At 37.5% G+C, this 72089-nt stretch overlaps 3 protein-coding genes and 1 long non-coding RNA gene across 12 annotated transcripts in view; 3 read left to right on the top strand and 1 right to left on the bottom strand.

The window, feature by feature from the left end:
- Positions 1-3077, top strand: part of ELO3 (radical SAM domain-containing protein / GCN5-related N-acetyltransferase (GNAT) family protein) — an 18429-nt gene extending 15352 nt beyond the window's left edge. Inside the window, exons 8-9 of the mRNA XM_086557562.1 lie at positions 2086-2238; positions 2825-3077. Coding sequence (XP_086413688.1) covers positions 2086-2238; positions 2825-2983 — 312 coding nt within the window. The 3' untranslated portion in view covers positions 2984-3077. The remainder of the gene's footprint in view (positions 1-2085; positions 2239-2824) is intronic.
- Positions 3078-5408: 2331 nt separating this feature from the next.
- On the bottom strand, positions 5409-6064 carry LOC147504845 (uncharacterized). The gene is made up of 2 exons (XR_015220469.1): positions 5785-6064; positions 5409-5630 (listed from the first exon to the last, which is right to left on the bottom strand). It is a non-coding gene; the product is annotated as an uncharacterized LOC147504845 (long non-coding RNA).
- Positions 6065-19231: 13167 nt separating this feature from the next.
- SRF3 (STRUBBELIG-receptor family 3) lies at positions 19232-29817 on the top strand. Of its 3 annotated transcripts, none has more exons than XM_086557559.1 (17): positions 19232-19500; positions 19799-19989; positions 20157-20286; positions 20363-20434; positions 21415-21480; positions 21628-21699; positions 21806-21877; positions 21974-22045; positions 22127-22192; positions 22325-22390; positions 24211-24608; positions 24690-25117; positions 26637-26908; positions 27111-27249; positions 27989-28125; positions 28224-28380; positions 29248-29817. In XM_086557559.1, the coding sequence occupies exons 2-17, from the start codon at positions 19890-19892 to the stop codon at positions 29344-29346; spliced, it is 2346 nt and encodes a 781-aa protein (XP_086413685.1). In that variant the 5' UTR covers positions 19232-19500; positions 19799-19889; the 3' UTR covers positions 29347-29817. The 3 variants fall into 3 exon arrangements, with proteins under 3 accessions (XP_086413685.1, XP_086413687.1, XP_086413686.1); XM_086557561.1 differs by having other exon boundaries at positions 19367-19500; positions 19827-19989; XM_086557560.1 differs by lacking the exon at positions 19232-19500 and having other exon boundaries at positions 19744-19989.
- An 18929-nt stretch (positions 29818-48746) lies between these two features.
- Positions 48747-69658, top strand: LOC147504843 (katanin p80 WD40 repeat-containing subunit B1 homolog KTN80.3-like). Of its 7 annotated transcripts, none has more exons than XR_015193143.1 (19): positions 48747-48878; positions 48983-49113; positions 51861-51978; positions 53328-53554; positions 53659-53761; positions 53859-53929; positions 54608-54682; positions 54970-55113; positions 55194-55371; positions 60532-61674; positions 61812-61868; positions 61947-62071; positions 62740-62865; positions 66223-66297; positions 66403-66515; positions 67330-67446; positions 67555-67623; positions 69141-69253; positions 69388-69658. XR_015193143.1 is itself a non-coding variant. In XM_086557557.1 (19 exons), the coding sequence occupies exons 1-18, from the start codon at positions 48851-48853 to the stop codon at positions 69199-69201; spliced, it is 2961 nt and encodes a 986-aa protein (XP_086413683.1). In that variant the 5' UTR covers positions 48747-48850; the 3' UTR covers positions 69202-69238; positions 69388-69526. The 7 variants fall into 7 exon arrangements, 3 of the variants coding, with proteins under 3 accessions (XP_086413683.1, XP_086413684.1, XP_086413682.1); XR_015193142.1 differs by having other exon boundaries at positions 69141-69294; XR_015193145.1 differs by having other exon boundaries at positions 66223-66301; positions 69141-69294.
- Positions 69659-72089: the final 2431 nt, after the last annotated feature.

Genomic DNA, 72089 nt, shown 5'->3' with positions numbered 1-72089 from the left:
AATTAGATCCCATTTCTCATTTTTCTTCATATAGAGCAACAACCATAAGAGAGAGAAACCAAAAATTGAGAGAGAATAACACTTGGTGATGATTAAAGAGTAAAATCTATTAACCATAGAAGTGTGGGTAGTTAGATTTAAAGAACAAAATGAAGAAGAATTGAGAAAGGAGTAATTTGGAGCTTGAAAATTTTCTTGGATTTCAAAAGCAAATTTGGATTATTGATTAGGTGACTGTTTTCTATGTTTATACTCTTTGATTTCGAATTTGAATTGGTAATTTCTCTATGAATTACTCAAAACCCTAAATTGGGTTTTGGGGACAATTTAGAAATTAGCATGGGTTTTGAGTTAATGTATTTATATTATTCTTGGCTAAGGTGATGTATTTGAGATTGTTAATCTAGGGACCGGGCTTTGTATGACTTTTTTTGGCCGGTCTAGACTCAGAAGAGTTGATCAGTTCACACCTCTATTTTTAGATTATGGGATATTCGGTCCGAGTTTTCAGTTTTCGATTGAATATCCAATATCTAAAAATAGGGGTGTGGCATGAAGAGATCCTTGCAATATGATAATCAATCTTTACATATGGTCGACCTCTGCACCTTAGGTTGCATAGTACATTGAGTTTGAATACTCCCATTTTCGACTATGACTGTGTGGGTGATATGTTACATCTTTCACACGAACGGACATGAAAACCATTTAAGTGGCAGAATTGGTGTCGGAATTAGTTTAATGGGTTCCCAAAGTGAATATGCTTCATATGACTAATTTGATAGAAGATTAGATGGGTGTATCTCATCAGATAGTGTGAGCACTTAATTACCCAGATAGCTAGCAAGGTGGGGGAGGTGATTGATAATGATCAATCAACAATTCTTTTGAAGTTAGATAGTTCGTGACCTGATCTGAGGAAATGCCAGTCAAGGAGGGCAGGGACGCTTTCGGGTGAAAATCATTGCAGAAATCTGACCAATGGAGGTTGGTCGTGACTGGGCTGCACTTGTTGGAGTTGGTACTTTCTTTTCTTCGAAAGTTGGAGAAGGTAATAACGTGTCATTATCTTTTCCATCTATCCCAACTTCTATTGCAGATGGGGTTATGCTACCTGGAGGGCCACAGGAACATTTGAAATGTAAAGGTGATTTCGTAAGGAGGTTGAGTGGGCTGGGAAAAGAACTGAGTGTAGTTAATGCTAATTCTGATGTTATGGTGGAATCTGACGAAGATATCCATTGGTAACTTAAAATTGGGTTCTGATAGGTGGTACAAATGGGGGTGGCTGGAAATTTTGAAAATTCAAACTTGAGTTTTGATCTACGGTGCTCACAGGATACGTTAGGTGTGGTGGGCCAGGAGGAATTGGCCACTCCAATTACCAGCCCACCTTCAGACCTTGAGCTTGGTGTTTTTTATTTATTTTTTCTGGGGGGTAGCGGTAGGCTCAAACTTGTGGGCTCATATCATTGCAGCAGACCAAGAGAAGGATGTCATAAAAGGGCGATTACAGGAATCAAAGTGTCAAAGAGTTAAAAAGGTGAGGACGTTGCAGTAGAAAAAGCATGGCGGGTTAGAGGCGACTCGATACGCAGGCACTTGGGAGGGGAAGAATATGAAGCACTACTATGACGACTTGGATGAGGGCGAAGATGAATCAAAATTTGATTTGGAATACTCAGGAGGGGAAGAAGAATGGGATGTCGAGTAGAAGGAGATGTAGTCTTTGCTGAGAGGAGGGTGTGGATCTGGTTGTGGTGGTGTTTGTGCTTTACTAGCTGTTATGATAGTAATACCACCTTGGTGGTGGTATCTAGGTCTCTTGAATTTGGGCTATTTTTTTGTCTTTGGTCTTTCTTTTCTTGTATGTTTGATGCTGTCTGTCTTTTATTTTGTTCTTAGGTTGGGGCACTTGGGTCTTGGGCAATCCTTGATCAATAGTCTAGACAATTGGTGTTGATCCAATTGCATATTACATCAATTTAACATCTTTGTCAATCCAAACCAAGAAAAAAATGATCTCCGTTACTTTTGCTTAGCAGTATTCTTTCTGCTAATTTTTATCATCCATAATTGGTACAGGATATTCTTGTTGGGTTGTTGCGCTTGCGTAGATGTGGCAGGAACACTACCTGCCCAGAGCTCACTGGAAGGTGTTCGATTGTTCGTGAACTGCATGTTTATGGAACTGCGGTTCCGGTGCATGGACGGGATGCTGAAAAACTACAGCATCAGGTAGATATTTTCTGGTTACCCTGAATGGTACATTTAGTCATCTATTATACATTCCAATTATACACTACTTGTGTAGTTGTGTGCAAGAAATGGCTTACTGTACTCGTTTTAATAACCAGTGTCACAGAGTCGATCATCTTTTAAGCCCTCCGAAATTATTTTATAGCTGTTTTTAATATAGTAAACTGCATTAGGCATTGATTTTATTTTTATTTTTAAAACGAAGGGATAGAGCCACATTTATAAGCCCACATCTATGAGTTCCAAAATGAATTAAGGGCTAAGTTTTTTGTGGATATGATCTCCCCAACATGGAGATCATCCTCATATAAAAGTTCATCTCAGTTGAATGTGTCTAGCCATGCAAAACATCGTTCCCAATTTTGAACTTTTATATAACTGTCTACAATTTTACGATTTCATGATAAGTTTTGATAAGGTTAGACTTCTTAGAATGAGCTGATTTTTGGGGAGCATGTTCTCCATGGTGAGGAGATAATGTCCACGAAAATTCATCTTTTAAGTCGACATTTTCATTGAATGTGTGCATTGGAGGACTAATTATTTACTTTTTCTTTCCACACAGGGCTACGGAACATTACTAATGGAAGAGGCAGAGCGCATTGCTAGTAGGGAACATAGGTCAACTAAAATAGCTGTAATTTCAGGTGTTGGAACCCGTCATTATTATAGAAAGTTGGGATACGAGCTTGAGGGGCCTTATATGGTTAAAGTTCTAGTGTAACAACACAGAATACTTGTATTATTCTGTTTTTGTAATCGTATGTCTGAAAATGGTATGCTTTTTTAATGTGAGTGCTGGACCTGTTTTTCTTGAATTGTCCAGCGTTTAGCAGTCAGTCAGTCAGTCTGGCTGAGGGAGCAATTGATTGAAAAAGCAAAGCCCTAATCGAATCTTAAAACTAGGACACCTATCCCCATCCAACAGCCTCAGTGTACAAATCGGTCCGTCTAGTTTCGGAGGTTAGCCATACTGTGCGAACTACAAGGTTTTACTCTCACAAGTTATAACTCACTCGGAGTTCGGGGAATTGCTTCTTACAATGAGCCCAGACTACCGAACTGGAACGGTGGATAGAGCTTTTAGCCATTTAACAATCGGCCCAGAAGGAAGTATGTCTAAAAAGTTCAAACAAAAATTAGGCCCCGTCGTACGCTGATGTGGTGTCCAGCTAGGGCTGCTACTTTTTTCCGAGATTCTGATTTTTCGGAATTCCAATCCGATTTTTTTTTTTTAGTTTGGCACCAATATTACTCATTTTTTGTCTAGATTTCCGAAAATCTGATTTAAATTCTGAATTTTCAATTTTTTCCAATCCAAATTCGCCATGCATATTCGATCCGATTTTGCCAAATTATTATTTGGAATTACATACAATTAATATATCTAAAATTCTAATGTAATTAAAATTATTTTAATATAATCCCATTTTTTTTGCCCATTTATAGTGGATTAATTTGCATTAATCAATATATAGTACAAAGAAACTAAAACCATAGAATTAGTGTTCATTGCACAACTTATAAAATAGATCTAATGTTAAGATATTTGAATTTTCAATAATTTCTGATTTTTCATCCGAATTTCCCAAATTTTTATGAATTCTGATTTTCATCAGATTTTTCGATTTCTGAAAATTCTGAAAAAAAATTGGATGGAATCGGGGATTCGCATATATTTTTTCTAAAAAATTTGAAACCGAAAGCCCATTTTCCAATCCGATCAAGCCAAAACACACCCCTAAATCAAGCATACGTAGTGTGTGACCATGATTTTGTTAGGAGCTGATTGCCTAGTTTGCTCCTCCTTCAGCAGAGCAACTAGGAATTACTAAAGAAAGAGAGAGCTTTGTAACAAAGGGGCAAAATTCAAGCAGGAAAGTAGTGATGCATGGTGCCTGGCATGGTGGAAAAACCACTGTTCTTATGCATGCGGTCGTAAAGCGCACAAAAGCATTGAATGACAGTTGATACGCTGTGTTGCGCAAGTGTTTAGGACTAAATGCGAACAACTTTGGCATCGTGATTCGTGAGACTACTTACGTAGTTACGTACAAGTTAGAATGAGTGCAATATAATGAATGCCAATATAATTGGTTATGTCTTATTTGTATTTGTGTTTGTGTTTGTGTTTGTGTTTGTGTAAGAGCAAGTTCAATATGGGCTGCTAAAGACAAATATAACACTCAGTATTTGTGTTTGTGTAAGAGCAAGTTCAATATGGGCTGCTAAAGACAAATATAACCACAAAAATGTCATTTCAATTAGGATCGACTCTGGAGCAAGGCCAACCAGATAATTCTCCACCCAGTATATATGTAATTCTAATAAAGTCCATGTCCAAAATATATATTAAAGCACTGTTCTAAAAATCAATCTAGGCGGTCTCTAGGCGCTAGGTGATGCCCAACCGACTCGCCTAGGCCCAAATCGTTTTAAAAATCGGTAGACCGATTAGACCAGTCTAGGTGGATCAATTAGGTGGGCTAGGCGGACTAGGCGGCCTCTAGGCAGTTCACTCAAGTTATTATTATTATTATTTTTGAATAATTAAATATCAAAAATTAAATACTCGTGTAGGCTTAAAATTTGAATGAGTTTAAAAGACTAAAGTCTAATGTAAATTATATGCCACTATAAGAAATAATATGTTTTTATATAAAGTTAATATTCTTCAACTATTACGCATTTTTGTAATAAGTATTTTTGTTTGTGTTTATTTTTTGAGTTATAGTAAATAATTTTCTTTATTTATTACTAGGGTATGCCCATGCTGTACGAGTGTACGGCACTGATGAACTCAATGCGCCTTTGGCGCTACCTAGTACGTACTATCTCCTCGTGTTTTGAATCCCATATTCCCAACCGTGACGGTCCAATGGCATTAAGCACTATAAAAGATGAAGTACATACCATGGAAAGCCAAAGCGGCAATGTCTTCTTTCAATATAAAAGAGTGTCTTAAAAAACACAAATTAGCATATATAGAATTAATTAGTGATTAGTGAGAGCACAAACATATATCAGAGAAGGAAACAAAATTATGTGAAACATCAATCAACCGTTTCCCCACTCACCTATTTGCTTACCCATCTTTAGGGAAAATTGAATCAGGAATACTTTCATAATAAATTCAAGTACAATTGTGATGGCATCAAGTCTAAGCACCTTTCATAAGTACAGTTATTTTACAAATTGAAACTGAAGCAAAAAAAATTACTATATACTAGAAACAAAATGTTCCTCTATAATAAGATCTTTATTATTTGATAAAACTCACTAATACTTGAACTTCACATGCAAAAATAACCTCTGAGCACCATGAAGACCAAGCCTTACAAATGTGGAACTTGAAAGGTATCCGACATACTCTGTTTTTGAGTAGACAAAGGCAAACAGAGTACATCAAACTTAGTTTCACTGTATATCACCTAACGAATGTGGACCTTGAACAAGGGTTCCACTGTATATTACCTTATGGGTGTGGAACTTAAACAAGGAAAACTGTAGAGAAAGACCACTCACCGTCAAAACAACCATTGGGCAGTAGTTGCAGTGAATATTGTCTGGCTATGTCCATCTGGGAGTTCATGAACTGATTGTAGAGCAAGGGCAAAAGTCGTAGCCCCTCTAAGTCATGTTACAAACAAAACTGCTGATATTTCGCATAACCAAAAAGTATAATTCCATAAAACAATTGACAGCAGCTTGCCTTCTCACCACTATACCAAAGGGCCTTTTGATGTTTGATGGGTATTTGTCAATTTGTTGGTCGAACCAGATTCACCAAGTATCCATAGGAAAAAACATTTGCAGCCCTTCAGGAAAAGAATATCAAACTAGTTAGAGGTAACACACAGGCAAAACCCTGAACACAAGCAAAGAAATGCACCCATATTTACAAACCAAAATCTTATATTTTTTACCTGACTAAAATGCCAAGCACAAAATTCTAATAATAGTTTGAGAAAGAAGGCTATTAGAATCGTAGATCATAAACAGAAGAAAGATGAAAATATTTAAAAAGGGCGAAAAAAAGAATGGAAAAGGTTGTTCCTTTGGAGGTTTTTAAAACCCATAAAAAAGAAAAGAACTAAGAGAATCAAAAGGAATAAACAAAAAGGTAGCAAACTTACCTTAAAACAAGACTGAGAAAGGTAAGAGCAACCAGTAAGAAGTCGAGTGAGGGGCGGCAGTAAGAAGTCGAGCAGTAAGAAAGAGTGAGGTGGGAGAGATGAGAAAATAAGATCCGATCACATGGACCCAGTGTTGGAGTTATCCTTCACATGAGGAGAAGGAGAGAAATCAGTTCAGCTTGTGTGGAGAAGACAGAGCGCAAGGCAAGAGCATGCCCTGCGCCCTCCACAAGCAAATATGAAGCGTGCCACGTGCTCAAGTGCCTGGACATCGTCCAAGGCAAGAGCGCGCCCCACGCCATGCCTATTTTGGCAAGGTTCTATTTTTGCGGAACCGCGAGTTTTGCATTATATGTTTGGGTTTTTGGCAAAACCAAACACACGAGAGGCAGTACAAAAGTCAGAGAAAACCCAATCTTGAAAGCTATCAAGATTGAGAGATAACATTTACAGAGAGACAACCCTGTAAAGAGATAAGAGTGATCTAGTAAGGTGAGAGAATGAAAAGAGAAGAGAATGAAAAGAGAGATTATAATCTTTCTTTCCACTTTATAAAAATACTAACTCTTGTGGAAGTAGGCATCATTGGCCGAACCACGGTATATCTTTGTGTTGTGGTATGCGTTTAATTCTACTTTACATTATTATTTGTTGTTAATAGCTGTTTAGCGAGTTGGGTATGTTAGTATAGGTTGTAGTTGATATTTATAATTTGTCTGGAGTTGAATTGAGTTCAAATACAAGTTATCTGTGTAGTTGGGGAATCGATTGGTATTGGTACAAACCCCAACAAGTGGTATCAGAGCCTTGGTTAAATTAGCCTAGGGTGTTATCCAAATCTTGGTCGGAAGGTGTTTGACAAAATTCATGAGAGAAGATTTGAGTTTAAATAACTTGTATAAATAGACCATTCCATGAACACTCGCATGACGAGTCTGAATAGGAAGAACCACACCATTTGGAAAGCCAAGATGGAAAACTTGCTTTATTGCAAGGACTTGGCACAACCCATTGAGAATGGAGGAGAAAAACCGGAAGCGGTTGCTGCGGCTGAGTGGAGCAAGCTTGACAGAAAAGCAATTAGGTACATTCGATAGTGGATTGATGACAGTGTCTTTTACCATGTATCCCAAGAGACTACAGCTTTTGGCTTGTGGAAGAAACTCGAAGACCTTTATGAGAGGAAGTCGGGCGAAAACAAAGTGTTGGTCGTTAAGAAGTTTGCCGACACGAAATACCAAGAAGGTTCTTCAATGTCTGAGCATCTTAACGAATTACAGAATACCATCAATCAGATGCATTTGATGAAGATTAATTTGGGAGACGAAGTTAAGGCTTTATTTTTATTAGACTCTCTACCCGAAAGTTGGGAGACATTAGCAGTCTCTTTACACGGAGCAACCAAGGATGGAATCGTTACCATGGAGATGGCTACCGCGTCTTTGTTGAATGAGGAGACTAGAAGGAGTTCAAAAGGCAACTCCTCTCGCTCAGAGATCCTTGTCACAGAGAAACGGGGGAGAGGTAGATACAGAAAACCATCTCGTTCTAGAGGTGATGGCAAAAGTAAATCTAGGGGTGAAGCTAGAACTTCTAAGGCATAGAGGCAATGTTACTATTGTGCCACCAAGGGCCACTTCAGATATGAGTGCAGAACACTGAAGAGGGATGAGAAGAATAACTGTGTACATGAAGACATGGTGTAGAGGAATGAAAACACAGGCAGAGATACTACCGCACTAGTCGATGACCTAGTGGGAATAGTGTCAGATTGTGGTGTGTGCTGTCTTAGTACCTCATGCCAGGATACATAGTGGGTGATAGATATAGGAGCGTCCTATCACGTCACACCGCATAGGGAATTCTTCACTACCTACAGCTGTAGTGAATATGGTGAAGTGAAGATGGGTAACAGTGGTGTCTCGAAGATTATAGGCATTGGAGATGTTCATGTAGAAACCAATGTTGGCTACACCTTGACACTCAAGGATGTAAGACATGTCCCTGACATACGACTAAGCCTAATTTCGACTGGGAAGTTAGATGGCGATGGCTTTGTAAACTCGTTTGGTAACGGGGTATGGAAACTGAGCAGAGGTTTCATTGTAGCAGCCAGAGGGAAGAAAAATTGCTCTCTTTACAAAACACAGGCTAGTTTGTGTAAAGCAGAAGTGAATGCGGTAGAAGAAAAAGTTTCCTCTGAACTGTGGCACAAGAGACTGTGTCATATGGGCATAAAAGGGATGGAAGTTCTTGCTAAGCAAAATGCCTTGCCAGACATCAAAGGTACACATTTAAATACCTGTACTCACTATTTGGTAGGAAAGCAACACAGGGTGTCTTTCTAAAGATCCCCGTCTCACAGAAAGAACAATGTCCTTGAACTAGTGCACACAGACTTATGTGGTCCTATAAAAATGAAGTCCCATGGGGGAGCTTCATACTTTGTGACTTTCATTGATGATGCGTCAAGAAAGATATGGGCCTATAGTCTGAAGACCAAGGATGAAGTACTTGGCGTGTTTGAGAAATTCCACAGCATGGTGGAAAGAGAGACTTGGAAGTTATTAAAGTGTATTTGCTTAGATAATAGGGGTGAGTACATTGGGCCGTTTGAAGAGTATTGCCAGAGTCATGGGATTCGTCATGAGCAGACCATTCCCAAGACACCGTAACAGAATGGAATAGCAGAGAGAATGAACCGTACCATTGTAGAGAGAATGAGATGTATGCTATCTCACTCTAAGCTACCTAGAACCTACTGGGTAGAACAACGCATACAGCCGTGCATGTGATCAATCTATCGCCATCAAAGTCTTTGAATATTGATTATCCAGAGAGAGTATGGTTAGGTAGAGATGTTGATTATGGATACTTGAGGGTATTTGGGTGCAGGGCATTTGTGCATATTTCGAAATATGAGAGATCCAAGCTTGATGACAAAGCCAAGCAGTACAAGAAGGTAATCCGAAGTCGAGATGTTGTGTTCCTGGAAAACCAAACCATAGCAGACTTTGAGGAGGGTGAGAAGTAGGGCAGGGAATTGGGTCGGGTTTGACCCGACCCGACCCGAACCCGAATAGTTCAGGTTCGGGTCGATTTTTGTATTCGTTTATTTATTCGGGTCGGGTTCAGGTCTGTCGGATTCGAATTCAGATTCGGATATATTTTTTGGGCTTTTTTTGAATTTTTAGTGTTATCCGATCGGGTTAGTCGGATATAATCGGGTTCGGGTCGGGTTTGGATATTAAATTTCGAATATAATCGGGTTCGGATATTATAAAACTATTTGGATTCGGATTCAGATATAGCCATATCCGACCCGAACCAGACCCGATCCCTGCCCTAGTGAGAAGCTACAGACTTTCACCAATGATCTTGTTGATTCAGAACCAGAAGTTCCTACTATGGAACGTGCAGAAGGCATTGAGAATGCAGAGAACCATGAGTTTGAAGCTCATGATGAGAATCCTATTGCTTATGATGGGATAGAACCTATTGGTATAGAAGATGCATATGAGATGCATGAACCACCACTAGAGCAAGCAGAAGTGCATCCTCCTGAGGCACCAGCAGATGGGGTAAGGATGTAGAACAGAGAGAGACTAGCTTCAACCAGGTATTCACCACATACGTACGTTTTACTATCAATTGGTGGAGAACCTATGTACTATCAAGAGGCACTTGAAGGTACAGACAAAGAGAAGTGGTTGAAGGCCATGCATGACGAGATAGATCTTTGCATAAGAATCACACTTATGAGTTAGTTGAGAAACCACAAGGACGAAAATTTCTCAAGAATAAATGGATATACAAAGTCAAGCATGAGGAGAACAATCCTCACCCAAGGCACAAAGCTCACCTTGTTGTGAAGGGATTCGGTCAAAGGAAAGAGATTGACTTTGATGAGATTTTTTCTCCTATAGTGAAGATGACTTCTATCCGGGTGGTATTGGGTATGACTGCAAGTATGAACCTAGAGGTTGAGCAGCTAGATGTTAAGACAACTTTTCTTCATGGAAACCTTGAAGAAGATGTCTACATGGACCAGCCAGAGGGGTTTGAGGTCAAAGGCAAGGAGCACCTAGTATGCAAGCTGATAAACAGCTTGTATGGGTTGAAGCAAGCACCGAGACAGTGGTACATAAAGTTTGATTCCTTTATGGCAAAGCAAGGATACAAGAAGTCTTCTTCCGATCATTGTGTGTTTGTTCAGAGATTTTCATATGGGGATTTCATAGTGCTATTGTTGTATGTGGATGATATGTTGATAGTTGGCCCAAACATCAACAAGATATTCAAGCTGAATAAAGACTTGAGAAAGTCCTTTGAGATGAAGGATTTGGGTCAAGTAAAGTAGATACTTGGGATGCGGATCACTCGTGATAGAAAGAGTAGGCAGTTGTGGCTTTCTCAAGAAAGCTACATTGAAAAGGTGTTGAAGAGATTCAACATGGATCAAGCGAAGCTAGTCAATTGTCCGCTTGGTGGCCAGTTATGCATGACCAAAGAGATGTGTTCAAAGGGTGAGCATGAGCAAAGTCAGATGGAAAAGATTCATTATGCATTCGCAGTAGGCAGCTTGATGTATGTAATAGTGTGTACAAGACCGGATATTGCTTTCACCGTTGGTGTTGTAAGCCATTTTCTGTCAAATCCAGGGAAGGAGGATTGGGAAGGTGTTAAGTGGATATTGAGATATCTCAAGGGCACTTCCAAATCATGTTTGTGCTTTGGTAGAAGTAAGCCCTTACTTGAAGGCTACACTGATGCAGACATGGCAGGAGATGTTGACTCGATGAAGTCCACCTCCGGGTATCTGGTTACTTTTGCAGGGGGAGCAGTTTCTTGGCAATCAAAGTTGCAAAAGTGTGTTGCCCTCTCCACTACATAAGCCGAGTATATTGAAGCCACTGAGTATTTCAAAGAGTTGCTATGGATGAAGAAGTTCTTCGACGAACTAGGGCTAAAGCATAAACAGTTTGTAGTTCTATGTGACTGTCAGAGTCCTATCCATTTGACCAAGAATCCGAGTTTCCATTCTAGATCCAAGCACATACATGTGCGTTATCATTGGATTAAAGAAGTACTCGAAGACAAGCATTTGTGTATCGAGAAGATCCTTACCGACAAGAACAGGTCGAATATGATGACCAAAGTCTTACCAAAAAGTAAGTTTGATGTTTGTTGTGCTACCGCCGGAATGGTAGCAGACTCCTCCTGTTGATTTGGAAATGGCATGGAGGTATCCCCCCTCACTGTTCGGGAGGGGGAGATTGTTGGAGTTATCCCTCACATGAGGAGAAGGAAAGAAATCAGTTTAGCTTGTGTGGAGAAGACAGAGCGCACCCCACGCCCTCCACAAGCCATTCTAAAGCGCGCTCCACGCTAAAGTGCCTGGACATCATCCAAGGCAAGAGTGCTCCATGCGCCCTCCACAAGTAAATATGAAGCGTGCCACACGCTCAAGTTCCTGGACATCATCCAAGGCAAGAGCGCGCCCCGCGCCCTCGATAGCACAATTCCGAGTGCTCCCCGCGCCCATGCCTATTTTGGCAGGATTCTATTTTTGCGGAACCACGAGTTTTGCATTATATGTTTGGGTTTTTGGAAAAACCAAACACACGAGAGGCAGCACAAAAGTCAGAGAAAACCCAATCTTGAAAGCTATCAAGATTGAGAGATAACATTTACAGAGAGACAACCCAATCTTGAAAGCTATCAAGATTGAGAGATAACCTTTACAGAGAGACAACCCTGTAAAGAGATAAGAGTGATCTAGTAAGGTGAGAGACTGAAAGGAGAGATTGTAATCTTCCTTCCACTTTATAAAAAGACTAGCTCTTGTAGAAGTAGGCATCATTGGCCGAACCACGGTATATCTTTATGTTGTGGTATGCATTTAATTCTGTTTTACATTATTATCTCTTGTTAATAGTTGTTTAGCGAGTTGGGTATGCTAGTATAGGTCGTAGTTGATATTTAGAATTTGTCTGGAGTTGAATTGAGTTCAAATACAAGTTATCTATGTAGTAGGGGAATCGATTGGTATTGGTACAAACCTCAACACCCAGATGTTGCGGATAGAGGCAGCATACCTGGTGGGATTCAGTCTTTCTGCCAGGTCATAATTTGGTGAAAAAGATTTTAGACCGTCGGATTGGGCCCTTGGGGCCCCACACCGTTATGTTTTATTAGATAGATAGTATAGGTGTGTATTAATATATATCTTACTATATTAGAAAAATCTGGGGTCTAATAAACAGTGTTTTTCACGTACGTCACAGGGGTATTTTTGTCTTTTTGCTTTTTGTTTGGGGGACATTTTGGTCTTTTGGCTGTCTAAGGGTATTTTCCCCAAAACTCTCGAATATTCTCTCTCTGCTCTCGGCCTCTCACTTCGTCTCCCCCATTCTCTCTTCTCAAGCTCTTCGTCTAAGGATAAATATCTCGATTATTTTCTCTTTGATGTGCGCAAGTTCTTCTTCTTTGGTCTCCCTCTCTCGGTGTATGCAATTTCGGTGAGAACTGGACTTGAATAAATTTTGAAGTGTTGGAGGATGGGCTAAGAAGGAACTGGTTATGTGGGATTTGTTTTCTTGAGTTGAATCCAAATACAACTATATACTTTCATGTCTGCCCATAGATGACATGTAATTAATTCGTGCAATTTTTTACATGTTATTGTTCAAGAAACATTACTTATTGGTTCTATTGTTATACAGGTAAGCCTTATCTGTATACTTAGACCATTACATACATCATAGAAAGGAAAATGATAGTTGAGTTTTTTTTTTTTACATTGGAATGTTTAAGAATTGTCATGAATTACCAATGTCAGAACCTAATCACTCAAGTAGGAACATTTTGTTTTACATATAATGCCTATTTATACATAATGCTTAGCAAGTTGTTCTGTGAGACTAATCTCTTTATGCTATATATTCACTTATCCAGGAAGTAGATATGACAATTATGGGACTTTCAAGAGGAAGCTGAAAAGAAACTGACACTATTGCGAGATTGAGCTAAGGTAATTTTCTAGAATCTTAACATTCTGTGATTTTTCTAGGACCGTGTATTGATATCCCCAACCTCAGTCAATTTCCCGATTTTTCCTTTTTGCGTTTTTTGGGAGAAAACAGTGTTAAACCATCAAGAATTTTAACAGTGTTATTTTTTTTCCTATTGTTGTCTATTTAATCTCAGCGTCTGTATTGTTGTCTCAGTTTTAGCTCCATAAATGAATAAACTACAATTGTTGTCTCAGTTTTATGACGCCAACTGCAACTAAATCCCTCAAGTGACATTCCCTAAATTGTACCTGTTACGTTGCTTGGTCATTTGAAATGGAATCCATACCTGTATTTGATTCTACCTTATTACCTGTGAGTGGTCTCCTAGCCCATGTTCAGGGAGCATACAAATCGAAGTGAGTTTATAACATAAACAAGAGGCTCTAAAGTACACTATTAGAATTTAGTTTGAAATCAGTAGTGTTAAAACCTCCACTATTAACTTTTTGTGTCAATAAGGTACAACATATTTCCAACAGTATTGTCAGAACCTCCACTATATAATGAAACAGGTGTTATATGTATAATTTACAACATATTTCCATTTCAGTTGGACATATGTGGTTCTACATATGAAATCAGTTCATCAAAATTTTCTAATGAAAGCATTTCACCAATTTTTTTTTTTTTTTTTTTTTTTTTTTTTTTTTTTTTTTTTTTTTTTTTGGATATATAATGTGCAGGGAAACTTGGTACCTAAAAGTTCAATATTACTGTCGGAATGAAGGCAAACTGCATTTAACTGCAGTTATGTTAAGCTAGGATCCTCTCAAAACTACTATTTCGTAATGCAATTGTGTGTCTGTTCTGAAAATGATATGTAGTGCTATTTCAGGTTGCTATATCACTACCCGAAGTTTATCAAGTGGTAAAGAAGACTGGGGCAGTAGCTTGCAACTAATGTATCTGTCTGTAATGTTTCTATACTTACGTTTATTTTTTGTGTTTTTGTACATGTGAAATCAACTTTGTAATTTTTTTGTCTTAATAAAAGTATAGTTTACCGAACTCTTACAAAACAACATGATCAGGCTCTGTGCCCTACAAATCTGTATTGTTAATACGTGCATTGCATGTGCATGATGCTAGTATATTATAAGATATATTGGGGGGACCAGCTTAGCGCCATCTAGGCAGGCCTAGGTGCTAGGCACTCTCCCACCGCCCGACTACCGCCTAGCATTTTTTTGAACACTGTATTAAAGCGATAAAGCCCAAACAAACAATAAGGTTTGGTTATGGTTTCTATTCGGTGGTCTAGGCCAACAAAAAACAAAAACAAACAATTAGGTCGGTTATTGTTTTTATTCGGTCTTCTGGAGTTCTGGTTTTCTCTTTCCTATTTCCAAAAACCTAAAGAGTTTAACTGTTTAAGGTTAGTTTCAAACAGGTGAAACAGGATGAGAAACTAAAAAAACAAATAGAATAGAGAACCACTAGTCTTTGAGGAATTGGAAACAAGACTGCTACGCTACCAGAGGTGCTCCCAATATACGTGCTTTGTATGTTCCCTTAACCCTTCTCAATTCTCTATTTATTGTTTTTTCTTTTTAAACTGGATATTTGGATATTGCATTTATTTGTTAATATTTCTAGTTTTCATTGAGTTTTAATTTGAACTAGGACCGCATCATAGCAATAATCTTATATGAATTTGATTGAATTTTTCGTTTTATGTATGTTATATTTTGAATGACTCAAAAATCTTAAAAGTGTTCTAAGCAAGTTGTCTGACTTGCTAGTCTTTGTTGTTCAGAAATTATGTTGAGTGGTTAGTATCATGAGTAGCGCTAGAAAATATCCATCGGGTAGTGCTAAGAGAAAAAAGAAGCAAAAACAAGAAGAACGAACTCACTCAATATTATTAACTATACCTGTTACAGTTGCTTCTACGGAGAGGAGTTTTTCAAAGTTGAAGATGATTAAGTCTTACATTCGATCGACCATGTCTCAAGATAGATTAAATTGATTAGCTATGTTATCTATTGAAAAAGTTTTGGCAGAAGAGTTTGACTATGCAAATAACTGATTTTGCAACTAAAACTGTGAGACGGGGAAGTTTTCGATGATATTTTACTTGATATAATTAGTTCATGATTTGGTAGGGTTAGATTTCATTTCCCCTACTTTCAAAAAAAAAAAAAACTTATATAATTTTCTTTCTTTCTTTTGTCAAAGCTTAAGGCCCCGCTTTGAGAGCTTGTCTAGGGCCTCTCAAATCTCAGGGCCGGCCCTGATTCCAATGCGGCTGCTAAAATGGTCTTAAATTTGGAAGAAGTCAAAAACCCGTCCGTGTGTTAAATTTCGACGGACGGCAGAAACTATGCCGTCCGTATCATTTAGCAATTCAAAACAGAAAACGCGATTGGATTGGTTTTTTAATTTTGAGTGCCAAATTTAACTGGGCAAACTAAAACCCTATGGGTCACCTTTTAACAACCCAATTTAGCATCTCTCCATTAGACTTGCTCTAAGTGTTGTTGAAAGTTATTGGAAGCACTAGCCATAATCATGTCCATTCCACTAAGCCAATTATGCCACGGAGTCATACTTCAACTTTCTAATCCCCCCAGAATACCCTTTTCATGAACCTTTATGATAGTAGGCAAGTAGCCAATGCTCGTTCAGTCGTTCATTTGCATAAATTTTGCGGGGCACCATTTAGCCATTAATCATGGCAGCAACCAAAATTAAAAGTGATTAGGAATTAAGAGACCTCTATAATAACTAACCGTAAAACTTAACAATGCCATGAAAATTCTGGATATTGTATTATATTATATAGTATATAAGCTGTTTCCATCATTAGTTGTTCAATAAAGACATAAAGATCTCAAACCTTTGGAAACATTCAAGCACACTATCTTCTTATCTTTTGGCTTATTCTCATAGCACAAAATCATTTTACAAGAGCGGCTTTGAATTATATATAAACCACAAAGTATGCTTTGCAGCACTATGGACCTACATGTGGGCCGAATGATGTGTAATTTGAAGGTGTGACTGAATCTAGACCTACATTCAATGTGAAAAGTTCCGCAATGTGAATTGGAACTGTTTGGTTTTCCATGCTGAAGACCTGAGGACGACCAAAAAGAAAGTAAGAAACTAGGTGAAAAACTGAAAACTATCTACATTGGAATTTTTATAGCGGGAAGCAACTCAAAACTTCTATACCGATTCAGGGAATGATGTGCACACCTTAACTTGGAGCAGTTTATGAGCCTGGACTCCTTTCCAGAAGCCCAGAACTAGAACAGTGGCATCTGGAGTCCTAGAACAATTAGCCCAGAAGGAGCAAAAAGTAAGGACTGTAAGGCCGTCGTACTCTATTGTGGCATCCAGCGTGTGTAACAATTTTTTAAGCTGATTCCCTGGTTTGCTCCTCCTTTAGCAGAGCAATTAGAGTTACTGATGAAGAAAGAGAGAGCTGTGTAACATAACAGGACTAAACAACCTTTTATGATCTAGGTGGACCAAGCAATTTGCAATAAAGAAATGGACGAAATTACTATGCATGGCGTCGTAAAGATGTACGAGGCATAGATTCATAGAATGATAATCTGAGTTGTGTTAAGTGTTCAGTACTAAAGGCCACATTTGCATCATGAAACTACTTACGTACAAGTTACAACGAGTGCAATATAATGATTAATGACTGCAATATTGATTGGTTAAGTCTTATTTGTGCTTTTATAAGTGTTGTTGATAGTTGTTGGAAGCACTAACCCTATTCTTGTCCATTCCCCATTTCCACTAAGCCAATTATGCTAAAGTGCGCATACTTTAGTTTTCTAATTCCCCCAAAATACCCTCCCCATGAACTTTTTTAACAGTAGGCGAGTAGCCAATGCTCGTTCTGTCGTTCATTTGCATAAATTATGTTGTGCATCGTTTATACATTATTCATGGCAGCAACCAAAATTAAAAGTTATATTAGGAATCTAGAGAAAAAATAACTGTAAAAGTTAACACAGCCTTGAAAATTCTGGTAAATTTGGTCATGATATTGCATTTTTGTATAAGCTTATTCCATGATTAGTTGCAGCAGGACCTCTTGGACAAAGACATATAGCTCATAAACATTTCAAAACGTTCACCATCTTCGTCTTTGTGTTCTTTGGGGTTATAAAGAACAAAATCATTTAATAAAAGCGACTAAGAAGTATAAATCGAATTATTGGAAAACTAACGGCTACTATTGGATTGTAGCTCGATGGACCTACTTGTGGACCCTAATCTGAACAAAATTGTGTCGTCGGCTCTGGGCTGAATGCTGTGGACTATTTTCACCTACATTCAGTGTGAATAGTTAGACATTGTGAATTGGAACTAATTGGTTTTCCATCAAGAAGACCTAGGAATACTTGAAAAAAACACTAGGTGAAAACTATGTAGATTGCAATTCAGAACTTGTATACTAATTCAGGGAATGATGTCGCACCTTAATTTGGATTAGTTTATGTTTTGCTAGGCTTTCAATCTACATATTTTGTGTAGATCGAACTATGATGTTTGTGGCTGATCTCGACTTTTAAACTAACTTTAATTAAGGTATTGTCCTAGAAATGAACCCTTACGAAACGAGCAAATTAGTAATATAAGTGATGTTTGTAATGATGTCATCGATTAAGATGACATATTGATATTGACATGTATAACAAAGATGTTTGTAATGATGTCATCAATTAAGGATAACAGATGACTCCCCCTGTAGTGGTGTAATCCAGGGCCCAAAATATCGCCGAGATATCCGATATCTCGCCGATATATCTCGGTAAATTGGTACACCGATATCGATTTTTTCGAGATATATCTACCGAATATTGAACCCCTTTTTTTCCGAGATATATCGGAATTTCCAATATGAAAGTTTATATCACCGATATAATCGATATTTCCGAGATAATCGATATATATCGGTTGACTTTTTGACCAATTGTTAATATTGAAATTTCCAAAATATCTGAAATATCCGATATATCCGAGATACATCAGCGAGATATCCGAGATATCCGAGATATATCGGTGAGATATCCGATATTTTAGAAACTTTGGACTGGTCACCAAAAAAACTGAGATATCCGATATATCTCGATTTTTAGGTACACCGATATATTAACCGATATCGAAATTTTGGGCCTTGGTGTAATCAGGTAGTCGGTTGAGTCAGCTTCATCGTGATTTTATCCGAAAATGGACTGCAAACAATGATATGAACATGATTTTGACACTAGATAGAGTGATCAACTGATCATGAAGATTTACCAATCTTTTTTACTTGAATAATAATAATAATAATGTTTTTCGATAACTCTTTTTACTTACAAATATCGACAAATGTGATTAAAATATTATAAAAAGCTGGTCGGTTTCACAAATCCTTATTACAAAAGTAACGACTGTGCACGTGTGATTAAAATATTATTATTAAAATTTATCGGTTTAAAATTACTATTGTACCCTTAGATGCAAATCTTTTGATGTTGATAGTTTAAAATGTTTCTCCAACCATTTTATCCCTCCAAAAACAAAAAAAAATGTAAAAAACTGCAAAATGACAAGTGACGTACGTGAAACACTATTCATCATACCCCAACATTAAAATGTTGAACTCCAACTTGGGACAAGCTTAAACTTAAAATAACATGGGGCTTAAACTTCTAGAAAGAATACAGCCCACGTAAGCCATGAGAATCTATCCAAAACGTTGGCAGTAATGCACGTTGCACAAAACTGGCGGCTTAGTTGGCTGGTACTAACTTCCAAGTAAGCAATTTGGGATCCAACAACATCATCAGCTTACTGACTTTAACTAGTACTACATACTACTGTATAGTTGTAAACTTGTAATGTAGTCTGTTACAATAATAAAACTGAACAGGATATCTACTTGTTTTTTTTTAATACTAAAAAGAGAGAGAGAGAGATAAAGATAGTAGCCAACCTTTTTTTACACACTTTGCTCTCCTTTAATTTTTCTTCTTCTTCACCTTTTTCTCTCTTTCCAGCTTTCTTCAAGTTTCCAGGTAGTGATCATTTTTCTTACTATCTTTTCTTTGTGTCTTTTAGCAGCTAACTATCTCAAAATAAAGATACCCATTCTTTGTTAATATATAGTACAGCTTTGTTTTAGAATCTTGTTTGAATAACTGATTGTTTTAGAGCTCATGTAGTTAATTACTTTCTTGGTTAATCATTGCTAGAACTTCATTTTTTACTGCTTTGTGTAATATATATTTATATTTTTTTTGATAAGTAAAGTTATGATATAGATGTTGGGTGGTTGAGATCTCTAATGGGTATGTAATGTTTGGCTTTTGTCAGATTTGAGGTGTTGTTCTGTTTTGGCTAGGCGTTTTCGCAGACTATGTTGCATAATTGGACATACTGTTGAATTCTGTGAAAGAAATTAAGTATGAATTCCTGGAGTTTGGATATCTCAGCTCGGGTCTTCGTTGTTATGATTGCATTGTTTGCTCTACCATTATCCAATGGATTCACTAATCAACAAGACGGTAAGCTGAAAGAATTATTCAGTTTATGATTTTTTTTTTTTTTTTTTGGTGGAGTAGATCTACCGTGTATAAAAATTGTTAGTTCTACTACATAGTAAGGTTTTGATATTGTGTGAAATGACTTTACTGCACCGAGTTTGTTGATATGCTTGAAACCTTTTGGGCAGTCTACGCGATGAATATTTTGTATGCTGCAATTGGTTACCCTCCTCTTCCTGGATGGATACCTAATGGAGGAGACCCATGTCTGGAAGCCTGGCAAGGCGTTGAATGTGTCGATTCAAATATAACCAAAATGTACGTTTATTTTTCTCCAAAAAACCATCAGGTTCTTTGATATATAAAATGTTTTAATTGCACTTTGGTTTGACAGAATTCTTAATGGTGCAAATTTGGGAGGAAAATTGAGTGATAACTTACAGACCTTTATGTCGATAGTATCATTGTAAGTGTTTTTTCTTGGCTTATTCTCTATTTTATGATTTTATTTGTAAGATGCCTCAGTGTTTTCGATTAATTATTATGTTCTATCTTTCATACTTAGTGTGAAGGATGCTCCCCACTCCCCCGTGCCTATATAGTTGAGGCAATTTCTGGTAATCCTGGCTGACTACCATCTCCTAGCATAGAATCGTTTCCCATTGGATATTAGGATCTTCCTTGGTCTCTGATTGTGGACTAGTTTCTTTTAGGTTGAGCAAAGAAGTGATCTCCTGGTTAAATTGTTTCCCATTTTTATGAGTAACACATAGTAGGCTATAAAGCATGGACTCTAACATGTGACACGGATACAACCCGGCACGGACACACGGATACAGCATTTTTCAGAAAGTTAGGATACAGATATGTGAAGGACATGGTTAAAAAAGATTGCAAATATGTTTATGTAATGGAAACTAACATTCTCCACCAAATTCAATCAAAATACCAACATTTTAATCATCTAATTATAAAAGCATGTCCAACTCTTAACAGATTAAGCAATAAGCAGCAACATACATGTCCAAAGTACAAGCAAAATAGAATTTTATTTTGTTTTAACGAGCCCCATATGGGGCCTGTTTTGTTCTAATCTTTTTACCGCATAAACAAGAACACAAAGTGTCCTGTGCATGTCATGTGTGTATCCACTGTCCCCAGTGTATCCCCAAGGTGTCTGAGATTATGAAATATATTTAATAATTCGGATACTCCAAGTGGAGTATCGAACATGTGTCTAAGGCGTATCCAGATGTATCGTTGTCCGATACGGATTCTTTGCCTTCGGAGAAGTATCAGTGCTTCATAGATAGTAGGGAAGTTGTGGTTGAGCATTTTGAGTTCATCATCTCCATAGAATCAAATATTACCTATGTAGTCTTTTCCAAAATTCAAATACTATTTGTCTCTTTGAGTATCTTCATTTATCCTATTTTTTTGTGGCAGAGATCTGAGCAACAACCACATTGGGGGGAGTATCCCATCCAATCTGCCCCTAACCTTGAACAATTTGTAAGTTCTGACTCTGGATATTCTTATAGTTCGCCTGAATATCATGAACTGTTTAATAGTATCGGAATAGTCATTGTGTCTTTCTCATACAACTTAATTTTCTTAAGCATCTCAGAAGGGAAATGTCGTGTTTTTCACCTATCGCAGATTTCTTTCATCTAACCAGTTTAACGGAAGCATCCCCAGTTCTTTATCCTCCTTAACTCAATTGACAGATATGTAAGCTTGTTCAACTGTTTTTGTTTGCCTAAGAGCTAGTGTTAGAACTATTCTAATTCTTCTGCTAATCATGTTTTCATAGTTCTTAGTTGTTTATTCCCAACAGGTCACTCAACAATAATCTTCTGACTGGAGAGATACCAGATTCCTTCCAGGCACTTTCCGGTTTGATCAATTTGTAATAGTTTTTTCTTATATTTATTATTATTATTATTATATTTATGCTTATCGACCACTCTCTTCCTACGTCTGATTTTCATCTATCCTCCTGAAGGAATCTTTCGGGTAACAATTTGACTGGCCAACTTCCTCCATCCTTCGAAAATTTGTCATCTATGGTTACCTTGTGAGTATTTAACCTTATAAGAATGCTTGCGCTACAATATATTTTTGTCTATATAATTGTTTTCAAACTTATCGTTGATAGGCATTTGGAGGACAATCAACTATCTGGGACTCTCGATGTTTTACAAGATCTTCCTTTAAGAGATTTGTATACTTCTTTTACATCTTTTTCTTTATTATTTTAAATAAGATTATATTTTTGTGATAGCCGATTTTGGTTCTGAACTTATCAGGTACTTTAGTCCATTTTTTCCTCATGAAAATTGATCTGGTTTAACAGGAATATAGAGAATAACCTGTTCTCTGGAACTGTACCTGAAAAGCTGCTAAGTATCCCAAATTTCAAGTAAGAGTTAAAACAACATTGCATTACTTGTTTGATCTTTGAAGAAATACAAGAGTACTATGAGAAGAATTTTTTGTGACTCTCTGACACACGCACATATATATGCATCAGCTTGGTACCTTTGGGATGTGTTGCATATAGACACTGGTAACTGTCTCCATGTAAGCCGTTTCCTACAATGAGTTTTACTCATGGGTTTAAGATGGTACACCATGTACTCCACATCATCTAATAAAATTAACCAGCGTGTTTGGCTGAAGTCACCTCACGCGTGGGGACATATTGAAATATATAGTCCCACACTGGGCTTTTAAAAGCCTTTCAATGTTGTATATATATATAAGATCCTTGGGTTGCTCCACTAACTGCTAATCAGTTTTGATTTGGATGCCCAAATTAAGGATGATATCAAAGTGGGTGCATGGTGCACCAAAGAAATAGATTGGGTTCGTATCTCTTGCCTTGAGAGGAGGGGAGGGCCGACTGTCTCCAGCCGTGGGACTGAGGGGAAGTGTTATGTCCCACATAGCCTTGGCACGTTGTGGATGTCTTGTGTATATACACTTGGGCACTCCTTGAAACCCAGTTTTCAAGAGTGAGTTGTACAGTTGTACCCACAACAAAAATATATATATGTACTTGTCCTTTGCTGAGGATCTGAAATAAATAGAATGCTTATATAGTGGATACTTCCATATTTCTCAACTTCAGCATAGAACCGGAGATATTAACTGTGGCTACTGAGAAGATCTACTTATATCCACTACCATGATTACAAAACTTAGGAACAGATGCATTTGGAAAGCATAGGAGTAGCCCCAGTAGGTGATAGATTGGGGGAACACTAGTTGAGATGGTTCACACAGTTAATTAGTACACCAGTAATCGTCCAAGTTAGGTGTATAGAGGTTGCGTTTACAAATGAGCAAGAGATAGGTTGAAAAAACTGAAATATAAGGACAATGGATGTATGATGCGAAGAAATTATATTTGCATTTATTCAACTTTGGGGCTTCCAACTCAAAACCAATTGGTGATGAGTGAAGAGTCCCAGGAACTTATGTACCTTTTGCAAGGCTTTCAACGTCCCATATGGGACTATATTAAACATCTCAACAGTATTAATGTTTCATAAACCCTTAAAGAGAAAAACTGGACTGCAAGTGTGTAACTGAGGCAAGAATGGTGTGAATCAAGTCTTGTATCAATGCCTGTGAAAATTACCGACTTATCAGGCCGGTATTTATTATGTGTACCCTCTTTTTAATAACTGAACAAGTTTGAAAGATCAGAACTATACTTGTCCATTTTTCTTTAATGTTCTATGTATTGGTTTCTGATAGTTTTTTTTTTCTTCTGGATAAGTAGCTATTCTAGACTTCTAGTAATGAAATGAAGTAACAAAAAGTACAAAGGAAAAGAAAAAATAAAACTATAGGTACTCTCATCCGAGTAACAACACAGATTAGTGCCTATTTATATGTATTTGTTCCTGATACAGTCAATAGGTAAAAGATGTGACCATTTGTATTGCGCAGTTCGGTTTTGGTACATCTTGTCTGTAGGTCTTACCATCTAATCATATGTTTTATGCTGTGTAGCTTTTATAATGTACCAGAAGAGAGTATCACCCTGAATAGCAATTATGGTTCTCAATTTCTGGATCATCTTATTCATTATTTGCTGTTTGAACTTGTAGTTCTATAAAAAAAATTCACTCTGCAAAGGTTATTAAGATGCATAGTTAAGATGACTATCCCAATTGGTTTATTACTGCCTTTTTCTTGCGACTTTTGCTCACTGTTTTCTCCATATCTCAGAATGGATGGAAACCAATTTAACTCAACTACCGCTCCATCGCCAGCCCCACCATCGCCTGCCCCACCATCACCAACCCCACCACCTCTTTCTGGCTCACCAGCTTCTGGAGGACCACCTGAGAAACAAGCAAATGGGCCTTCTGCATCTGAAGATTCAAATCCTGGAAGAACAAGAAAGTTTTGGACCTCTAAAAGGGTCGTCTGGATTGCAATTGCTGGAGTTTTAGTTTTTATTGTTATTGCATTAGGAATTCTTCTTTTCATATCAAGATGTTTTAAAGGGAGGCAATCCGCTGATAGAATTGCCAAGAGACATGAACGGGATGGATATAGTGCCCCCAGAGAGAAGCCTAACGACACCAATTCCTCGGTCCAACCGAACAGGCTGACTGCGAAAGGTATATTTTTTTAATGGTCCTTTGACCTTAGTGTATTTATATTTTATAGCAAATAATTGTTTGAAGCATATGTCTGAACAGTTCCAAAAGAGGCTGTTATGAGGCCGAAGGATGAGCATGGAATAGATATTAGGACAATTGGTGCAGTTCCCAAGGCAAAGAATGAACAGGAAAGATATGCAAAACAAATAGGCATTAAAAATCAAAATGAGGACAATGAGATGGATTTGACTGGAATGGATATGTTTCTACTACCTCCTCCACCTCCTCCTCCTCCACCACCACCGCCACCACCACCACCTCCTGTTGAGAAAGTCACTGTCAAACAGATTGCACACAGTAAAGTAACTCAGGCACAATCCCAGGAGAAGAATCTAAAACTCCCTACTTCTGTGAGGGCTTTTAGCATTGCATCTCTTCAGCAATATACAAACAGCTTTTCCCAAGACACCCTTATTGGAGGAGGCATACTGGGTAGTGTGTACAGAGCAGAACTCCCTGATGGAGAGGTATGTATCTTCTGATTTTCGACTCAAATTTAGGTTAGACATCTATAAGTTTACATAGTAAAATGTTAAAAACATGTTTCCTTTAAAGACTGGGTGCATTGTTAAGGCTTATTTCGTATCTTAAAGAACTCGTCACATCAAGCCGCTAGACATGCTTGTTTTGGACATCATCTTCCTTTCTTCAATGATGAATTTCATTATTGCTTACTTTGTTTTCTTGCATGATCTTTTCCTTTATAAATACAATATTCTTCTTAAGATTCCTATTTTAAAAGCTTTGAACTGGTATTTTGTAAGTTTCTTCTACTCTTTTGCTGTAACATGTCCTTTTTCTTTAATTGAATTGTGGTATCACTAATAACAAAAACATATAAACTTGAATTGTTTACGTTATGCTAGTTTGTAGTCAAACCTAATCAACATTCAAGGTATTTTACCCAACATAATGTATAACATACAAGTTTGTAAAGCAATAGTCATACACTTGAGGTCATAGAATTTATGTGTCTGTTGCTGCTAGTTAATTTTCTGTTCATCCATTCATATTCTTGACCTTGTTGGTAGATGGAACTAGTCATTTGATTTTTATTTATTTTTTTATTTTTTCTATTTTTTTGGCTTATGTTTTGGAATCAATAATTATAATCTAAAAAACCTTAAACCCCCCATAGACCATAGTACCTCTAGTTGGCATAATGCAGCTCATGCCTAAACACAACAATGAGCTGAAGGACCAACTATGGTTCAACTTATATTTAATAGACAGGGAGATTATTTTAATGCAAAAACCTCATGGTTTTGTTGCTAGATGTAAAGAGGCCATTGTTGGGGTGTGGGTGGGGGTGGGGGTGTGTTGGTTTGCTCATTTTACATAAGGTAGCCAAGGACGGTTTGTTGCTATGGTGGACACACCTAGAAATTGAGGTGAAATAATCTCCAACTCCCTTTCAGCAGGACACACTTGAAATATACACAGGTTGGAGCTTTATTTTCTGTGCAACTGCACCTGGCAAGACTTGAACACTAGACCTCTTATAACTAGAACTCTAATAACATATCAATTTCTCCAAATTCAAACCTGTGTTTATTTGAATCTAAGAGAGGTTCGGGGAGAGAAACAGGTGGGACACTCCTAGGAATTGGTGGAATAATCTCAATAGTACTAATGTCGAGGCTGTTGTAGAAAAGTGGAATTTGGGCCTTGGGTGAATAAGTGAGGACAGTATTCACATAGCAGTCTAGCAGCATGGGGTGGATGGTTTATGTGGCTATATATATCAAGGTTCCCTCTCCTTAATATAAAGCAGAGACATGCCTAACAATAGTGTGGGGCTAACATTGTCTAATGACAGTTTACTTTACTAAACCTAATTGCCTTTCTTGAATGACCATCTTGTCATTCATAGAACGATAGAAAGACTCTCACTTTGTTACTGTTGCCACTGTGTGCTTACAAGTTTCATTATGTGCATAAAGTGGTTCTAGATTCTGATTTTACTCGCTTATAAATGTTTCTTAGGTACTGGCTGTCAAAAAATTGGACACTGCCGTTTCCCGGTGGCAGAATGATGAGGATTTCCTTGAGCTGGTGTTGAGCATTTCTAAACTTCGACATGGTAATATAGTTGAGTTCGTGGGTTACTGTGCAGAGCATGGGCAAAGGTTACTCATTTATAAGTACTGCAGCAATGGGACACTTTATGATGCACTCCACATGGATGATGAATTCAATAAGAAGTTGACATGGAATGCTCGAGTCAAGATGGTTCTTGGAGCTGCAAGAGCTTTAGAGTGAGTACATCTTTTACTTAACCTATTTAGATCACTCTGCTGCATATTTATTTAGATGGAATGAGGGTACACCACTTGTGCTAATAGTAATATGAAGCTCATGTCAGAATGGCAACATTTGGTTATCCTACTGTACATATATTTGTAGAGGAGAAGTAATACTCCATAGAGCTAATAGAATATTTTGTTTGTTTTGATTAAGGTATCTGCATGAGGTTTGTCAACCATCTGTTGTGCACAGGAACTTCAAATCTGCAAATGTTCTCCTTGATGATGGGCTTACAGTACGTGTTTCTGATTGTGGTTTGGCCCCGTTGATATCATTGGGCTCTGTTAGTCAGGTAATTGAATACTGTATCATACTCAATTTTGGTGGTCGTTCTCTCTTGTTAATTTGGAGGGTAGCAGACGTATGGGAAAGTTTATTTGTCTAATTTGTGATCTAACAAAACTTCCAATGTAAGTATGTGACGCAAAACTTAAAAAGCTAATTTGTCGGGGGGTCAAGGCCTTAGGCTTCCCAACTGGGTGCCTTGAGCGCTTTCGTGACACCTCAGATAACAACCTGCAAGGCTGCAACTATCTTCACAAAGGAAACCGGCTACATGGGCTCCATGACGTCATTGGATTGAAGTTGAACTTTTTACGAGAGTTTAATATGGTGGAGTCGTCTATGTCAACAGGACATTTGTTTCATCCTGACAGCTCTAGGTTAGACATGGTTAGGTGGAAAGAATTAATTGACAAGCACCTGAAAGGTGAAGATAAGATGGCAGGTTGAGAAATATTTACATCAGGTCTAAATAACAGAAAAAGGTTTTCCTTGCATTCAGTTATGCAAAGGTCCCTTCACCTCATGGGTCCTTGATAGGAGGTCTGGCATCTCAGCCATGGATGCTCAAATTGGATATCAAATTTATTGTTTTCTATCCGCCCCTTTTTTTTCTGGAACTTCTGTGACATTTTCATGTCTGTGAGTTACCAGAGAACATGATAACACAGTGGTCAGGATTCAACTGAAGTTTTAGTTACTCTTGGATTGGATACTGGACATTCATACTATGTTGTTCTTTTGTTCAGTTGTCAGGAAACCTTCTCTCTGCCTATGGTTATGGTGCTCCAGAATTTGAGATGGGTACATATACTTACCAGAGTGATGTATACAGCTTTGGAGTAGTCATGTTAGAACTCCTTACTGGGAGAAAGTCCTATGATAGGTAATGGCTCTGACTTGATCAGTACGGGGTTGTGATGGTTCATGGAATTTTTTAGAATTTACTAAATAAACTATTTTATGTGGAATAAATTATGCAAGATCACGGCCTCGAGGAGAGCAATTTTTGGTGAGATGGGCAGTCCCTCAGCTTCATGATATTGATGCTTTGTCAAGGATGGTTGATCCGTCACTTAGAGGATCTTATCTTGCCAAATCGTTGTCACAGTTTGCAGACATTATCTCTCTGTGTGTTCAGGTGAGCTTGTTGGTATACTTGTATTACTTTGACGTTAACAACTTCACTTTTTAAATATAGGCTGGAATTCGTTCTTGATGGACAGAATGGCCCTTCCTGGTATAAAACAACTGGTTTTAGTTAAATATTGGTTTACACAAGTGTCTCTTTAAGGATCATCTGGCATCTTGATGAAGGAATTCATCACATAAAGACTTTGTAGTCCTTACCTAGTTGCTAATATTTGATGGAACTTTGCATCAACCGCATGCATTTAGTCTCTAGTGTCCTGGTGGAGTTCTGGAAATCCATCACCACATAAGCATATCTCAAGTATATCATTAGTCTCTACTATCTTTTACATTATCCTGGGGGCCAATGTCAGACATGAGAACCTTGTGAATTCTGTTCACTTGCATTTTAGGTGTCAAAAGAATTGTGGAAACAGCTACAGTTGTCAAATATTGAATGTCTTATGTTTTTAAATTAGGTAGAATCCTTATCTCTATGCAATAAAGATGTTATACATACAGTCACAGAGATGCCATAATTGTAGCTCTGCATTTGCGGATTGACGTATGTGTTTTAGGCATTACAGTTGATAACTGTGGTTCTGGCAAGTATTTAAAAGATGATCTGAGCTAGTTGGTCCTTTTGGCCAATCTAAATGATGGAAATGCATGATTCATTGATCTAAACATTGGACATGTTGATATATTAATGATCCATACTTGTTTGCATCTGCATTATAAAGTACACTACAGATTTTGAGACGAGTGATCATAGACAAGAGGCTCCATTAACAAGTTCTTAACTTCTTACAGTATGGCCGTTATCCTTTCTCAGGTTAGTTAATTGTTATTTAATTTGTTAACTTAACTTTTGCAGTCAGAGCCAGAATTTCGTCCACCTATGTCCGAAATAGTTCAGGACCTCCTAAACTTGATACAGAGAGAACCAGCAAAGGATAGTTCTGAGAAGGACTAAAGCTGTTCACGGGAAATTGCTCCAGTGTTTCTCTTCTTAGATGAGCATTCCAGGCGTTATCCGCGAACAGGTCTTCCTAGTAAGACCTCGACTGGAAACAACTGCTAACATGTGGCCTTTCTCAACGAAGCCAACAATATGTCCAGTGAAATATTCGTTTGGGGCCGGAGGCTTAGAACTAACCTGCTCCAAAATACTTGGGCTCCTTCCAGTTCATTAGAGGCCCTTCAACCCCATTGATTGTGATCCTGATGTCAATTCTTTTTTCTCACATAAATGTGCCAATCCAGTCATTAGGCAGGGTGTTAGTGTACCTTGCTTAACTTTCTGTATTCTTTGTCGACTGTATTATATAGGAAAAATAATGCCCTTTATTTATTTTATTTTATATTTTTTTTCTTATGGCTACGGCTACATGAGGAGGAATACAAAAGCAAAATAAAATAATCCATGGACATGATCACATGAAGACGTCTGGGCTATTATTTGTACTTTGCACGTGGATAACTTTTTTGAGCTATTTTTGGGCTAGTCAAATTACAGTGGGTTTAGTTTTCTTCGATGGCAAGTGGCTCCGCTTTGCAATTGTATAGCGCAAAGAACGGGATTACAGAATAGTGGGGATTTAGACTGAAATCAGTGGGCAATCAGTGCCTATTATTGCCAAGGGAATCTACTTAGCTTCCAAGTATAGTAACTGAGAAGATAGATCGGATCAATAGGGATTTCTGGTGGCATGGAGTTAGGGGTGATAAAAGGGCCGGGCGGGCTCAAACCATAAAAGCCCTTATGATTGAGGGCCGGGTCGAGTAGGGTCAAGCATGAAAACTCAAGTCCTTAACCCGCCTCTCGACTCTCATTTTTGAGGGCCAAATGAATACCGGGTCAGGCCCGATCTAATTATACTTTACTAGTTTATTATTATTTTTTTGTGATTTTTTATTTATTTTTATCATATTTTGATTATGTATATCAATTTTAATATACAAAACTAATTTTTATGTCTTTAAAAAAAAAAAAAAAAAAAAAAGAAGATAGAGATGGTAAAAGAGGTGATATTCTTAAAACATCTACATTTTCCATACTTAACTATGTTGTAGGTTGGATTTGCTTTTATGTATGACTTATATAACATTATAGCTATCATTAAATTAATTATAAAAACCGTATATGTTATGTTATGTTATAATCTATTATCTATTGAAAACTAATTTAGTGATTTTTTTTATACAACTTAGATAATTACAATATAATACATAAATATAATGTAAAATAACAAGAAAATATATAAAGGCTTAATGAGGGTCGGGTTCATGCTTCAGAACCTAGGCCCTAGCTTGCCCCTTATAAGCATGAGGGCCGGGCCGGACTGGTTTTCAAATCTGTGAGGGCCAACTTTTGAAGACTTGATCATGCAATTTTAAGGGGCGGGTCGGGAGTGGGTAGAGGGTGTAAGGGCCAAATTATCACACCTACTTGAAGTTGAGGATTAGCACTGATGGAGTTGAGGATTCAAAAGCACTCGTGGAATAAACTTATGCAAGTCTATGGGCTCATGAAAACAAGAGAGATTGAACTTAGGTATGTTGGAGAAGCAAATGATGAGCTAAAACATAAGTGTGGGCAAAAACTTTCACAAGAGAGATAAAACATAAAACTCCTCGTTCTTACTTTTGGAGAGGAGTGAAAAAAGAGAAGCTATGGAGGGTGTAAATGAAGGTTTATCTTGGAAAGTAGGGGATGGAAATATGGAACAAACATTCCTCTGCTCACAGTCGGTTATGAACTCTGTAACTCCTTTATTTATTGTTTATTGTGATATAAGCGACATACCAAATGTAAGCTTATTCTTCTCTGCCCACTTATAGTGCTTACTGATTACTGTCTAAGCGATATTGTGGGCCTCTACATTAACATGTCTAGCACTCTAGCAGCATATCTGAGAAGACACGAATTGAACTGTTTCTATAGTTAAAATATATTATCCAGTTGACCTTCATTCGCAAAAAAGGAACTGGGACATGTTAACAGGTTTTTACTATTTTTTTTAGTAGCAAACGGTGGTTTAGTATGGCTTAAAAAACAAGATAAAAATAATTAATAATCAGGAGACACATCCATGTTATTTTGGAATATCAGAATATATACGCCATTGTTATCTAGTGGCGGTGATGACTACAGTGGATTTGAAAAAATAAAGAAAGAAAAAACGTGTATTTATCTTGTATTCTTGTCCGCATTAATTGGAAAAAATTATGACATGTTGTCTTGACATACCTTGAAGGATGAAGGAACGGGTGGTTTAGTTTTCGAAAAGGAACACTTGGCTGGCAGTGCATGTTATTTGTTTGTCATTACAATCTGCTGTCCACGAAAATTTGGCACTTTAGCGGCAACAAATAACACGTTGGCGTGGTGGTTATGTGTGGTCTTCTTGTTTTCATCTCGTTTACTTAATGAGCATCTCTAGGTCGATAGCTAGATTTATCCACAAACTGTGACTTAATCAGTCACAAAATATGAGGCAATTCTTGGTGGTCACAAAACCAATTGGTACTTTTAGGCATGGACCAAAATATCGCCTATATATCCGATATATCGCCGATATATATTGGTATTTTGGTATACTGACATTGATATTTCCGACATATATCCACCGAATATAGAATCCTTTTTTTCCGATATATATCGGAATTTCCGATATGAAACTTTATATCGCGGATATAATCGATATTTCCGATATAATCGATATATATCGGTTGACTTTTTGACCATTTTAAAATATAAATCCGATATTTCCAATATATTTCCGATATTTCCAATATTATATTTCCGATATTTCCGATATTTTAAATAGTTTGGACTCAAAAAAATGGTCCGATATATATCGGTTTTTGGGTACACCGATATATTCATCGATATCGATATTTTGGGCCTTGCTTTTAGGTCATCATCCTAGGAAATGCATTGGCAAATGGTCCAAACCGTGAACGTACCCATCCATAAAAGGGCCAACGTAGGCAGCCCTGATCCCCGAAAGCCTAATACCAACGGTCCGACACGTACTATTGAAAGCAACCAGGGGCAGTCGAGGAAATAAATAAAACGGCCATTTTCCCACTAGAAAAAGAACTATTTTCCTGCGTTTGGCTGCTTATAAGAGTATTGGCAAATCCAAGCATTGGCTAATGTCCAAGCTTCTACCATACCATACCATACCAAATCATAATCATATTCTTAGGTAATGTGTAAATGTCTAAATTTACACCAAGTTAAGACTTAACTCTTAAGTTAAGATAATGAGAAGGTGATGGTTTTGTTTGTTATTAATGACTGCTCTTCATGTAGATAAAGATGCCTACGTATCCAGTCTGTATATTGAGAAATAGTGGCAAGATGAGGCTATGAGAGTTAGTAACTCAGGTTAGGGTTCATTCATCATATTGGAATCAAGCCACACGTAGTTCTTGAGGGTGGTTTTTATAGGCATTGGGAGTGTGCATCAGATGCAACATGTGTACTGATGAGTACATATGTACGGTCGAGATGAATGACATGTGTCTATAAGAGACGCAAGTAGTAGCTATAGGCGTTTAGGTTTATCTAAGTTGGCATAGGGTATAGTATAATGATGGAGTCTTCCGTAATGATGGTGATGGCTGTAATGGTGCATGTATTATGGCGGGAAAAAGGCTTAAGGATAAAGTTAGTAATGATGACAAGAAGGTGATGGCGACGCGAGGGTAGGGTCGGTGACGAAAGACGTAAATCAGCTCTTGAGTATCGCGAAGTCTTCTAATATAGCGAGTGCTTTGAGTTGTTTGCGAGTATGAAGGGTATCCGTATGTCTGGGGTCGCGTTATACTAAAGGAATCGTTGCATGTAAGTCTTGTGCACATCACATGATTGGTGGGATGTCTATTACAATATGCTTAGGTTACCATACTAATATTCTTATGAAATTGTGCAAGAACACGCAACCAAAAAATTTCTCCCGTTTGGTCGGTTTCCCATTACTGGATGGATCTTTAGAGATTTGAACCCAGTTAAGTGTTGGCTAGACCTATATCGTCATGTCATCATGTGTACTCCAACTTGGCCATTTGCAATATGAGTTAAGTTTGTTATAGTGTTGGTATGTTTTGTGTGTGTAAAGCTTGAAGCAATTTTCAGTGGATGTGACACATTTGATGCCCACTTAGAGAAGCTCTAAGGAAATTAATACAAATTTTAAGTGAAATAGGTAACTTGGCAAACATCACAAAGTTAATTTCAACTAAATCGATGGAAGTTCGTCGAGTTTCAAAACGTAACCATTTGATTTGATAGAAAATTAAGCGACATTTCTTCACCACGAGCAACTATCAAAGCCAGTGCCGGCTCATCCATTAGGCGACTTAGGCGGCCGCCTAAGGCCTCGGATTTGGAAGGCCTCAAAATTTCCTTGTTTCTCCTTTTACATGTTTGGTATTACCATTTTTTTAAAAGGCAAACAAAACACAAAAAGGGACAATGTGGTCTATTTGTTTTCTCCAAGTCTCCCTACCGTACTAAATTTCGGGAATTGAATTGGTTTAAAGGAAATAATATCCAATAGTCCACTATATAATTTGCATCTCAAAATTATATGACAAATCTGATGGCTACAAACGCATAGTAGTCTCAATTTTTATGGGAGTGTCCTCATCTAGTTAGACCTCTTAACTAGAAAGAATAAATAAAAATGGAAAATCCTACAATTAATGCAAAATCTCCACATTCTATGGTGTCTTTCCCACTTTTTCTAAAGTTAATTAAAGACAAATTTACCAATTATCTCTTTCTCATTTCTCATTCACAACGCTCTCTCTTTCTCACTACTTCCATATTTCACCCCCAACCATTGATATCTTAAAATCACATTTTCACAATCTCACAAACTGGTATTTAATACTTTTGTGTTGGGAAGGTGATCAATTTATACTCTTTTATGTGAAATTGATAATTTTCTTTTTTGATATGAATCTATTATTTGCATATTATTCTCTTTGTGTTGGACATCACATGGCTCTTTGAAATTCTTTATTGTAGATTCTATCATATATAGGGCAATTTTAATATTTGTTAAGTTGGACAATTTCCATGTTATGAGATCACACTTGTTGAGTAGATAAGACATTGTCTGATGTGATTCATAATGTCTGATATTCATTTTGATTGTCATAGGTTTCTTCTGCTATTACATTTTAGTCAACTTGTCAATGAGCTTAGAAAAAAAGGCCTCACTTTGGATTGTCGCCTAAGGCCACATCCACCCTTAAGCCGGCCCTGATCAAAGCCAATAAGGAAACTCATTGAGTGAGTGATTTTTTGCTCCCAGCAACATTTCCTACAAGGGCCGGCTCCAAGCCCAATCAAGCACCACCACCTGTCAACTAAATTTGGAGATCCAGTTAGCAACATATTTCTTAAATTTTGACTTCTGGTTTTACCCTTAGACACTGAAAAAAACTCAAAATAGAGAGAAATATATAAAAATGGCATGTTGATGTGTTGGCGCAATTTGTCAACTTCTTCGTGGAGAGAGCAGTCTGCACTTTTCTAACCTTACTCAACAAATCCTTATTTGACTTAATTGACAAATATAATATTTGACATTTTAGCCCCAATTGTTATTATCTTCAATAACCAAGATGATAAGATTCGTATGTAAACTTTACTAGCAAACTATACTAGAACTTGCTGAGAATCACTCTCTAGTCGATTGAGAAGATGGAGAAAGCCATATTAGAATTTTTTTTTTTTTATGCAATTTTTTTAATTTTCTTCTTATTTTAACTAGGGGCAAATTAGTAAATCTACCAAAAAGGCAGTTATTACTAGTCGGACATCCAAATATGATAGACATGTGTTGCCTTTTGATTGGGCTTGGATCTCTTGGAGGAAATGCCACTTGGAGCAAAAAATCACTTGCCGAATTGTATGCTGGCTAGATACGAACTTCAGGCAGAGTATTATGGGAAGCCTAGAAAACCCTCCACACGTATCATACAAATGCTTTATTTTTCCCACTAGTTAAAAAATTATGTTACAATAATGTTTAAGGCTAAGTCTAATGATTTGGTGCATCAAAACACCAAACCACAATAGCACAGTTGATAGGATAAGCGTGATAGAGTTTATGGACCCAATGGTTTGTTTTTTTACCCGCCAGTGGCATAGGCAGCCAGCGAAAAAAAACCCAAACAAGTCAACCCATCCTAGCACAGGAAAAAAAATTTGCCGCACCATTTGCCACTCCTATTTAGGGGTGTAAAAAAAGTTCGTCAGGCCCTCAGCCCACTCGGCCCGGCCCATGGGCCGAAAAAGGCCTCAAATTTAAGCACTCATACAATTTGAGGGCCGGCCCTGCCCGACCCTCACGTTTTGAGGGGAGGGTAAGGGCCTAGATATGAAAGCATGAGGGCGGCCCTCAGCCCAACCCTCACAAGGCCCGCATTAAGGCCTTCACAACTTTTCTATGTAATTTTATTTATATTTTGTTAAAAAATATATAATTGTATAAATAGCAAAATGAAAAGTATGTTTTACATAAGTTAGTGCTTTGTGTAGGCTCCTCCAACATTACATGAAAATGTTAGTTCAAAATAACAAACTGTTCCATTGTCGGGATATGAACCCGGGTCACTTCTCCATGTATAAGTAAGAATAAAATATAAATCAGAGTGATGTGATATGATCCTTGGTATATGATAATGAAGTTTTTAATCAACTTGAACTAATCAAACACAAGTTATTCTACAACCTACAACACCACATCATATTTTTTGTCTCATAGATATTTCTTATTGATTCATAAAATACATCGGCACATAAAACCTAAGAACAAAACTTTTGAATTTTATTATCTTACAAATTTTAGCCAAATTATTAATTAAGTACATTAACCAAAGTCAAGATTGAGAAAATCTATTATTTAAACGTGATAATTAATTTATAGTGTATCAATTTAGCAAAATTATACTGTAAATAAAGAGTTTATGAGAGTAATCAAACCCGGCCCTCAAACCCTGGCCCTCTGACCCGACCCTCAATTCTCTAAAGAGAGGGCTGAGGTGAGGGTTAGGGCTTCACAATTTTAGCATTGGCCCTCATAGGCCCGTCCCTCACTACAAGAGAGGGTCAGGCCGGCCCGGCCCTCAAGTCATACGGGTTTCATGGTTTAAGGGACGGCCTGGCCTGGCCTGGCCCGACCCATTTTACACCCATACTCCTATTGGCGTGTAGATTTTTCTTCAATTTTGCTTATTTATCCGCCACTCTGGCCTACTAGCATGTAGAATTTTGTTTTTTAACACCCTGCCGATTTTACCCCTCCAATCTCGATTTATTTTTTCTGGCCACCACCCATTCTGGCGTGTAGAGCATACACTATATCGTTAAAATTGGAGGTATAGATAGGGAAACTTATACCGATTGCGATGGCGGATTAGCGTTTTGACGTACCATTGGATCACAATTTATGTGATATTTGGTGTTTTACTGCACCATTGGACTTAGCCTAAAACAAGTTATATAATGTGTAAAGGTTCATTTTGTGTTTGACCTGATCAACCTATAAGAATAGGGGTAGATGAGATTGGTGATGATATGACCGAGTTCGAATGATCGAACTGCCTACGTATCTAGTTATCCAGTGAACTGGAATCAAGTCAGACGTAAATCATGTTATGTGATTGAGTTGGAGATGGAGAGAATATGAGCGTAGAGCTTCTCCCTTCCTTTGTTAGTTCCCTCCTCATTTATAGCTTGTGACCCTTGGTCAATGTGGCTCTTGAATGAGCTTAAATGGAGGATAAATGAGTGCATGGTTGCTGTTATAGAATTGTTGTAACGACTGTCTTTCCTTCTTTGAGCGTTACAAGACCTGGCTGAGGTCTTGATGTGAGTGACCTGACAGGTCTTGATATGAGCGATTTGGCTAAGCGACCTGACAAGTCTTGACGTGAGTGACCTGGCAGGTCTTGATATGAGCTATCTGGCAGGTCTTGATATAATTATGTGATGAGTTGGCTGGACATGTGTCTAATATACATTGGTTGTGATATAATTATGTGATGAGTTGTGCTGGACATGTGTATAATATACATTGGTTGTGTATATTAGTCTCTCACATAATACATAATGTTCAAAAACCTTAAAATAAGGGTCATGTATTGGGCGCCACCAGAATTGGATTGGGCAGCCTCCAGCCCAAGCCCAAATAGCAAATTAAGCCCAGTACACCACCCACCTAAATCACGAAACCGGGAAAACCTTTTCCACCGGTATCATCTCTCTCACGAAACCCTTCGAGCTTGGTAACCTCAAACCCAAACTCATAAACTGTGAACTCGCCCAATCCAATTCTCGCCCATTCCAATTCTCGCCCAACCCAAACTCTCTCAATCCAATTCTCATGAACTCATCAGTAACTCTTCCGATTGTAAGTTTTCTTCTATTGTCTCTTGTCATTTGTTGTTTGAGTTAGGTTTTGTTTTGATTTGTGTTGTTTATATGTTTTATATTGCAAATGCTTATATGATTAATGATTTAAAATGAATGTTAATGTTTGATACCTTGGTTTAGTTATATGATTCAGTTTGCCCATTCCGTAGAGTGTTGATCTGTGTTGTTTATATGTTGTCGATAACCTTGGTTCAGTCGATTTAGAACGAATTTTGTTATCACTGGCGTGGTATAACAATGATTTTTTAATCGTTGTTATAATATTCCTTAGTATAATAGTAGTACGATCGTAGCATAACAACAAATTTTTTAATCGTAGTATAACAACGAATTTCCGATTCACAATCGTAGTACATAAATCTTAACTTTTGTTTCCTCCAGTTTTGTTGTTTATTGATATTGATTTTTTATTTGGGTGTGTAAGGTTGTTGGTGAATCTAGAAGGAAAGAGGAGTATTTCTGTTTTGCCGAGCATTATTGTGCTTGTTATTAGTTTTTCTACTATATAGTTAACAGGGGAGAACAGCTTTGTGTAGGTTTTCTGTCCTAAGTGATTTTGTATAACTCGGAAACTGTCTATATGATTTTTTTTTTTTTTTTTTTTTTTTTTATCATGCGGATTTTGATTCAATTTTTCTTTTCTACTTAGTGTAAGCATCAGTTAGCTGCGAGGCTTGCTGCATCTGTTGGAGTTTGTGTGGAAGTGAATGTGTCAGATGAGCAGCTAGAAATACTACTTTCCAAGCTTTGAAGCCTTAGTTGTAAAAGCTATATTCTGCATTTTTCTGAAAGGTAACTACTAATTGAACTAATAATTGAAACTGAATGTTTTAAATTATGAGGCTCATTATTTTAATTCTGACCAATGGACTTCACTCACTCTGTATATTTCTCTCTTTATTGTGTTTATGAATTCTTTAGCATGCGTTTTAAAATGTAATGGCTTGTGTTTCACTCGTAGGATTTAAAATGTACATATATTTAGCTAAGATTGATCTATACTTGGGTGTCGGCAGAGTAGTTGACTTCTCTTTAAGGAAAAGTTAAGTAGCAAAAGCCAAGCTTGAGATATTATGAACACTTACCTGTTTTACTACCTCTGCCAGTGTAGAATGTTAGACCCAAAAGCACATATGACAACATTAGGCTCTGATTCTACCCAAATTGATGTTAGCAATGCCATATAACTGGATTACAATAACTTCTATTACAATAACTAGATTGCAAAACTGTAATAGAAGCTCTGTTTCTTTGTGATTGCAGCTTCTATTATAATAACTAGATTACAATTTGTTTGCGATTGTAATAACTAGATTACAGTTTGTTTGCAATTACAATTTGTTTGCGATTGCAATAACCAAATTATAGTTTGTTTGCGATTGTAATAACTAGAAGGAAGAGATTATATATTCGGTTATTGGACATTGGGACTGTTTTTAGAAACTAGTTAGGTAAGAGTGTATGGCTAAGTTCGGTGTGGTATGTGCTTGAGTAGGGTTTGCTTGAAGCTACAGTGTAGTTTTATTTTTAGGACACTGTATTTTAGTCTTTCTGGAAATTATCTTAGAAAGAGTGGAGTGGTGGAAAAGTGAATTTTATACTGATTTTGGTGGTTAACTATGGTTATCGAAGAAGAAAATTAAGACCTTGCTTCATAACGAGTGTATGAATGGCTTTGCGTTCATATTCAGTGAGTCATATATTTTAGCATGCTTGCTTGTTCAATGTGTAGTTTCACTTAGTAGTACTTTGAACTTGTAAAATTCTAAGGTGGACCAATATCAAGAGAGGAGAAATAGTTTGACGGAGAATATAATTGTATATGTCCGTTACCGTTTTGAGTATGAAAATATTGTCGGAAACAAATGTGTTATTGCAAAAAGGAATTTGGTTGGTTTCCTTTGATTTAAAGCTTACGATTGTCATAGATAGTTTAAATCTCGTAGGTTGAATAAAGGTCTAGCTAATGAGTGGAACGTCGCTGGCATCATTTAATGCTAGGCTTGGTGATCTTCCTTAGATGTTATAGAGTAGTAATAATAGAGCTTGGTGTTAAGGTGTCTTTGATAATATATCATTCTATCTTGCTGTTAGTTCTTGGTTGTCGATAACTATAATTTTATCGTGTTGCTAGTTCTTGTATTAATGAAATCTTATTTTACTGATAGAGGAAAAGCAGTGGAATGATACCACTAGTTTGCAAAATGATTGTATTGCATTGAGGGACTAAATGTAGTATTCCCTATTTCACCTGTTTTTCCCGCCTGCATGAGGCATAACATACATGGAAGACTATGGAGGTTTTGGAACTATAATAGTAGTATTAAAAATTAGAATATGATTTAGATTTGATTAAACTTATTATAGTTACTAATATTTATTTTATTTTTCTTTGTAGCAATGGGTCCTCGATCAAGGAATGGGAAGAATGTAGTGAAAACTATATTCAAGGGTGTGAAGAAATTGTTTGGCGGCGGTTTCTCTAGTGGTGACGCAGTTGGAAGAAAGAGACAAAGGGCAGAGGGCTTAACGGCATCAGCGCGTAGAGGGGACCACAAAGAAAAAGAGGTTCCTAAGGTTTATGAAGTTGATTCATCGAGTGAAGATAGTGTAGATAGTGATAACAATGTAGGTTTAGATGTAAATATGGACAAAGGGAAGAGTATAGTGGAAGAGGAAAGTGAGGAGGGTGAGGAGGGTGAGCAGGATGAGCAGGATGATGATGTGGAAGAATATGTAGTAGAAGTCGTACCACCAGTGGAAGAAACACCTCTGGTATTGGATTTTGTAAGAAAATCCAATGATGATTTGGAGTGTAAAAGAGGTGAGTATGGGGGTGGCCTATATGAATCAGAGTTGTTGTATGACTATGCGGTGCATGTCGCTCGCGATGTTTGGGAGAGAAGGGTAATATTTTGTTTTTCTGTAGTACTTTGATTTTCTTTTACAAAATCTTTTGTTTCTACTCATATATATCTAATGCGTGCTTGTTTGTTTCAGGAGGATCGCGGAGCATTGAAGTGTGTTTCGCACTTAGCGAAGTTCTCCCAATGGGATTTCAAAGATGAATTTCAAAGGTCTCCGAGATTTGCCCAACAGTTGAGAAGGACTGGGTTGTTTGATCTGGTGGTAAGTTATCACGAGCATATTGATCTACTATTGGTCTCTGCGTTTGTGGAGAGATGGCATCCGGAGACCAACACCTTCCATATGCTATTTGGGGAGATGACTGTGACTTTGGACGATGTTGTGCAAATTTGCGGAGTCACAGTTAGAGGAAGAGCGGTACAAAGGGACAGTGAGTTGAACTTACAAGAATCGATAAATCTCCTACATCGTGCTCTGGGTCTCCCAATTGATTTGATTAAGGCGGAGATAGAAGCTAGCAAGTTTACTTCAAAAGTAAGGCTAGAATTCCTCCAGAAGCATTTTGCTAACAAGGTTCATGATAGCCCCATATGTGACGCTGCTGGGAAGGTAGTGGAGAAGGCTTCGAGTTTCTATGAAGTCCAACGGGTTGTCAGAGCTTTTATCCTGTTTTTCTTTGAATGTGTCATTTTTACTGACAAGTCTGGGACTAGAGTGCCTATATGTTATCTGAATCCGTTGTTGAAATTCAGTGAGATAGCAAAGTATGCATGGGGTGCAACAGTTTTGGCATTTTTGTATAGAGGTCTTGGGGCTGTCACATGTGTGAAGGTGAAAGGGGTTACATGCTATATGACTCTTCTACAAGTAAAACTTTAGTATTTTAGAGATTATTTTTTTTAATGTTAATTTTATTACTTTATCAATATGTTAACTATTTATGTATATCTAGGCGTGGATCTATGAGTATTTTCCAGTACTCAGAGCAGTCCCAAACATGGACTATATAACTTGTCTCACCCCGTGCTAATAGACACAACGATGAGTAAACTCTACACTATTACGATACAACGCATGCATTACAGTATTATCGAGCGATACTTGATGATATTAATTTTTTCAATGTAAGTATTTAAGTTTGTTTATATATATATTTTTTTTAGTAATTGATCATTGGAGTTGTTAATGACACATTTAATTTTGTTTCAGGTTGATTAGCATCCCTACAATAATGTCAGAGATAGAAACCCGATCGATGAGATTGCATTTTTTGAGGAATTGCTATGTTTTTTCAACATTGTCGAGCTTTACGCTGTTGCAAGGGTGGTGCGTCAATTGGGTCACGTACGTGCAGCTTATACCCGTAGATCCTCCAACACCAAATTAGAGAACAAGAACTGTGGCAGGACGCGGGTATGAGGTGAACTGGACCAATATTGGGTCACTTTACTGGGAGTCATGACAGAATCACATGATCCAACCCTGCAATCGAGGACCTATCTCATCTTATTCATGGGAGTGTCATCCAAACTACATGACTTGGTATGCGAGGAATTCTCACATTCGATTGGTGAACCCTGAGCGTCTTCCTTATTCTTCCCTCCCTAGAGACACTATCTAACTGTTCACCGATTGTAAGTATTGTGAGTTTTAATTGAGTTTCTCTAACTGTGATTTTTTGCATTTGATTGGTAACTTATCTTGATTTCCCTTTTTTTGACAAAACGACGACATCGATGAAACTAGTCGCATGCTAGAAAGAGGTCTGCAATTGGCTGGGAATAATATTTCAGAGGAAGCAAGATCCTCCTTCGAACATGCATACAACTTGACTAGGTGCAAGTATAGTGGTGGGCGTTATAATTCATGATTTGTTTCTTGTAAGGAATGGATAGATGTTTGATTTTGAATGAATGATGGATGTTTGTGTTTGTTGTTAAGTGAAATTTGTTGTTATTTGATGTTAAGTGGAATTTAATGTTTGTGTGGTACGTATGAATATGAAAGTGTTGTAAAAACGAAATGAACTTTTAAATTTTTTTTGTCCAAATGACCCAACCACATCGTTTGGTATAAAGGCCAAATGATCGCTATACCAAACGACCGCGTCAGATTGTTTGGCTTAATGCTTAAACGACCTAGCCACATCGTTTGGTATAAAGGACAAACAACCGCTTTAGATCGTTTGGCTTAAAGCTCAAACGACCCAACCACATCGTTTGGTATAAAGGTCAAACGACTTGACCATGTCGTTTGGGGGTAAAATTAAGTAAAATCAAATCAAATCAAATCAAATCAAATTACACTTATTCTAAATTACATCAAAATATCATATTGACAACATACGAACATTATTTCCAAATCACTCGATTGCCGTCCGAATCAACTTAGTCGATCACTCAATTTCCAAATCAAATCAAATAAAAGCCCTAACATTATTTCCAAATAACATAAAAATAAAATAAAATTACACTTGTTCCAAATTACACCAAAATAACATGTCAAAATAAATTTACAAATTACATCAAAATATCATATCGACAACATATACAAACAACTTAGTCGATAACATGTATTGTTGGGTCTTCAACGGGCTCGTTTTCCCATATTAGATTGGAAATGTTTAATGTCATAAATTGCAATTGCCTTGCTATCAATGCCAAATTTCAACTTTCAGCAATATCATATCGAGCTCTAAGCCATTGGCGCATTACTAGAGGAACCGGACAATCTTCAACAAGTTCAACATTGACAAAATAATTTCTACCAACATGTGCGCTACCCAACACTTTTTTCACTCTTTTAGGATTTGCTTGGATTCTCAGCGACTTGATAAGGAAGCACTGACGAGCTTCTAAATGCAGGAGGACAACATTAAATCTTGAAGCAAATAAGTATCCAGCAAAGGGCATGCTCATCCACTTATTTAAGGGTGCGTAACCTTCTTCATGTAGGATTTCCTTCATTACATAAACAACCTCACTTTGACTGTATAAAGTACAATAAAGGGGGAGGTTGTCAGTAAGCTCTTCGTACAAGTCCTTTCTCATCTGTGGCCATTCTTCTTGATTTCTTCTTAATGCAATGAAGAAAGCTCTATAACCGCAGTTGCCATCGCCAACAAGGTCATTGGCTCTAACAATGTATTTATGCATTTCTTCAGGAATATCCAACCCGTAATCCTTAGGACCCCTCGTATTTCCAAAGTCTAACCCATCTCACATTTCGTTGTGTGGCTTTTGTTGGAGAAGACTTATTTCTTGGTGTGGTTGTTTTTGGTGTTTTTGGAGAAGGCTTATTTCTTGGTGTGGTTGTTTTTGGTGTTTTTGGAGAAGGCTTATTTCTTGGTGTTGTTGTTTTTGGTGTTTTTGGAGAAGCCTTATTTGTTGGTGTGGTGTGGGTGTTTTGGGTTGGTATTTTTTAAGAAGGCTTCTTTCTTGGTGTGGTGTGGGTGTTTTGGGTGGGCGTAGTGTTTAGTTGTGACGAGACCCACTCCTCATGGTCACATTGAGAATGTTCAAAATAAGATAGATCTCGCTTTGAAGAGTTCTCATCTCCAGTTGGAAGCTTTCTGTTGCAGTTACTTTTCGGCCGACTTTGGTTTTTGCTTCCTCACGAGGCGGTACTAGCCATGTACTTTATGGTACGACAATCTTCATAAGCTTCCTAATCGTAACCCTCTGCTCTTCTTCAGAAACCATTGCAAACCTTTTCATGAACAAGTCCATCGAAAGTATAACATCGGGTCCAACACCCACTAACACATTGGGAGAAACAGACAATGTTTTCCAATAGGGGTTGATAGCAGTCAAAAGGATGGACCGCTCTTGCTTTTCAAATTCAATTAATTCATGAGCACATGGCAGTCCATGGCTCGTGCGCAAATAGCACCAACACCTGATCTCTCCATCTTTAACACGCTTTACGCGAGTATCTATTTCTTCAAATAACAAGTCCAAACACTTGCGTGAGACAAGGCCTCTGAGTTCACGAAACAAAGGAATCCGGTGGTGGTGCTGAGTTACAATCATATTTCTCTCGAAGGTAGCTCTAATCTCGGACATCTGGATCTCTAGAATTGGGTGGATTAAGCTAAACATACTCAAAAAATCATGACAGTTTGCATTTCCTAGTACACACTTCACCTGAGCATGAGACCCTTCAACTCTATTGGTCGTTGTACTCCCAAAATGAATGTGTTGGTCAGTCCAACAACATACGAATCGATCCCTATGAGGAAACCAAGTCTCTCGCAAATAACTAACAAAATTGGAGTATTCAACCCTGTAATATTTTTCCAAAGCATCCCATCTACACTGTAAAATAATCTCTGTCTTCGATTTGACTACAGTGTTCCACGAGAACTGGGCCTTCTCTACAAGTTTTGTAGTTGGAAAAATATCGTAACATTTTGAAAGGACGCATGTAGCGATATGCCATCTACATGGATGCTTCTGTGCGTTAGGGAAAACTTTGTCAGCGGCACACATCAGGGCCAAGTCCTTGTCAGGCACGATCACAGATGGGCTTATGTCACCAAGCAAGTCACTAAAATATTGCAGGTCCCACTCATAGTCAACTGTTGTTTCAGACTGAAGCAGCACCTGACACACTGTGAAAGACTTCCACGTTGAACTCACCCCAACAAACTGTACGAAAGGCCACCGATACCTGTTGGTTTTGTAGGTAAAGTCTAACATGAAAACTGTTGGAAAAGTCTGAGCCAACTTAACACCTTCTGGATGGGCCCATAACAACTCCGTTATTTCCTCGGTATTCTCATCCTGTCTCAACTCCTCAAAATGATGTTCTTTTGCTAACAACTCACGCAATCTCTGCAATTGTGTGAGACCATTCATATCCAATTTCCTCACCTTTTGCCTTACAGTGTAGACTTGGAATATACTAGATATGTTTTCATGATACCTATTCTTGGTGGAATCCAAAATTTGTTTAGGCTTTATTCCACACTTACTCATCTCTTACAAGTACTTGAACTCTAGAACGGTCAGACGAGTAGCAAATGCATGTCCTTCAAGGGTCTTTGCCAATACATAGTTGTGAATACCATTTCTAACTTATATTTTCCAACTATCGACAGTGCCGCATTGGAAAACACCTTTTAACTTAAATGGACATCCCGATTTTTTGGTTCCCGACCTTCTCTTATTAGCCCTCCCTTCGCCTTCCTTTTTGTGCGACCGATACACACCCGAGCACTCGCAAGCCAAATTCAATCTTGCTACTCAGTTTCCTTTGGTACACTCCGACTTTTCAATGACCATAACAACATTAACTTGTCTTCCTCTAGCGGTTGCCCAATCGATTGCCTCGCTACGTGTATGAAAGACCTAAACACATAAAAAATAACTATTATTAATACACTAATAAAATTACATTTAGAAAATTTAAAAAAAAAAATGAAATCAATACCTACTCCATCATACCTCTTTTCGTAGTAAAATTTTCTATTATATCACTTAAAATCGGTTGACAATCCACGTCATTTGAGTTTGTAGAGGATTAGTTCTCGGATAGTGGCAAAGAATCCTACATATAGAAAAATAAAACAAGAGTCTCAAACAATTTGCATTTAGGTAATGAGGGATTTCAAAGTCACAAAAAAAAATGAACTTCTAACTAAATTTAGTCCAAACGACCCAGCCATGTAGTTCTATAGAGGGTCCAAACGACCTAGCCATGTAGTTCCATAGAGGGTCCAAATGACCCAGCCATGTTGTTCCATAGTATCCCCAAACGACCCAGCCATGTCGTTCCATAGTGTCCCCAAACGACCCAGCCATGTCGTTTGGGCTCAGGTTTTGCATTCATTCAAGTGTTTTGCATTCATTCATTCATTCATTCAATCAAGTATTTTGTATTCATTCTAATAAAGTGTTACCTCATTATTTAGGTTTGCACTTTGTCGCCGACGATTTCTTGGCATCTCATTTGCTCGACTAGTCGCATCTTCTAATTCTTCACCTTCACCTTCAACATTTTGTGCCACTTCTTCACTTTCAACATTTCTTCTATTTTCTCTTTCTCTAATTTGTTGTTGCACCTCAAACATTACCTCAAATGCTTCTTCTTCATCTTCGTGTTACATTTAGAGAAACTTGAGTATTCTAATATGTAGAGAAACTTAAGTATGTAGAGAAACTTGAGTATTCTATGTAAGGAGTAAGAATTTTGATAAAAAAATAAGTAAGGAGGAGTAAATGAGAAACTTGAGTATTCTATATAGAGATATTTGAAATTTTGATATATTTCAAATAATTGAATGAAATATGTTTGTAAACCCCTAAACCTTAAACCCCAAACTAGTTTATTATTCACAATTGAAAAAAAAAATGGAAAATAACAAGTTTAGATATAAAACAAATTATTATTTTAGATTTTGATAATTGAGTGAAATATGTTTGAAATTAAAAAAAAATTATGTCGATACGAAATTTGTAAACCCTAAACCCAAACCTCAAACCCCCAAACTAGTTTTTGATTCAAAATTTGAAAAAAATAAAAATAATAACAAGTTTAACTAGATATAAAACAAATTATTATTTCGAATAATTAAGTGAAATATGTTAGTACGAAATTTGTAAACCTTGAACCCTAAACCCTAAACCTCAAACCCCAAACTAGTTTATAATTCAAAATTTGAAAAAAAAAAAAAAAAAGTTTAGATATAAAACAAATTATTATTTTGAATAATTAAGTGAAATATGTCGGTACGAAATTTGTAAACCCTGAACCCTAAACCACAAACCCAAACCCCAAAACTAGTTTACGATTCACAATTTTAAAAATAAAATAAAAAATAACAAGTTTAGATATAAAACAAATTATTATTTTGAATAATTAAGTGAAATATGTTGGTACGAAATTTGTAAACCTTGAACCCTAAACCCTAAATCCCAAGCCCCCCAAACTAGTTTATGATTCACAATTTTAAAAATAAAATAAAAAATAACAAGTTTAGATATAAAACAAATTATTATTTCGAATAATTAAGTGAAATATATTGGTACGAAATTTCAAAACCATGAACCCCAAACTAGTTTATGATTCACAATTGGAAAAAAAAAAAAAAAGTTTAGATATAAAACAAATTATTATTTTAGATTTTGTCATGTTTGATTACATGTTTTAATTTTGTTATATAGATACTATGTCATAACAGATAAAGAGTGCAGAGTGCATGTAATTGTATTGTTCCTAACCTAATTTTTTAAATCGGATTTCAATTTTTCTAATTCAATTAGGATGTGTTGATAATTGATCATTACTAATTCAATTTTGCAGATAATTTTTTAAATAAATTATTGTACACTTATGATCGATTAATTATTTGTATTATAAGAAAAGTGTTCGGTGTTTATGTATAAGAAAAGTGTAATTGATGTTTATGTAATCAATTTTTATTGGTTAATCGGGCTAATCATTGGTTAATCAGGAATTTTTTTGGTTGAGAACTTCTCAATTATTTTAGTCCAAACGACTCACCATATCGCCCCATAGAAACCCTAAACGACCCAGCTATACCGCTTCCATGTGATACCAAATAATTAGCCAAATCTAAAATGCACACACAAACGATGTGGTCAAGCCGTTTGAGTGTATACGAAAACGACGTGGCCATATCGTTTGAGTGTATATGAAAACGACATAGCAGGATCGTTTGAGTGCACACCCAAACAGCCCGAGAGTTCATTTTGGCGAGACCGGTTGAATTGGTTATTGGGCCTGGACTTTAATGGCAAACTTGTAATATGACAAACTTGTAAAATTTCTCTTTTTTTGAGGGTTGCCCAATCCAATTTGATGAGTTCATCACCTAAAATAATTTAGAGTTTTAGACTACCGGATAAAATAAGCTTTCAATCGTTTGGTTTTTTACGGGAACTAGTGGCTTGACCAGCGAGGGTGGTCAATATTCTTGCACGCCAAGAAAACAAAAGAAAATAATATTGTTTTTTTAAAACGTGGTCCCCACTACCCATTGCCAGGACCACCGACCACGTCCTTTTAACCGGTAAATACCGGTAAACGGTAAATGTAGACGTTATACTTGTCATCAGCAAAAAAAAAGCTTTCACTTTCGCACACTTCCATCCATTCTATTCTCCTCCTCGAATACTTGAAAGAAATGGCCAAGCAGGGCAGTTACAAAACACGTATCCTTTTTTTTATTCATTGTACAAATTATTACACTGTTATAATTCTCTTTGATGATATGATTTTTGTTTAGTTTTTCTTTGACTGAGTTGAATCTTTTCAGAAGAATTTGTAGCCCATGCATCAAATGTCAACTGTTTAAACATTGGGAAGAAGTCAAGTAGACTTCTTGTTACTGGTGGTGAAGATCAGAAAGTCAATTTATGGGCAATTGGAAAACCAACTTCTTTGCTGGTCAGTAGTCTTCAGTTTTTCATTCTTGTACAACTTGATCATTATTTTCTTGAAAATGATAAAATTGATTATATAAAAATATTTAAGTAATAAGTGTAACAGTTGTGGGTGGGTTATATCATTGTATAGTTTTGTATATTTGCCTTTAGAATTATGGGGAGAATGTAGCGTATTTAGTACATATAATGTCTACTCCCATCCTAGGCCACAAATCTCTACACCAATATAATGTCTTTACATGTTTCGCCAAGAACATGAACACCAAAAATAAATTCGATGCACATGCCAAACCAGGTATTTTCATAGGCTACCTATATGGCCAAAATGGTTATCACATCTACGATATCGTAAACTATATACATCCTGTCGTGATGTCATTTTTCACGAGGACAAATTCCCTTATCAGGACATCTCCACCAAATTGTTGGATTACCAATAACTGATGACGCATCATAGGATTTTCTATTATCACAAAGTCCTTTTCCACTCAGTTGCCCAGAACCTGAGTTATCTCAGCTACATTCTCCACTCAGTTCTACGGCACCTGATTTACCTTAACAAAATACTCCAATCGGTTCTCATATTCCCATGTCATGCTCCTCAAACAGTCAAGGTCCCATAGATGAACCAACATCAATATTTTCCATGTCTCCTTCCAGGAGTTCGACGTCCTCTTATTAAGTTAAAAGATTATGTTTGCTCATCTGTGTCTCATGCAACTAATTTCCCTATTGCAAATTAGTTTTCTCTTTCTCATTTTAACATCACCAGCGTGTGTTTCTCACAAACGTTATCACTAAAGATGAACCAACCTCTTTCACTCGAGCAATGAAATTTTCAGAATGGTGTGACGCCATGGCCGTGAAAATCAAAGCTTTAGAAGACAATAATACTTGGTCCTTGTGCATATTACCATCCGGAAAACAAGCAATAGGCTATAAATGGATTTTGAAAATCAAATATTGTTTCAACGGTTCCATCAAAAGATACAAAGCACGACTAGTTGCAAAAGGACATACACAAATTCAGGGTATCAGTTATCATGACACGTTTGCACCTGTTGCAAAGTTAGTGTCACTTCACCTTCTTCTCTCTATTGCACCCCTTAAAGGTTGGTATCTTCATCAACTCAGTGTCAACAGTGCATTTCTTCAAGGAGAACTTAATGAAAAAGTGTACATGAAATCACCTCTAGGGTTCTCTAGTAAGTCGAAAACCTGCGTTTGCAAACTAAATAAATCCTTGTATGATCTTAAGAGGCCTCTTGATTGTGGTTCTCTAATTTTCCTCAACGCTCTGTAGAAAAGGTTTCACTCAGTCCATTGCCGACTATAGTCTCCTCACCTACATCAAGGGAAATATCTCTGTTCTGTTCTTGTTTACGTTGTCGACATAATCATCACTGGAAATAATAACAAATGAAATTTCCATTCTCAAATCATTCCCGGAAAATTCATTCTCTATAAAAGATCTTGGTAAATTACAATATTTTCTAGGCATTGAAGTTTCTCGCTCAAAACGTGGAATTTTTATATGTCAACGAAAATATACACTTGATATCTTAAAAGATGCTGGAATGACTGGAGCACGGGTCACTAGTTTCCCAATGGCACAACAACTTCGGTTACGGATGGAGAACCTCTTTCTAATCCAACACTTTATTGTCACTAAATCGGGCAACTTCTGTATCTCATTGTACCACGACCAGACATTCAGTATGCCATCAATTCATGCAATCACCTCATACCGCTCATCTTGATGCTGCCAACCACATCCTTCGTTATCTCAAGGGTTCAGTTGGCAAAGGCAGACTTTTATCAGCATCTAGTTCACTCCACCTCAGTGGATATACTGATTCTGATTGGGCGGGTTGCCCCACTACTCGTCACTCCACCACAGTTTATTTCACAATATTGGGTTCTAGTCCAATCTCTTGAAAAACCAAGAAGCAACCTGCAATATCTCGGTCTACTGCTGAAGCTGAATACCGCGCGCCCTCTCTACTCTATCAAGTGAATTACAGTGGCTCACTTATTTCCTCCCTGATCTTGGCATAGATCATCCGCAACCAATTTCAGTTCACTGTGATAGCAAAGCTGCTATTCACATAGCAGAAAATCATGTATTCCACGAACGAAGAAACATATCAAACTTTATTGTCACTTTGTTCGTGAGAAAACCACTGCTGGCCTTGATAGTACGGGACCAAGTTGCCGTCATATTTACATAACCACTTGGAGCTGAGGCCTTCTACGCCTATCTAGCAAGTTGGGTGTCATTGATCTCTCAACACCTACTCGACTTGAGGAGGAGTCTGAAGATATAGTATGTGCATATCCATGCAGCATACTGTAAAAAGCCTCCAATCCCACATATCATGAGTTAAAGTAGTTATAGATTCTTAGTTAGGATAGATTTTGTTTCCACATATGTAACAATTGTATGGAGACATTATTGGGTATGATTTCCCTGATTCCAGGTTCTTTGATTGTGGGTTATATCCTTGTATAGTTGTAAATTCAAACTTCAAATTTACTTCCTTGTAATACATGTAAATCAATCTATAAATAAATCCTTTCTTCTTGGTCTTCTTGAGGAAGCCAACCAAGTCAAGTGTCAAATATATAGTTCTATACGTAGGAAAAATGTAGACGGCCCTTCTGGTTGGTGAACCACTAAATGGTGCGACATTACTTATTAGAATGAATATTGGTAAATGATCCTTTTTTTTGTGTACATATATGCAGAGTCTATCTGGTCATACAAGTCCAGTTGAATCTGTAACTTTTGACTCAGGAGAGGTTTTGGTTGTATCTGGAGCTTCTTTTGGAGTGATCAAACTATGGGACTTGGAAGAGGCAAAGAGTAAGTCGCACTGTTATACCATTTCTTTCCTCTCATTGACCTTTGTTTAGTTGAACAACTGGTGTAAGTAACACTATAGTTGATCAGTCTAAAAGATAAAATACTCAAGAAGTCCCGCTACATCAAATGAAAGATTACTTCTGTGTTTCAAATAATCTCAATAAACGCACTGAGATGGTTAAGCTGACTTGACCAAAATTTCCACTTATCACGTTTTTGTTACCTTAATTCTTTTCTTGGGAAGCAAGTCATTGGTTGGTAACTTATTTTTCTTAGTGATGAAGGCAGGACTTAATTCCAAGTCTTGGGTTCAGTTATCATGCAACCCAAGCTCCACAGATGAGAGAGACCTTCAAAATTCAGGAATTTTTCAACTAATGTCTTAAAATGAGGTCTAAAACACCTTTTTCAACTGTCACAACCGTGAGAATTGAGAAGAGACACTCTTCTTTGTTCAGATCTCCCATTTGTCAAAAACATTCTTGGGCTTCTAAGCTAACCAACAATTATAGTGGTCACAACTGATTGAGACTGTATCATAAGCTGCTCATCAAAAAGCGAATCTTCAATCTTTTCTCTTTATCAGTAAATAGAAACTTCATTAAATCATGAATAAAAATACAACGCCTTTGTAGGAGGCTAAGAGTTGAGTGAATATCCATCTGTTTGGAAAGCTGAAGACTAAGGGACGGAGACATCCCAACTAGGTGGCAGCGAAGTGAATAATGGACATATGTCCCCCCCCCCCCCCGCAAGAGTTAATCACAGACCAAGAATCAAGATGATGAATGCAACTATCATGCTGTCACCTAGCTCCCTCTCTGCATTTGGTTGCAGCCTGAGCTTTCTATTTCTTGAAGGATGTACATTTCAGGTCCCCCCCGGTCACCTAAACATACAACACCTTCATCCGTATCTCATTAAACAGATATAAATTCAACTCATTTCATCGTCCTTTCCTTTGCTTTGTCCCTAGATGGGGATTATGATGAAACAGTTGATTCAGCGGACAATGCCAAAAAAGTTTGCTAGATTCAGATTTTACTAATATAAATGTGATGTAGGATGAGGCAATAAACCGCAACAATAGAACTGACAAAAGAGAAAAGGAGTGAGCTGGTGTATTTCATCCTTTGTTAGTTCAGTAATTTAGTGTGAATGAGTTGAAGGAATGCTAGAGACACAACTAGTTTAGTGCATAAGTTATTTAGTCGCGAGTAAGTTAATTGGAGATAAGTAGATTGCCTAAGCATTCCATTGGGGCATTAGCGTATTTTTAGTTGACAACACATACATGAGCTTGTGTCAGTGTTGCACAGATTTTGATTTCGTCTTGGTTCTTTTTGTAGTTCTTCGCACGCTAACTGGACATAGATCAAGTTGCAATGCTCTACAATTTCACCCCTTTGGCGAGTTCTTTGCATCTGGATCTTCTGATACCAATCTTAAGGTTTGGGATGTTAGAAAGAAAGGCTGTATTCATACGTACAAGGGACATACTCGAGGAATTAACACTGTTAGATTTACTCCTGATGGTCGCTGGATTGTCTCTGGCGGGGCTGATAATGTAGTCAAGGTATATTTAGCTAAGTGTTTGCACCACTAGAAACTCACACTAGAGACACAATTTTTCTGTTTTCCCCCGAATATTACATAATATTGCCTTTTCTATCTAAATAGATCTGGGATCTTACTGCTGGCAAGCTTCTGCATGAGTTTAAATTTCATGGTGGACGAATTCAGTGCATCGATTTTCATCCTCTAGAGTTCCTTCTGGCTACAGGTGATTATCTTTAAGTATTTCTGTCTGTTTACTAACTTTTCCAGGCACAAGATTTATTGATAAAAAAGTGAATTCTAATACACAGTTTGGTTTCCAGGTTCTGCAGACAAAACAGTAAAATTTTGGGATCTAGAGACCTTTGAAATGATTGGATCTGCTGGAACTGAGGTACATGAGTTGCACGTGTTCCTAATATGTAATGAAAGAAATTTTAGCATTTCCTTCTCCAATATCCCACTTCCCTTTTTGCTATTTCTACTAGACATAATTAACTTTGTGGGCTTCAATAATCATGTGCTATATCTTTCACTTGGTTAAGTTGCTTTCTATAAATCTATGCATTTTTACCTAACAAACATCATGTTGAAAGAAAACATGCAAGAGTTTCAGTTGAAGGCATCAAGTAAATCACAGGGTTGTGCGTGAAAATATTGGTCAAATGCCTATGCAAAGAATTAATGAACATGGAAATAAAATTGGGAGATATGCGTAAATATCATGAATTGATGTCAAACATAGCGTGTTCCATTTATTCTAATCATGTTTTATACCTTTTCTTCTTGTTTGTTTTTCCCATAACCTTCATTGCTAGATGTGTGTGCGCGTGTTTGCCAAGACAATCTATTTCCGGTTTGATAACTAGATTGAGTTGAACAAGTGCCTTTCATCTAGCAATCGATAAACCAATATGAAGTCCTAGTATGGATGTGGCATTCTTCATGTATTGAGTGACCGCATCATGTGGATGTGCTTGCATTAATGTTTCTACGAGTCTACAGCAAAATTTGATATCTATTGTCAGTGTTTCATCTAATCCATTAACCCTAATAGATTGTTTGTTTCTAGGCTACGGGAGTACGCTCTATGGCCTTTCACCCTGACGGGAAGACTTTGTTTTGTGGATTGGAAGATAGTCTAAAGGTAAGTGTCTTCAACTCTTACGTTGTTAGGAGTTTAGTTTTGGTTGATTTAGGTTTATTTGTTGGTTTTATGTTAGTGGGTTATTTTATATTGATGTTGTGGTTATTGATATGTTGGTGTGCCCACTAGTCCACTACCCCCTAACATATAAAAAGCCACTAGCATAAGACCAGAGATAAGTAAACCATGTAAATCTCATAACGTTAGGTATTTAGAATCTGCAAAGTTATTGCCACATTTCCATTCAACAGATTGTTTCAGATTTCCTCTTTTTTCTTTAACTCTAGGTTCTTTCATGGGAGCCTGTAGTATGCCATGACAGTGTAGATATGGGATGGTCTACATTGGGGGACCTCAATATTAATGAGGAAAAGCTTCTGGCATGCTCTTACTATCATAACTGCGTTGGAGTGTGGGCTGCAGATATTTCGGTAATTTATTTCCAAGTGAAAATTTGTTCATTTCTTATATGTATATTTCGTGTTAATAGTTTCTGTTTGCTTTTTCTCAGCTCTTTGGGCCATATGCAAATGGCATTTCACCCCGATCAATTGGTCATATGCAACGGAAATTGGATGTTCGGGAATGTCATTCCGTTGAAAAGTTAGAGCACACTTCGAAGTCTGAGACTGAGGTGCCAACCACTCAGGATATTGAAATGCCTGAGATAAGAAACATATACATGGATAGTAAGTCCTTTTCCTTTTTGACCACTGCTGAAATTTTGATCCCAGAAAATAGAATGCATCTATAACTTTCCCAGCGAGTCTAGGAAATTAATACTAAAAGCCTTTCTACAAGTCTAACTCTTTGCTCTGTGTTTAAGAAAAAGCATAAGATTCTTGAGGTGCCAAGCTTTTTTTTTTTTTTGGCAAGCCTGTTTATAAACGATATAAGTTAACTCATTGATACGGCGGGGTTTGAACCCCAGATCTCTGGTATCATCACCCAAAGATTTTACCAACTTTGCTAGTTGGCACTTGTATGCCAAGCTTCTTAGAGTCTTAAGGCAAGCCTCAGAGGGCTTTACGCCTCAATGTCCAGAAAAACGCACTGAAGAATTTGGAATAATATTAGTAAATAAAAAAGATTTGGAGATACAGTATATCAATAAATGAAGGGACCACATTTTTCCACTGTACTTTTTGACACTTACCCTTATTTGTAAGCTGTTTGACACAAATACCCTTTAGAGCAGAAGACACCATATCACCACTTCGTATGCTTCATCCCTCTTCTAGCTTCTGATTTACTTTATTCTCATCTTAAACCTTTTCCCCTTAAAGACCACATTGGCCCTTCTAAATGATGCACTGCATCTATGTGTGATGTTCTTTTGGGTATTTTATTTTGGGCCTAAAAAAGTGTGGCAGTGAAGGTTTAGGGTTAATTTAGAAGTTTATATTTTGGTGGTGTCTTGAATAGCAAGACAACCAACTATATAAAAGGGTCTTTTGTAATAGAGAAAACAGTTTTCAGAAGCGAGACTTTTAGGGTTTTCTTCGAAGAACTAGGGTTCGTGTTATTTAAGACCTAAGTTACATTGACACGGAATCGGACGATACGGAGTGTCTGGCACTAACACAGCGAAATATAAAAAACTAAGGAACATCACACACAATATGTGTCCGTGTGTGTCCGACACGGACACATCGATATGTATCCGACACAGATTATTTTAGAAATACGGCATGTCCATGTAACATAGTTTAAGAGTTTCTTTGCCGATTAAATCCACATCACTCAAATTTTTCATAAAATTTAGTTTATTATTCTTCTTCTTCTTCTCCATTTATATATGTAAAAACACTAATCCATTCCAAATTCAGATCTCCTTTTCAATTTTTAAAGTCCTTTCTCATCACCAATTGGAACAGACTTGAATCATTTCTTTAGAGTTTTTGATTTTGTTGGACTCAATTTCACAACCTCTGACCTCCGATGTTGGAGACCCAAAGAAATAAACGTGGTCCTCGAACCTCGACTAATGTTCTTGAACTGCGGTTTTGCGTCGGCGGCGCCTTTGTCTTCCTCTACTGGTGACCTAGCTTTTCCCTTGAAACCCTCGGTATATCTCTCCTTGATCTTCTGCCCCTTTCTCCTAGGCATCCCATGTATGTCTCAGTCTGTTAGATTAGAGTGAGGAAGATCTGTATGGGTGGATATGATGAGTATTGGATCGAAAGCTAAGTTTTAGTCCTCCCTCTCCGAAGAGAGGGGAAGGTGTTTGCATATGGGGAGAGACTGAGCCGTGCTGCTTCCTACATACCCTGCCGAAGGAATCAAGCTTGATGTAGTTTCATGTTGGTGGTAACTAGTAAGCTCTATGGGTTAAGGAGATGGGTGAGGTAGCGAGGGTGAAGAACAGACGATGGTGCTGCTGCTATTTCCTTTGGGGAAGTCGGCGGTTCGGTCGTTGGCTCTAGCTCTCCTTGAATGAGGGAAGTTCTGTCTTATATTCTCTCTTGGCGGTGGTCCACTGAGGACCCTAGATCCAGCTTCTCATCTCTCGGTTGGTGGGACTCCACGCGTCACCCTCTGGGCCGCAGAGTCCCATTTCGTGGTCTTACTCCCGTACTTTGCTGCCCCCTCTACTTTGGTGCGTCTGCTCTTTCTCTGAGTGACACCTGGTTCCTTGGAGTCCTAGCTACATAGGAACTCGATGGTTACAAATATGGTCACCTCCTCTCGTGGACACGAGAAGTCCTTGATCTCTCTTGACTGCATTTTTGAACTCTGAATGTCTGCACACTCCTTTCTTTGTTGACTGATTATTGTCTTCAACAAAGGCTTGATCGTAAGAACTCTGGAATTTCCTCCACCATGAGGGTTATGGTTGGTCGGTGTCTGATGGAGTTGGAAGTGTAAAACTGTGAAGGACCTAGCTCCCTGAGGAGTGTAGCGTCATGTGGTTGTTGATCTTGTCCGTGAACTCTAAGGACTATGGGGGCCTCGACCAATGTTGTTGATGATGAAGCTGGCATTGTTGTAGCTTGGCGACTTTCTCTTGCTCCTTGATATTCTAATTACTATATTATTAGCTCAACAGAAATACAATATCTCGTTCACGTGATTGACTTCTTTGCCAGTGCTACTTATAACGTTGAAGTCGTTCTCCTCTGTGCTGCAGAAGAGATCTTGGAGAATGTTGTTACTGAGGTCCAAGTTACTGAAGTTGCCGTGTCTGTGTCGTACTGTCGTTTGACGATGACTTCCATTTTGTAATACCAAATTCTCTAACTCTAGCTTAAAGTGGAAATACACTACTTTGGGCACCGGATTGGTCCGATAAAGTCAGTAGACCATTGCAGCTCTTATTCCCTGGTAGCTTGATTCACCTTATATGTAGAGATAGTTTGTCAAGACCCTTGAAGTAGTTCTTGGAATGGGCACTCTTCTGGAGAATTGTTACTCCTTTTTGTCTGTGGTCTTGAGCTGAGTAACTCCGGACATTTGGTAAGAATAAGCTTTTGAAATCGCAAGTTTGATCTCTGTGGCTACCAGTAGAATACATTAAGGACTAGGAGAGTCTTGACATAGAGACCCTTTGTAAAATAAAAATCTTTGAAGTTCAAAACTTTTTTTACTGGGGAAAATTGAACAAAATTTCAAGAAGGAATCGAAAACTTTTGAGGTAAATACAGAAAAGCCATTACCAAATACCAAACTGGACAAAAGATTTTGAGACTTGGCAGCCCTTAGTATTTTCACGGACTGATGCCGGGACAATACTTGCTTGCCCCTAAGTGGGGTGCTGGCTCGAGGGCAGGAAATACTTGTCTGCCCCCACGTTTGAACTGTGAAATTGAACTTTAAGAGCTCATATGACCGTGTTTGCCACAATATTCTTTGTGACGGTTTGATGCTTAGGAGATGCATGCATGTATGTAACGTAAAGTATAACTTGCTTCTGTTGAGAGTTAATGGAGGATATAGCTATCCTGAAAATGTAAACACGAAGACCCCCTTCGCTGATGGCCCATTGGCGTGGAGTGTAAAAGAGTTCAAAGCTTATAACGTGATCAACCACTCTGCTAACGGCCCATAGCCGTGGAGTGTAGGAGAGTTGAAAACTTAATCATGCTAAACCACTCCACTGAAGGCTCCTAGCCGTGGAGTGTGTTCAGTGGAGTGTGTGATAATAAAGAATGTGCAAGACAACAATGTGAGGGGAACAGTTCTAGGTTGTCCCCATTTGTTGTGTGGCTAAAAGAAGTTGGGGTCAGTTCCAAGCTGCCCCCTTGTATATCCTGGCTATGAAGTTCGATTGGGACTTCCCTAGCATGCTCTCAATAGTTGGCCACGGCCAGCTCCTAGCCTACCCCCATGCGTAGGCCGTGGACTACTTTTGCTCACCCCTACGTTTTATTCGGACAAGAGTCCAAGGACGGTTGAAAATACCCCATTGTAGCTTTGATTCGGACACAAGGGTCCGCGGATGGCTCATCCCACTTGCTTGAAATGGATAGCGCAAAACATATCCGTGAAGGGCTTATCCCCAACTAGCATGCTCCCAAACGTTGGTCGTGACCAGCTCTTTGCCTTCCCCCATGAATGGGCCCTTGACTACTCTTACTTGCCCCTACGTTTAATTCGGACAATAGTCTAAGGACAGTTGAAAAAATACCCCCATGTAGATTCGATTTGGACACAAGGGTCCGCGGATGGCTCGTCCCACCGGCTTGAAATGGATTAGCGCGAAGCTTATCTTGAAATGATTATAAGAACTCTAATACATATAAATAGAACTTAATTTTTTTGCACTACCTGTGAGGCTATAGCATCAGTGCAACTTCGGTGTGGGGCTTTGAAGCAAGGCTCTATGCATTTTTTAAAACAGTGGCTTTGCCGTATTTGTGCCTGTAAGGAGATAACACGTCTAGTATTGACATGGAATGCTAACATATCTGACTTTCCCTTTTGTGGATTTTGTGTGGATTTTGAGATTGTTACTTAGCCCAGAATCAATATTACTTTTTTTCATTGTTATTTTATTTAGTCAGTTTTTTATTATCTCATCAAATTTATTATCTCATCAAATGAGTATTTTATGAGCAAATTTTTTCATAAAGAAGCATGAATGTGTCTGACATGAATAATTTCAACCCCATATATCATGGGCTTCTTTGAATTGATATCCAGTACTATAAGTAAATCTGATGATATGTTTTCTACTGCTCCATCTATCTCATTTAATGTGGAGAATCATTTTAGGTAAAACTAGGGAAAATGCATAAAGACTAGGTCATGAAAATGTTCTAGGACTCCGCAGGAAGTGTACTAAGCTATGTAACCCCATGGACACTTCGTATTCTAAAATAATACGTGTCCAACACACAGACACACTGACACTCATGTCAGATACATGGACATGTTATGAAGACTATTTTAAACTAGAATTTCTTTTTAGACCCTAAAGTACCAAGAACATATATAATTAACATAGTTACAAACTTACAACTTTATGAAATGCCCCTTCATAGTAATTTTTTTGCAAAGAGGCGCTTTGTCAGGTTTTAAGCAAAAGAATTAGTTATGTAACTTAAAAAGTGATAGTTTTCCTCTTAATTAGTTGTGTCCCCGTGTCCTACTTCATATAGGTTGCCGTGTCCGATACTTTGTATCCGTGTCAGACAGTGCCACACATACCTATGTCAATGTGACTTAGGTACTGAGTTGTTGACATGTATGTGGCTTATTCTATGTATACTGCTAGATGACCACATTTGTGGCTCTGAACACTTTGGCACAAGTTGTTGATTGAACATTTAATTGCTGAATAGTTCTCTGATGTAATTTTTTTTTTGCGTTCTAATATTTCCCTCTCTGGTGTTCTGTTCTATGTAAAGCTTCTGGGAGCAATAAAATTATGCCAAAGAGAATTGGGTCAATTAGTTCTCAAAAGGTGATGCTTCCATTGATTTCATCTGAAACCAGTGATCTATTAGGGCTGAAGAGAGATCCTGAAATAGAGGTGCCAGTGAAAAACATTAGTCAAGTTACTAACAGGGATTTCACTGTGCCTTTGATTGTTCCTAGAAACAATACATATTCTGAAGGCACAGTAAATTCTAGAAACGAAGCTAAAGCCACTGAAACAACCAGTGCTGGTGTGTTACTCAAGCAATCCCACATAAGGAGAGCATCAGTTGGCAAGTATGAGACAGAGAAGTTGACAGCTGAGGCTAAATGTCTTAGCAACAAATTGGATGGTTCAGACATTTCATCTCATTCCAGAGAATCTATTTCATCTGAAACCAGTGATCTATTAACGCTGAAGAGAGATTCTGAAATAGAGTTGCCAGTGAAAAACATTAGTCAAGTTACTAATACGAATTTCACTGTGCCTTTGATTGTTCCTAGAAACAATACATATTCTGAAGGCACAATAAATTCCAGAAACGGAGATAAAGCCACTGAAACAACCAGTGCTGGTGTGGTACTCAAGCAATCCCACACAAGGAGAGCATCAGTTGGCAAGTATGAGACAGAGAAGTTGACAGCTGAGGTTAAATGTCTTAGCAACAAATTGGACAGCTCAGACATTTCATCTCATTCTAGAGAATCTATTTCATCTGAATCCAGTGATCTATTAACACAGAAGAGAGATCGTGAAATAGAGGTGCCAGCGAAAAGCATTAGTCAAGTTACTAATAGGCAGTTCACTGTGCCTTTGATTGTTCCTAGAAGCAATACATATGCTGAAGGCACAGTAAAATCTAGAACCGAAGCTAAAGCCGCTGAAACAACCGGTGCTGGTGTGGTATTCAAGCAATCCCACAGAAGGAGAGCATCAGTTAGCAAGTATGAGACAGAGAAGTTGACAGCTGAGGCTAGATGTTTTAGCAACAAATTGGGCAGTTCAGACATTTCATCTTGTTCCAGAGAATCTACAGAAACTGTTGATGAAAATCATAACAGCGGAAGTGTTGTGGAGAAGCTTGACAGGGTTTTATCACCAGTTGCTCCTTTGAAGTCCATCCATGAGAATAGTTAAGATCTTCCCATATTTCATAGTACCGTTTCTTCTTTTCTATTGCGCCTACTGTAAATTGTTATTATGAGCGGAACATGAACATCTGAGTCCCTCTTCTTACTTCTTCGTTCCGTTGCACCTTTTTTTTTTCAGGTGCTCACTCACAATGTTGTAGCAGTGGAACACGTTCTTCAAAAAAAGTTAACGGAGGTATTTTATAGTTGCTAATTCCATTTATTCAGATTTAATGGATAGAACTTCATGTTTGTGTATATCCCATTTTGGCAGTTAAACTAGGAAGGACTCGTTCTCTTGTTGAGAGATGGGAAGGAAGAGAAAAGTTCAGTAATGCAGCATCAGACACTGCATCAGCTAATATTTTGCCAGAAAGTCATACCCTGCCACAGATGTCGGTATGTCTATTGGCATGGACAAGTATTTTTCATAGAAGTGTTAGGCTTGCATAATTTTTCTCTTATTGCTTTTAACATTGTGTACCTAAGATTTTCAAACGAGAGCATTGTAAAAAGTTGTATTCCATGCTTTGTGGTCTTTACACATTCTAAAGAGGAAAAAATTTTGTACGCCAAATTTTTAAGTAAAATGTGTTGGTTTATAATTTTTCAGAAGATATAATTGTGATGATTTTTGTTCATTAAGTGTACAAGAGACAAGATGTCAAGACCTACTTAGTTTTGATGTATTCCACCACTTGGTTATCCTCTGAGAAGTCAGTTTTTGTGCTTGTTCCACTTTCGCAGAAAAAAAAAGTGTCTCCATGCGGAAATCTTGTAATGTATTGGAATCAGAGCATTAATTATTTTTGTAATAAAGAAACTCTTTTACTGTTAACACCCATCACTACCAGTTAAGTTGTTTGATCATTCTGTAACTTTGTGTACTTTTCCATGTTACTTATACTCAATTGTTAAAGCAGTGTTTCTTCTTGCTTCTAATCTGAGAGATGAGAGTACGCCAAATATAAAGCTGTTTTTTATAAACTGTGTCAAGTTCATAGATAATTAGATAAATATTTTGTCCAATGAATATAATCGGTAACCTTTAATCCGACAATGACCAGAAGGAGCAACCTCAAACGTCTGGAAGGGAGTTAGCATCTGCGGATGATGAAATTGTGGTTGAAGATATAATGCGAAGTCATGACACATTCTTGAGTTCTCTCCATTCACGCCTTGCAAAACTACAGGTAAGCTATCAAATCTTGTGTAAATACTTACATAATAATGTCTTAACTCTTAAATAATTAATTGTTCTTGCTCTCTTGTGATGGTGGAGTATTTTTTTTTTTGCTTGGTAAAAATGATATTTCATTAATAAAGGAAAAGTAGGCTGAGAAGGCCTACATTACAAGAGAAAAACCGAAAAATAAATATTTACAAGAGATGAAACAAAACATAAGAAAAAACCTAAGACATGCACCGTCACCCTATGTCTAAGAACATAAGACGATCCCATCTAGCTGCAAAAGACTCAAAGAAACACGATCCCATCTAGCTGCAAAAGACTCAAAGAAACATCCTCTAAACTCTTTGAAGACTTTAAACCACCGAAATAACAAAGCTTTTATCGAGAGAATTGTCTTCTTAAGCGAAATTGAGATGCCATCAAAGTAACGACGGTTTCACTCTAGCTAGATGCCCCACATGATCGCAAAAGGTAATAAGCTTCACATGCGATTTCTAGAATAAGAGAAATGGCCATGACCCCAACTTTTAAGCAAATCCAATACCCGGCCCGAGCATTCCCAAGTCATTCCAGATTCTAAAATAAAAGCAGACCATATTTTCCGAGAAAAAAGATACCAAAGAAGTGCATGATTAACAAATTCACCATCCTTTTCACATAACTGACAATAATTGACCAAACACATTTACGACACCTGAGGTTATCAATGGTAAGGATCTAAGGATGCACGCCATGTAAAGAAAGCAATTTTGGAGGGGATTTTAGATTTCCAAATTATAGCCCCAGGGAATCCATGAATGGGGCTAGGACTATTAGAATTAGACAACTAAGAAATAATAGAAAAATAAAAAGACTTAACCGAGAAGATACCTTTATTACTGGGACACCACACTCTCTTATCACCATTATGTTCATTCGGGATAGTCACATCAAGCCTTGCCACCAGTGAAGCTAGGTCTCCAATTTCCAAATCATTCAAAGCCCTGCGGGGATAGACCAAACAACAAAGGAAAAGTAGAGGCTAAAGCCCCACCACCTGTCCAATGATCCTCCCAAAAGTGAATCCCATCTCCTGTCGCAAAACTGTATCGAATGCCTCTTAAGAACAAAAGAAACACTTTAAGAATTGCCCTCCACACTCCACAGCCATAAGTTATGGAAACCGGACCACTCTCCCACCCAAAATGCCTCTCCCCAAACCGAGACATAACCATCTTCCTCCAAAGACTATTTCTCTCTTCCCCAAAACGTCATAACCACTTACCCAAAAACCTTTGGTTGAACGCTACCATACTACGCAAACCCAAACCACCAACGCTTTTAGCCAAGCAAAGAATCTCCCACCTCACCAAATGATACCTATGTTGCTCCTCGGAATCATCCCATAAAAAATTCCGGGATATTTAGACTTTGGTACCACTTTTTATACCGATATTAGAATATAGTACCAAATTTCAAAAAAATTAGGAAATAGTACCACTTCTGTTAGTTGACCGTCAGTTGACCACGGTCAAACTGTTTCAATCTGTTTGGATTTTCATATTGTCCATAATACCCTCAACGTGCCTTTCACGTGAAGAGTCATATAGCCTTTAGAAACCAACTTAAGCACAAATACACGTGGCCCAAATCTGAGATTCAATCCAATGGTCCAAAACACACCCCAAACACCCAATCAGCTGAACATGCTCACGACATGCAAACTGGACGCCCGCCTGGTGGACGATTTGGTGGAGCTTGTTTTGCTTGTCCAACAACGACAAAGGAAAAGATGAGATATGCCCTGGTTCTTAGCGAAAGAAGCAGGTATACAAGGGTTTGCCTAAGCACGACCCGTCAATGGGCGGAGCTTTCGAGGCAAGAAAAGTTCGGCGATATGGGGACTGCCGGCACAGACTCTGCTGAAACAGAAATATCAAAATAATCTTTTCTATCTGCAAAAAATCTTTCCAGATGAATGGAACAATTTCATGGATAGGATTAACTGTAAAAGAGCAAGTGAGGGTTGGGAGAACTTTATTGTGAAGGTGGTAAAGGAGGTGGAGGAGGCGGGGTAAAGGAGGTAATTCTGAAGCTCTTTATTGTTCTAATTTTGCTAAATTTCCCTTCTTTGAATTTGGTATTATAAGGACTTGTTCTAGAAGTAATGGGAAGTTGGTTGGGAAATTATCGCCTTTGATTGTGTAGTTAACTGAGCTTAGAGTTTTGTCGATGCCGTTTAATGATTTTGATGGTGAAATTTTTGTGGAGATTTGGGGTTTGAAGAATCTTCAAGTGTTTGATTTTGAATGGAATTCATTATCGGGGAGTTTGCCTATTAGTGTTAGGAGTTTGAAGGGGTTACGAGTTTTGAACCTTGGGTTTAATAGATTTGTAGGGGAAATTCCAGCTACCATTTCGAATTGTTCTTGTTTAGAGGTGTTGAATTTAGCTGGTAACCAAGTTAATGGAACATTACCTGATTTTGTGGGAATCTTTTATAAGTTAAGGGGGTTGTATTTGAGTCTTAATCGTTTGGGTGGATCGATACCAGAAGAGATTGGGAAGAATTGTTGGAGCCTTGAACATATTGATCTTTCGGGGAACTTATTTGTTGATGGAATTCCTCGTGGTTTGGTGAATTGTAGTCAATATTGGTTAGATGGTTATTAATGTTTCGATATATGTATTATGCTGACGATATATTTGATGTAAAACACGTGAGAGGGGCACGTTGAGGGATAATGTCACGATTTTGAAAATATTAGCGGATTGACCATGGTCATCTCGGTCAACTAACGGTCAAGAAAAAAAGTGGTACTATTTCCTAATTTTTTTGAAAAGTGATACTATTTCCTAATATTGGTCTAAAAAGTGGTACCAAAGTCTGAATATCCCAAAAATTCCTAATGATGCTCTCAATCCTATTAGCAACACTCTTGGGAATGACAAAAAGAGACAAAGTATAATGGAAGAGAGGACAAAGTACTCTTAATCAAGACCAAATGACCCCCCTTCGAGAGATACCTACACCTCCACCTTGCCAGCTTATACTATGGAGTATTATAGTATCTATGTTACTTGGACAAACACCAGCGACATTAATATGATGTCTTAAGCATGGTGATTCTGGGAAAGTTAAAACTTCCATGCAGATATACGCTAACCAATAAGGTAAAGTTGTGGAGACTGGAGGTAGCATGTGTAGTATAGTATTGGTGGTAAACCTAAATAACTCACATAAATTACATGTTTTTCTTTTTCCATCACTTATCATACCAGTTTCAGTTTGCTGAATTTGTTTGTGGTGATGCAATATCAGGATTTTCCTTATTTACTCTTTAGGGTATAAATCTTGACTAATGACCTACTCATTCAGGTGGTGCGATATTTTTGGCAACGGAATGATGTCAAGGGTGGCCTAAATGCTGTGGGGAAGTTGCCTGATCATTTTGTAGGTATTCTATTCATGCAACTGGTCTAGATGTTGCAGTTCATGTATGGTGTTTTTGTACGTTTTTTTTATGCAATAAATTGATGAAATATAACTTTCATTCAGGTGCAAGCCGATGTGGTCAGTGTTCTCAAGGAAAAAATGGACATTGTTTCCCTGGAACTGTTCTCTTACTTGCTGCCAATAGTTTTGGGGTTACTGAATAGCCAGATTGACAGGTGTGTTTTTTCTATTCTACACATTTTTAATGTTGGAAAGCTGGAAATCGTGTCAATCGAAAAGTATATGAAAAGTTTCGGGGCCCTGGGCTTTATATGACATGGAAGCTCATTTTAGTGTGTGGTTAATCTCATTGGCTCAGACATCATCCAAATATTGTGAAATAAAAATTGATATGATTATAATATTTAAAAAAAAATATTATATTACTGTGTAAAGTGTCCGGTGGTGATTTAGTTATAGTGGGAAGAGTTACGAAGTTAGACGAAGATACAAAGACTACTGAAAATGCAATAACAGGTGAAACTCCATATCTGGAATCTGGAAAACAATTTAATTATAATCTGCCATAATTATATACTTCCATATCTGAGTTTCCATGACTTGAAAACAATTTGCTTTAATCTGACATTTAAAGAACAAAAGTCTAACTTTCCAAGAGAAATTTGAATTTTGGTTGAAATTTTAACTGTCAGATTATAAGCAAATTGTTTTCAAGTCATGGAAACTCAGTAATGTAGATTCTCTAATAGTTGCTTATTTTTTGAGAAAGCATCTGCTGGGGTGAAAACGTTTATTTTTTTTATCTTTTATTTATTTTTATTTTTTATTTTTGTGGAATACTGTATTTGTCTTACCGGAGAAGCACAATACTACTCAATTGTAAATATCATTGTTGAATTCCGACAAAAAAGAGTGTTGAGCCATATATTTTACCTTTTAGTAAAATGTAGACAGCTTCTTATCTGAGTAGTGGAATAGAGTGTTAGTTGTAAATCTTAAGACAGTAACTGCTTATTTTTATATATACAGACATACAATTTTCTCTTTGGAGATGCTACTGAAACTTGTGGCGATATATGGGTCAGTAATTCAGTTGACAATGTCTGCATCATCTTCTATTGGTGTTGATCTTCAGGCTGAAAGGAGGTATTCTATTCGTCAACAACATTCGTGTTGATTTTTTTTCTCCTTTTGTCTCCGGTTAATTGTTTGTGACAACATATTTCTCTGTCATTTTTGGACAAATGAGCACAGGCGTGACTGTTGCACAGAATGCTTTATACAGTTGCAAAAGATCAAGCAAGTTATTCCTTCCATAATAAGGTAAGCTCACGTATCTTGAACAAACCCTTTGCATTGGCTCGGTGAGCACTTGTATGGTTTGGGAAAGCTTACATGTCATGTCAAGGATGATTGTACTGTTAATACTTGTTTCAGCAGAAGTAAAGAGAATCTGAAATATTAAATAACTTTCAATTGAAATTTTCATTTATCAAGGTTTCCGTAGTTAGATGAAAAAAATAAATATGTTAAACTTCAATCAGCACCCTTGATTTAATTATGATTTTTAAAACTTCATATATGTTTGAAGAAAGGGTTAACTAGTATTACCCACCCCCCCCCCCTACTAGATGACCTAATTAAATTAGGGTCTCCCCCCTAAACACACGGTCAACTTGGATTGATTGTTAACTTTCAAGTCAAGTAACTGAAAATAACACAACTGCCCTCATTGTTTTCAAGAAGAAAATGTTCAATTTTACTTAGGTGGGGGCAGTTGTGTCATTATAAGTTGTTTGACCTAAAAGTTAACAGTCAAACCAAGTTGACCGTGTGTTTGGGGTAGACCCTAAGTTCCCATCTAATGGGGGGGAAATCCTAATTTGGCCATCTAGTTGGGGGTAATACTAGTTAACCTTTGAAGAAATTGTCAGGTCTTTCAATTTTAAAACGTGTTATGTCTGCGATTGTTTTTAGACTCTTTGCTAGTTCCCATTTGGTTGTGGGTGAGTTAGCCTCTTTGAACTGAAAAGTGTATTTTTTGAACTTCGTACTCATCCTTCTGTCTTAAGATCTACGATTGTGGTGGGTGAGCTACGCGTTCTTAATACACTTATCAGCACCGTTGTTTCAGCAAAGTGTATTAAATATTCAGCACCGTTCTTTATTCACATCTATGAAACAATGCGTAGCCGAATATTAATTTTATTTTTTTAAATGTTTAATCTCAACTGAGCTACGATTGGGTATTTCTTCATTGATTACAAAAACACCGCTCCAGCTTGTGATACCCTTGGTAGGTGGTCCTGGACAGGGTTCATCGTTTTCCTTCAAAGTGAGCATAATTAATTTAAAAAATTATACTCAATAGATATTTGTAATAGCAGAGGCAGACCCCTTCATTATGAGTCATTCAAATCTGAAATATCAAGATTATTTTCTAGTTACTTATATATCTCATCATAGAACAACCCTGTTCAATAAGTGAAGCGCATTAGCTCTCCACGCTTAGGTTGGGCAGTCAGGGTTGGAGAAGGGCAATAACTCATTCTTAAAACCAGCATGTTGAATTATCATATAGTGTTTTGACTTTTAAGTTTCCATTTAGTTATTCAAAACTTTTCAATTAACGTGGTCAAGTGTCGGATGTGAAATTTTCATGTCTTCAATCTTTTTGGCTTTTCCTAGTCTTAATAAAGCAAATTTTTTGTGTGGCATGTTTCTGATCCCCATTATGGCTTCTCAAGCCTTGGTAATGGGTATCGTAACCATTGTTTTTGAATATCTGCATGTAGTAGAACTTATATGCATATTAATTGTCTTGAATGATTCTTCTGCAGGAGGGGTGGATTGCTTGCGAAATATTCTCAAGAACTGAACTTACTTCTTCAAGAAGTGTAACCTGACCAGTCTTCAAAAACATTTCAGTTTTTGAATGGTGAGAGGCTCCTTGGTACTCATCTCCCTGAGATATGCATAATGCTTTGCTAAGAGGTTATTAATTTAATGTCCTGTTGCTCGTTGTGCCTTCGAATGTCAAAATTTAGGACTTTTGTTGATTCTGCATTTCTGCTGTCTATTTATTAGCATCGTATGGCGTTGTGAGTTGAAACCAAATGGTCCAGCAAGATAAAAAAAAGGAGGAAAGAAAGAGCATAATGTTGAAACCAAGGCCAGCATCAATTGGTAATGTAAGTGTAAGTCTTCCGAAATGTGGTGTATAGTGTCGTTAGTATGACAGGTCAACAAAGTCTGCCCACACTCTGTCCTTTCCATACTTTTTAATGTAATGTCTCGTGGCATGTGTATATGAACAATTTATGCAGCAATTTTATACGAGTCCGTATTCTTTTGTGCATTGATCTTATTACATGAAAACATTAAGCAAATGGCAACTGGATAATGCTTAAGAAGGGTTCCCCGTACTGGTAGAACTTGCAATCTTATTGTTGGTAGGGGATACTTGATGTTTGGAAGTTGGAACCAATTGGTGGTGTCTTACTACTGACAACCTTGTTGGGGGGCAAGAACAACTGGAATAGCTACTATATACTTGCAACTTGGAAAAGTATACCTGTTTTTTTATGAGGTTGGAGCAATGGTTGTTGTAGCCTTTTCTTTCCAGACCCATGATGTGGTATATACTTGCAACTTAGAAAAGCCTTTTCTTTCCAGACCCATGATGTGGTAGAAAAGTCTTTCCAGAATCCAGACCCATGGCGTGGTAACGGATCACCATTCTTTTTGGACATTCACCTACTTTTATTAGCATTTTCATTTGTTTCCGTAGGACTGGAGTCTGCCATGCCTCCCTTCCTTTGTCATATTTCATCTAGGCGTCAAACATTTTTCTGGTGATTGCAAAATGTAAGCATGTATACAATCTGAATGGTTTGCCGAAAGTCTATGGCGTTAATTTTGATGAGATCTTGATATGGAAAAAGGCTGCCTATATCCACATCTAATATGTCAGCCATGATAGCCCGGCCTGTTACCTTGCATGATAGAAGTCTACCATTGGGAATTTTAGATTAAAACTTCTTCTCACAACTCACAAATCCTTACCAATTATTTGTTCAAGAAAAAATGGACGTGTTATCCTTACCAATTATTTGTTCAAGAAAAAATGGACGTGTTGTACCATAAATTTTGTTGTTTTTATCAATTTAAATCACAATTTTTTTTTCCGAGCAAATTGGGCCAGAAACTTTGGTTAACGTATCACGTTAATGCACTGTTACCAGTTACCATACCATTCCATTATTTCAAATGCTTATGTGGCGTGTCGAATGTGTCCATTCAAATGGTTGTGTGGCACCGTTGTAGTGGACACTTCATAACTGCTGATATGACTCCATTATCTCATCATTACGTCAGTCTTATGTCACTCAAAAATCATGCACGTTGCACGTGCATCTAACTCTATGTAGTATGTATATAAGCATGTACCCAGATTCTAAAGACCAACGACAAAATTAAATCAGAACTTAATCACTAAAATGACACGTGGTGTAATTTGGGACGTTCATTTTGTGAAAATCTAATGGTACTAAATTCATCTTCTTCTTTTCTTCTCCTGTTCAGCCACCTTTGTTGTCGCTACAGCCACACACCACCACCATTCATCAAATATAAATTATTAAATTTCCAATCCTCAAAAACATATTAACGTATCACCTCAAGAAAACTCCTAAATCTTCCACAATATAGAACTTGAAAAATGAAATTGACTAATAATTTGATACACACCCAAATCTCCTTTTATAGATATACAAATCGAAATTGAGTGAAATTGCAAGTTCAATAGTGGTTCATCGAATTCTCACGTCCACTTGTTTTTCAGTTGAATTGAACACTATAAATAAGAAACCAAGATCAGATCGTTTGACAAGGAATATTATAACATTCCAAGTGTTAAAACTGAAAGAGAAATTAAGAAAAAACGAATTGAAGTTATTAGAAGTTAAATTGCCAAAAAAATTATGTGTAGATTTACGGTCTGGAGCGGCAGTGGGGTTGAGATGGGGAAGAAGATGAAAAGAGGAAAAAGAAAACAACCCATCCTTAAATTATTCACAAAATAACCCCATGTGTTGATTATTCATCATGCCACATCAGCTATTCCTATGTGTCGATTACAGTAGGGCCACATAAGCTTTAAGTCACATTGACATCCGTTAGTACACATAATGACATAAACATTTGAAGTAAGGGAAACACCGTGGTGGGTGGCGTAATGTGATACATTAACCAAAAATTTTAGCTCAATTTGCTTGAAAAAAAAATTTGTGGCCTAAATTAATAAAAGCACCAAAATTTTTTCTTTGTTCAATATTCAAAGATATGTTAGTCTCAAATTTGACACAATCCTACCTAGACTTATCGGTGTAGGCTTGCAACTTGCAAGCGCTCAAAGTGATTTAGTCTAGTCAAAACTTCCAATTATGTTCAGTTATATTCATTGGCTTATAATCATAATCCGTACCTCAATAAGTACTCAAGCATAAATAGATACTTGGAGAATGAATCAAGTCAAAATGGAGCCGGCTAAATTTACTATCAAAGTCAGGATCATAAGGCCGCATTTTGGATTTTATTTTAGTGTTGCACTGAACTTTCAGTTCAGCAATTCGAGCTGAAAATGATTGTTGCGTTGAAAGTAAAAATAGCAACATTCTTGTTGCACCAAAAACAAACATCGCCGGATTTTAAATAACGTACACAGGCGGCATGCTCTTGTTTGATCAACACAGATATGTAAACTGTTAACTTTCCATATTCAGATATAC

This window comes from Coptis chinensis, chromosome 4 (assembly GCF_015680905.1).
Source record: "Coptis chinensis isolate HL-2020 chromosome 4, ASM1568090v1, whole genome shotgun sequence".
NCBI classification, from domain to species: domain Eukaryota; kingdom Viridiplantae; phylum Streptophyta; class Magnoliopsida; order Ranunculales; family Ranunculaceae; genus Coptis; species Coptis chinensis.
The sequence above is the reverse complement of the archived record's forward strand: the minus strand, read 5'-3'. Positions and strand labels throughout refer to the sequence as shown.

Coding starts and splice junctions, on each gene's coding strand:
- LOC147504843 (XM_086557556.1), top strand. CDS start 48,851: ATGGCCAAGCAGGGCAGTTACAAAACAC. Junction 61,675..61,811: donor GAAGTCCATCCATGAGAATA/GTTAAGATCTTC, acceptor TTTTTTTTTCAG/GTGCTCACTCACAATGTTGT. Junction 62,072..62,739: donor ATACCCTGCCACAGATGTCG/GTATGTCTATTG, acceptor GACAATGACCAG/AAGGAGCAACCTCAAACGTC.
- SRF3 (XM_086557559.1), top strand. CDS start 19,890: ATGAATTCCTGGAGTTTGGATATCTCAGCTCGGGTCTTCGTTGTTATG. Junction 20,435..21,414: donor TTTATGTCGATAGTATCATT/GTAAGTGTTTTT, acceptor TTTTTGTGGCAG/AGATCTGAGCAACAACCACA. Junction 22,391..24,210: donor CTAAGTATCCCAAATTTCAA/GTAAGAGTTAAA, acceptor TCCATATCTCAG/AATGGATGGAAACCAATTTA.